At 30.6% G+C, this 72089-nt stretch overlaps 5 protein-coding genes and 1 non-coding gene across 7 annotated transcripts in view; 2 read left to right on the forward strand and 4 right to left on the reverse strand.

The window, feature by feature from the left end:
* Nucleotides 1–9701: 9701 nt before the first annotated feature.
* Nucleotides 9702–12133, forward strand: LOC124944866. The gene is made up of 4 exons (XM_047485216.1): nucleotides 9702–10241; nucleotides 10331–11428; nucleotides 11694–11787; nucleotides 11880–12133. The coding sequence occupies exons 1-4, from the start codon at nucleotides 9702–9704 to the stop codon at nucleotides 12107–12109; spliced, it is 1962 nt and encodes a 653-aa protein (XP_047341172.1). The 3' UTR covers nucleotides 12110–12133.
* Nucleotides 12134–12583: 450 nt separating this feature from the next.
* Nucleotides 12584–14856, reverse strand: LOC124919882. 2 transcript variants are annotated; one of them, XM_047460247.1, is made up of 2 exons: nucleotides 12901–14856; nucleotides 12584–12694 (listed from the first exon to the last, which is right to left on the reverse strand). In XM_047460247.1, the coding sequence occupies exon 1, from the start codon at nucleotides 14726–14728 to the stop codon at nucleotides 12965–12967; it is 1764 nt and encodes a 587-aa protein (XP_047316203.1). In that variant the 5' UTR covers nucleotides 14729–14856; the 3' UTR covers nucleotides 12584–12694; nucleotides 12901–12964. The 2 variants fall into 2 exon arrangements, with proteins under 2 accessions (XP_047316203.1, XP_047316202.1); XM_047460246.1 differs by having other exon boundaries at nucleotides 12584–12757.
* Nucleotides 14857–33204: 18348 nt separating this feature from the next.
* On the reverse strand, nucleotides 33205–33276 carry TRNAE-UUC. Its single transcript has one exon. It is a non-coding gene; the product is annotated as a tRNA-Glu (tRNA).
* A 4189-nt stretch (nucleotides 33277–37465) lies between these two features.
* Nucleotides 37466–38153, reverse strand: LOC124940700 (heme-binding-like protein At3g10130, chloroplastic). Its single transcript, XM_047481234.1, has one exon. The coding sequence runs from the start codon at nucleotides 38081–38083 to the stop codon at nucleotides 37493–37495; it is 591 nt and encodes a 196-aa protein (XP_047337190.1). The 5' UTR covers nucleotides 38084–38153; the 3' UTR covers nucleotides 37466–37492.
* A 16906-nt stretch (nucleotides 38154–55059) lies between these two features.
* Nucleotides 55060–57362, forward strand: LOC124944875 (very-long-chain aldehyde decarbonylase CER1-like). The gene is made up of 7 exons (XM_047485226.1): nucleotides 55060–55119; nucleotides 55220–55443; nucleotides 55525–55757; nucleotides 55875–56094; nucleotides 56175–56553; nucleotides 56659–56766; nucleotides 57136–57362. The coding sequence occupies exons 1-7, from the start codon at nucleotides 55060–55062 to the stop codon at nucleotides 57343–57345; spliced, it is 1434 nt and encodes a 477-aa protein (XP_047341182.1). The 3' UTR covers nucleotides 57346–57362.
* Nucleotides 57363–69016: 11654 nt separating this feature from the next.
* LOC124940738 (tyrosine-specific transport system-like) overlaps nucleotides 69017–72089 on the reverse strand; it is an 8125-nt gene continuing 5052 nt past the window's right edge. The window contains exons 2-7 of the mRNA XM_047481277.1: nucleotides 71160–71559; nucleotides 70930–71070; nucleotides 70697–70859; nucleotides 69679–69814; nucleotides 69388–69543; nucleotides 69017–69300 (exon numbers count right to left, since the gene is read on the reverse strand). Of these exons, the coding sequence (XP_047337233.1) occupies nucleotides 69121–69300; nucleotides 69388–69543; nucleotides 69679–69814; nucleotides 70697–70859; nucleotides 70930–71070; nucleotides 71160–71559 (1176 nt within the window). The 3' untranslated portion in view covers nucleotides 69017–69120. The remainder of the gene's footprint in view (nucleotides 69301–69387; nucleotides 69544–69678; nucleotides 69815–70696; nucleotides 70860–70929; nucleotides 71071–71159; nucleotides 71560–72089) is intronic.

Here is a 72089-nt window from a genome sequence, read left to right on the forward strand (position 1 = left end):
TTCTATTTGTGACTTTCTCAAACAAAATATCACATATCTGGCAGAACTTTCTATTATCTTCATTCTTTTTGATTCCTCTCCAGAATTGAATGAGTGCATTTTCATCTAAATTTATATCTCCCCAAATATTTTCAGCAGTTCTACTTCTTCCACTGTGAGTTCTTGAATTTATTTCTTCCAAATATTGTAGATTATTGCTCCAAAGTAGCATTTCAACATACTTAAATAGAATGATATTCCTTTTGCTTTATTCTTTATCCACTCTTGGATATCTTCCCATGTTCCTGGAAAGTTGATGATGTTCATGTTTGCAACATACCTCCTCCAGATTTGTATTACAAAAGAGAATTCCCCAAATAAATGGTTTATATTTTTCTCAACTCCAGAACATATGACACAGTTAATATCATAAATGCTTATGTATTTTCGAATTTTGTCTTTTGTTGTCAACATTTTTCTGTATACCAGCCATAGAATAAATTGGTGACGAGGAATAATCTTTGGAGACCATACCACATTATGTCAATCTACCTCTTATCCTCTTGTTCTAACCATTTCTCATGTCTTTCCTGTAATGAACTTCTCGTTGTTTTATGTTTTCCAGCATATTTCATCATTTTTTCATTGAGTTGTTTCTGTCTCAATAGGTTTAGGATTCTATCAGCTTCTAGAATACGTCTCAGAAGTGAATCACATTTACCTTCATAGACATCTCTAAATGAGTATTTGATGTATTCTCTTCTAACTCTGCTTCCTTGCATTTATTCTTTGAATATAATGGGAATATTATCCAACCAATGATCTTTTCAGAATAGTACCCCTTTTCCATTTCCAATTGTGGTTTGCACCATTTGAAAGGCATTTTTCTTGTTTTTATGATCTTTTTAGATGACCATGCCATTCTTTCATTGATATTTCGTATCCAGATACACTGCTCTTCTTTCATAAATCTTGTATACACTCATTTAACCCACAAGGAGTCCGCTTTCTGCTCCCACTCCTATAAGCTCCTAATGGTGAGGATTTTGTTCCATTCAACACAATTTTTTATTCCTAGTTTGCCTTCTTCTATGGGAGTCCAAACATTCTCTCATTTGACTTTTTTTCCTCCTCTGCCTTGTGTTCCCTAGATGTAATCTCTCATGGTTCTATCGAGTTCAACTATTACTTTCTTTAGGATGACTATCTGTTGTGCCCAGTAGCCAATAATTCCAAAGATGACTCTTTTAACAAGCTTGATTCTACCTGCAAAAGACAATTTTTTTGTAGCCCAACCCAAAACAGAATTTCTAACATTTTCTACTAGTTGTCTGAAGTGATTATATCGGAGTTATTTTGATGACATGGGTACTCTAAGGTATTTCACGAGTAGTTCACCTTACTTGATTCCCATAATATTGAATATGTTTTCATTCTTTTCTTCATTAACTCCTTCATAGAAAGCCTGACTTTTGTCCTCATTGGTGTATAAATCTGTAATACTCGAAAAGATTATTAGAGCTTCTTTGATTATACTAACAAATTCAACATCTGCATAAGCCACAAAAAATAGATCATTTGCAAAACATATATGAGTTATTGTTTCTTCTTTGCAGTACAGGTAAAATTTGAAAATATGACTTCTCAAAATCATTTTAAAAATGCAGTCAAGAATTTCCATTAATAAGACGAATAGGTAAGGAGATATATAGTCTCATTTCTTTACTCCCCTTTCACCCTTGAAATATTCTCCATGAATATCATTCACGCTCACAACAAAGTGAGGAGTGCAAACACATTGCATAATCCAATCAATAAAAATGATTGGAAAACCTACAGCAAGGAGGAATTCGTAGATTGATCCCCATCTGATCGAGTCAAAAGTTTTTCTAATTTCAATTTTGAAAGCCACACGTGGCGATATGTTTTTCTTACCATATCCATTGAATAAGTTCTGCATGAGTAGGATGTTATGGGAAATAGAGCGTTTAGGAATATATATTGATTGCCCTAATCCTACAAGCTTATCAATAACTATTTTCAAACGTTGCGAAAGAATTTTTGAAATAATTTTGTAAATAACATTGCAGCATGAATTAGGACGAAAGTCCTGAATTTTTTCCGGAATTGAATTCTTAGGAATCAAATTCAACACTGTGACGTTCTATTGCTTCAACATTTTCCTATTTTGGAAGAATTCTAAAATCCCTTCGCTTACATCTTTACCCACTATTTCCCAGTTTTCTATAAAGAAGTTCGCATTGAAACCATCTGACCCTGGGCTTTTATCCCCCTTCATCGAAAACACTACTTTTCTGACTTCTTCCATACTAACTCTTGTAATCAAATTGGTTACCACTTTCTTCATTAATTTTTCTTTGCACAATCTGTTAAAGAAATCTTTGGTTGTCCTATATTATTATGCTCGTTTATGTTCCAATCAACTCTTTGTAAAATTTATTGCTTCCTCATGAACTGCCTTTTGTCCCTGTAAAACATCTCTATTTGAGTTTGTGAGCCTTATGACTTTATTTCTGAAATTCCTTGATGAACATTTTTTTATAGAAGAAAGAAGTGTTCTTGTCTCCTAATGAAAGTCAATTTTCTCTAGATTTTTGATTAGCAAAGCTTTCCTCTCTAGAACAAAGGTCTTTGAATCGCGTAAGAGCCTTTTTTTCCTCGTCCCAGTTATAAGGTAAATTTGGAGCTCTTAGTGCCTTGTTTTGTATTTCCTCCAGTTTTGTTCTAGCTTCCACTACTCTTTTATTAATCCCACTATATTTTTTTCGGTCTAACTTATTCAGTTTTTCTTTCGATAATCTTAGTTTCTCACAAAATTAATTATGATGTTCCAATTTTCATATAGGATTTCATTAAATCTTTCATCTTTCATCTAGAAGTTGAAGAACTTAAAGGGTCTTATGTTTTTTCTCCCTCTCTCAAAAGAATTTCAAAGGGCAGTGATTAGAGATACCTGGTTGTAAAACCTGGATTTGGCTTCTTGGGAAAACTCCACCCATTTTTCATTCACTAGGCCTCTATCAATTCTGTTTTTTCTCATGTTGTCCACCCCTCTTGAATTTGACCATGTTAATAGATTACCTGAGGAAGACGGTTCAATAAAGTTTATGTCTCGAATGCATTCATTAAAATCATGCATGTCTTGTGTTATGTCTGTCTTAGGCTCTCTTTCATTCCTGAATTTTGTAACGTTAAAAATCTCCCATAATAACCCACGGTTCGTCATCCGTAATGCTTCTTCTCAAATCATTCCAAAGTGTTTTCCGCTCTATCCCAGAGTTTCTTGCATAGACTACCGCAGAGAAGATTTTTACTCTTGTCACCAAATTGATAACCTTTGTCAAAATAACATGCTTACTTTCAAAAAAATTCTTAACTTCAACCCTTCTTTTATCTCATCCTACCTTGATTCTACTTTTAATCCCATCAGAGTTATGAATAAATTCTCATTCTTCTTTGAAGCAACCCTGGACAACGTTCTCTATTTGACTTTGTCTAAATTTTGTTTCAATAATTCCAAATACTATGATTTTATTCATTTCTACTATTCTTCTAACATCTCTTCTCTTTATAGGGTTATTTAACCCTCTAATATTCCATGTCATTAAGTTCATTAATGAAAAAAAGATGTTCCATCTTTACTTCCTATTTCTTTACATTTTCTTCCTTTCTGTTTTTCCCATATAGCAGGACTATAAGGAATATTATTTTCCTTAATTTGTTTACCTTGCTGTTTTGGGATTTTTGTGTTTATCTGGTTAACCTTCTTCTTGATTGGAGATTGCACAGTTTCACCTGATTCAGTTGTCTTTATTTTATCTTTCCCATTTCCTTTACCCACTTCCCCTTTCTTGTTTTCTCCCACGTTTTCCCTTTCCACGGCCTCTTTGGTATTGATTCTTGCTTCCAAGTCAAGTTTTTTTGTTACCTCTTCATTCTCAGCATTTGATTCTGAATCTCTTACCACTATATCTTCCTTCCCATATTCTTCAAAACTATGTTCTGAATTTCCTTCCTTATCTTGATCCTTCTGCTTACTCAATATTGATTCTTTAGTAACCTCTTTCTGCCTTTTATTCTTAGCCTTTTCCTTTTCCAACATTTCATGTTCTTCTTTCTGTTTCTTTTCTATCTCTTGCTCGATCTTCTTCCTTTCGTCTTCAATCATTTTCGGGCACTTATAACAGACATGTTCGATTGTGTTATAGTCAAAGCATTTACACGGCCTCCACTCATATGAGATTCTCATAATTGTGGGGTTGTCTTTTCTGTCCGTTACCGTCATCTGGTATGGAAGATTTGATCTCAGGTGTATCTCAATGCACATCCTAGCATAAGTCATATCCTCACCTTTTTCTGTAGTTGGGTCCATGTAGAGTGGACTCCCCAATAGGCTCGCAAAGTGACTTAATGTTTCAGGGTTATACATGAGGGAAGGGATGTTGCGCAATTGAAACCAGATTTGCGTAGTTTCTTTGGGCTTGCTGAAGAGGTTCATATCTTTTTCCCATTTTTCAAGTTTCATGCCATTTTTTCCAACAAATGTGTGCCCGTTGATCAGAATACTTTCGAGATTTTATCCTTCTTTGAATTTGAGAAAGTACAAGTCATGAATGTTTGATGTTACCTTTTTCTATACCATTTCCCCCCATTGTTCCATTAGGGTTTTTTGGTTACTAAAAATGGCACCTTGTTTCTTTCGATGATGTTGCCCACTATGACATTCTTCCATGACTTTACACGGTTTTCCTCAACTTCTTGGGGTAGTTTGAATTCAAACGGGGAACCGGTAATTTCAACATTTGGCTTAAATGTTCCAAGGAAAATCTTTCCCCTTTCTTGAACTGGGTTGTCATTTTTTGTTTTCCTTTGTTCTTCTTCCCTACATTATATTTCTATTGTTCATTCTGTTCGTTACATTGGTTTTGCCCTATTTTCTGATCTCTACTCTACTTTTGTTGTGTTTTCTAATCCTTCCCTTGAGTTTTACTCTGTTCTTCATCTTTCTTCCAGATCTGGTCTGCATTCCAATTAAAATTGTTCTTGATAAAGTAGACTCTGTTTTGGGGGAATTTAGAGATCTCTCTCAAAGTTTCGATAGACCAGCTCACAATAGTATCGTACTTCTCTATTTTTAGGAGATTCTAGTCATGTAGGTAATGCATGTTGAGCTGCTCTGTGTACTGTTGGCTTTTCTCTTTGCTTAAAACGATTTGATCTTTCTTGCCTAGTATCAATAATTTTGTTATCTAATTTCTAAGCCCTTTAGGTTGGCCCTTTAATTAAAACTAACCCTCCATTTCCTCGGGTTTGTTTCTTTACCCAATGCTTTCACTACCGTTCTTTGCGTTTTTCCTATTTCACCCAGATTTTCTTCATTAATTTTTTCTCTTTTCAATTCTTTCTGGATTACTTTCCCCGCTTCATCGTCTGAGTCAGGTATCTTTGTTTTTTTTTCTATTTTCTGATCCTTCCCTTGAGTTTTGCTCTGTTCTTGATGAAGTAGACTCTAATTTTGGGGCATTTAGAGAGCTCTCTCAATGTTTCAATAGACCAGCTCACAATAATATCGCACTTCTTTTTTATAGTAGATTTCAGTCTTGTAGGTAATGCAGGTTGAGTTGCTCTGTGTACTGTTGGCTTTTCTCTTTGCTTAAAACTATTTGGCATTTCTTGCCCAGTATCAATAATTTTTTATCAAATTTTTAAGCCCTTTTAGTTTGGCCCTTTCATTAAAACTGACCCTCCATTTCCTTGGGTCTGTTTCTTTACCCAATGCTTTCGTTGTCATTCTCTGCGTTTTTCCTGTTTCAGACAGATTTAATGCATTAATTTTTTCTCTTTTCAATTCTTTCTGGATTACTTTCCCAGCTTCTTCGTCTGAGTCAGGTATCTCAATAGTCTCAAGTTGAATTTGATTCCTATTGGAATCTAAGTTAATAACTATTTCCTAGACTATTTTCTTAAACTACTCTATCTTTTTCTAGAGAATGTCCTAGACTATCACAATCTAGGCTATCAGCATGTATTTCTCTAACAGTTCTATTATCATTTGCATTCATCTCATGAGTGTTATTGAGATTGGTAGAATACATACCTGGCGTGTTGACTACAAAATCCTTATTATTGCTCTTTCTCACGTCAGTCTGATCTCCACCATTTCCTCCTAGCTTTGGAGATCCATGATTTTCAAGGAGGATATTCGTGAGATTTTCTCATGAGCCTTTGTGGAGGTTAATTGCATTCAAATTTTATGTCTTAGGATCAGGGGAGCAAGTGTTGGATTCAACTATTGCTCGATTAAGAGAGTTGGTCGGGCTTGTACCAGCTGTTGACAAAAAGGGAATTACCCGTACTGCTGAAGCTATGATGTTTACAAAAGTCATATTTAAAGTGACGGATACGGACAGATTCGTGTCAACGAACCTTTTAACAATTTTACAGTACACATAAGTTTGAAATTTGTAGAATTTCAAGGAAATTGATTTTCTGATGTACTCTAATCTTGACCGAGAATGGTATCAATAGTCAATCGAGAGAGATCGACGAGGAGATTTAGTAAATTTCTGCAAAAAGACGAACCTTTCGACCGAGAGATGAAATCGCGACGCACACGACACACGGATCGCACAGATGGCACAGTTCACACGACAACGAACGATGTGTGATTTCTTTGCGACTGTGACCGAGGGTTTCTTCAACGACGATTACAACCGGTACAATATTGTCGGCATATCGCGACGCACACGACACACTGATCGCACAGTTCTTATTATATAATTTTATATCAATTTAAAACAAACAAAATTATAAATATATAATAAATAAATAATAATTTGTAATAATTGTTAACTAAATTTATATAAAATATTTTAATTTAAAATTTTATAAAAGAATCTGGAAAACCAGTAAAATTAATCATGTTTTTATATTTAGTTATTTTTAAAGTAAGTATAATATTAATATATTTTAAACTTTACAAATGTAATTATTATTATAATAATTATTTTTTATTATAATTTTAGCTATAACAAAATTTTAATTATTTTTATTCTAAAATCTATTTATATTAAATCTTAAAAATATGTATAAAAAAATATTAGTAAAACAAAGTTTTAAATTATCATTTTCATACTTAACCAAATAAACGAGGGCCCGATGATTTGTTTCCAAACCATAGAAAGTACGGATACATTCTTGTTTAATATAAAAGAAGAAAGAGAAATTTAATAATATTTAAAGGATTAACTTAAAGAATCATTTATGCATAGATGTATGTAATAGTTTATAATTCAAAATCTTTAACATAATCCATTTTTTAAAATAATAAAGTTTACTTGCATAATAATATAAAAGTTTCTCTTGCTAAATGATAAAATACAAATGTATTGACCACAAATTCATAATTGGAGTTTTTGTGATAATTTTTAAAAGAAAAAATAAATATATGTTGACTAGATAAATAGTTTAATGATTTTAAAATTTAGGTATAACAATTGTGATATTTTTAGGATGATTAATTTGTTTATTATTTAATATTTGAAGTTATATTGAATTGAGTTATTTAATAACGACGAAAAAAATTATGAGAATTTAATTATGAAATGAATTTGTATTACTAGTTAACCTTTTGTACTAAAATCTAATTGATTTTTGAATTCCTTATATTTAAGTATTTGAGTTTGGGAATTAAAAAGGTTTAGTCAAAACAAGTTGAATTTAGGGTTTGTCTTCTAAATGAATAAGGTAAACTTTACTTATTTAAAAGATTTTTGTGGCTTAAGTGTTAAGTCATCCATTGTGTATATTGGACAAACATATTTTGGGTTAATTTATTTTTTATTTTTAGTCAATTAGAGAACTCCAAATGAGTATAATGATTAAGCAAAATAAAATAGTACACATTAAATTTTGTGGTCTATTTTAAGACATGGTTTATCATTATCTGTTTGTCTCAGATTAAATGATTTAAGTTCAATGAATTTCCCATTAATGAATAAGAGATGTCTCTTTCTTTAACAGACGTTTGAGTTCCTATTTAGAAATAATAAATTCAGTCCACCACTTAACATTTTTTTATATTTAAACATGACAACACTTAAATCTTTTTCGGTATATATATAAATTAGAAAATGACGTTTGATTATGATTCGAAGGGATTATGTATCCAAAAAAAACATTAACTCCTCCTTTCCAAACCCTTGTTATTTCTGTCAAAATTTATTTATAAAAAATATAGTTATACTAAAATTTGTTTTGAAAAATAAGTTTCAACTAGTTTGGAAAAATAAATAATAACAATATGATGTATAATGTAGTTTAAATATTTTGAAAACTTAAGAACTAATTATTATTTCCTACTAAATTATATATAATTTGTAAATTTTAATTCCACCAAACTATCAAACCAAATAATTGAGTCAATTAATTCAATTTGACTTCTTTTGATTAAGTAAATATAAATATTTTAATGAAGTTCTACAAATTTTTAATTTTTGTTGAAATAACTATGTGAATGAAAAAATATATATATCCATATATCTATGTTAATTTTTTTTACTCACTACATTAAATTTGGTTTGACTTTAGATGATCCCTTTAGAAGAAGATGATTATAACAATATTTCTAGTTCTTTAGTTCACTATTTCTATGTGAGAGAATATAAAAAAAAGTATAACTGTGAGGGTTCGCGAACCTTTGTCCAAGGGCATAAGGTGCATGATACTTGACGTCATCTTCACTCTACATTTTTATTTAATAATTAATTTATATTAAATAAAAACAGCAAAACATAATTTTGGTATTTTAAAAAATAAAGAAATTAATTAAATAGTTAAAGTGTTTTTTTTTTAAGGATAAAAGGAACACTAACCAGTTTCTCAATAATTTTTTAATAGTAAAAAAAATCAAAATCAAAATCAAAAGTCAAAAGATATTTATTATTTTTAATATATATGGACCTTTTATAAAAAAAATTAATAATAAAAAAAACTGAATAAGTTGATTGTAAAATATTACTGAATAAAAGTATAGGGATAAAAACACTAAAATAAAGATAAATAGAAGGCTAATTTGAATATATTTCATTTTCGTTAATTTTAAATAGGGGTTAAATTAAATATTTAAATGGAAAATTTTCAATATTACACAAACAAACAAAAAGAGAATAAAATAAAATAAAATTAAATAGCACAACAAATATATCCGCGCCCTATTTTCCTTGTCTTCTCGAAAAACGTTCTCTTCTTTTAATCTGAACCGTCGATTTCTCCCACGCAATATATCTCTTCAAACCTTTTCCCAGTAGTCTCTATCAAAAACAAAGCGGTTTTCTCCATAAACCCTAAAAATCACCTTTTTTTTCAATAAACCGCTTCATCTTCAAAGAATCAACCACAGGATCTATGGATTTGGATTTGGATTTACTCATCAACATTATCGTGTTTTCCTGATTACAGTCATGTACGATTCAAGTTCTTTATCGAGATGCGAAAATTTTCACTTTCTTAACTTCATTTATGGCGAAGAACTCGGTGATTGATTACTTTCTCTTCATTATCCTTCGTATCGTTTAATAATTTTAGCGGAAGTGAGTTGACTCAGTTCGAGTACGATGAAGAAGAATCTAATCGCGATGTAGTAATGATAAGATGAAACTTTCTTAAGAAATTAGATGCCTTCAGTTGTGATGAAACGATCCATGAGGATATTTGGTTCTAGGGTTTTAAGATCCGGAAGAACTTTTTTCCCCACCCATTCTCAACAGAATAATAATCTTAAGATATCAGCCGCCACTGAACCTCAAAGTTGGATCTATCTTCAACAACAACAGAATTCTGGCGGCTGCCCTGGTCCTGATCTTGTCACTCCAATGGATATAGAGAACAGAATTGTTCCAAGCCGATCTGATCAAGAGATGTCAATTCGAGGTGGTGGAGATAGATTTGTTCTTATTTATCACAGGAAAAGGAAAAGATCGGATGTGAATGATGTAATGTTTGGAAAGAAGTACTTTCGAAAGAGATGTAGAAATCATAGGAGAAACACAAAGGGTTCTTCATTCTGTTTGATTGCTGAGACAGAGGATGGAGACAGACATGGCTGGCTTTCTTCATTCATGTTGTTTGTTTTCAGATACATTTGTAGGAATGGTGATATGAAAGTTTCGAGGCTTTCTTCCTTGATGATATTGAGTCCATTTTCGATTGTTTTCTCATCCCATGGCATTGATTTCTCATGGGTAAGTTCAATTTCCTTTCCTTTTACATATCTGAAATTCATATCTGTAAACCTTTCATTATCTGAAATTCTATTTTATAATACTTTCAGGTACCATCATGGGTTAGAAGGAAAGGTGCATGTAAGATTCATGGATCCAAAGGCTTTACGCCGTTATTTACTCTTGAATTCTCTGCACTCCCATCCTGCTTCATGTATTTGCACTCGGGTTTACTTCTTAACCGGAGTTTAACCATCAATGATTCACCTAATCTGACTTTGGTAGATGTTGATTCGTCTTCGAATACAGTCCTTCCTGAGTTAAATGTGGAGTTACCTGTGAATGTGGAATTACCTGTTGTATCCGTAAAGAAGTACAATCGGAATAACACAAGGAAAAAGAGGGAATATGTGAAACCCGTGATAGTCGTTGACAATCGATTGAGGAGATCTATCCCGAAACCGAAGGATATGACATTGTCCTGGGGGGAAGATAATGATCCAAACAGGTGTAGAGCAAACATAATATTTGTTCAACCTGATGATTATTTAAATGTGGATGATGTAGTCATAATGTTAGAGATGTCTACTTTAAGGAAGTGGTCATTAACTGTTTCTAAAAATAGGTTGCTACGCTTCAATTTTCATCCTCTTAAAAAGATAAATTCTTGCTGCACTAAACGGGATGCAAATATAGTAACGTGGAGAGATAATCGATATGGGTGGAAGCTCGAGTTTGTGAATAGGCAACATTGGTTTAAGTTTAAAGAACTTTATAGAGTTTGCTCCGATCGCAATTTGCTATCTTCTACCGATGGTCCTGTCAATGTTCCGATTTTTCGAGAAATAGATAATTACGACGACGATTACGAGAAGAACGTTGGTGTTGTTGTTCCGTTTACGAGGTCGGAGTCGTATATTAGAGATAGAGATGATGAACTGACAAGGCTGTTGAAGAAAAACACTGCGATTTATGAGATGGATTCTGATGATGAGAAATGGCTGGGGGAGTACAATGGGGAGGTTTCGATGGAGGATTTTGAGTTGATAATTGATGCTTCCGAGGATAATATTGTTAACTATCCTGGTGATCAAGATGCGTCGAACCTGTATGTGGAACTGGAAAACAAGGATTTTGTGGAAGCTGTTTTTAGTTATTGGAACAAGAAGAGGGAGAGAAGAGGTTCTTCACTTTGTAAGATTTATAAGGTAAAAAGACCTCTTTGGTGGTATTCTTTTTATAAGCTTTTTATTATGAATGGCTATTATATATGAACATTCTTTTAGTTGAAAGCACAGATCCCATTTTGAACACCTTCAGATTTTTCATGAAAAATATGATAGACAATGCCAACAAATCTGAATGTTTCAAACACATAAAAAACATGAATGCAGGAAAAACATTTCATTGCTCAATCTCTTTACCTGCCCCTGTATCGTAACATTCATGGTTTGTTTGTTATATTTCTGTCAGAATCAACGGCAACGAAGAGACAGACTGCGCATAAAGAGAGTTGTACGCAAGAAAAGAACATCGATGTTAAGAAAAAGAAGGCAGCCTGAGACAGGCAAGTTCTTTTGGAAATGTATGCGCTCCTGTTGTAAATAATTCCTTCTTTTTAAGATTGATTCTCAATGAGAAAACAAACAAACATGACAGGTATTGGAAAGGATCGAATGGTACTAGAAGAGGAGAAGAAAGTGTTGCAAAAGTATGAAGCAGATAAAGCTAGAGCAAGTATATTGGTGGAATTGGCTATTGAGAAGCGCAAATTGGCTCAAATGCTCATGGTGAATGCAGACTTGGCAACCTTAAAAGCACTGGAGGCAACTAGGATAGCAGAAGCAGCCAAGTTTTCTGAATTGGTTGCTCGTCCCTCAACTGACTAACTAACAAACTTAATTAAAGCTGATTTTTGGGGGTTTCTTTTGGCTGTTTGTATATCCTTCCTTAGGCTGGATAGGATTATGAACAATTTGAATGTACAATCAGCAAATGCATACCGAATATGTAGAAGCGCAGGATAAAATAGACAAACTTTCCTTAAATCTCTTAGCCTTCTTCTTTTATGTTTTATATTTTGGTTGTTTTGAAATTATCTTTACTCACCTGTAAAGAGATTAGTTTCTTTACCCCCTTGCAAATGATCCACCTGAAACCTCTATGTGCCCATTTGGAAAACACTCTGGATTGGAATCTATATCTCATCTAGATCCACATACCTAACAAAAATAAGTGTTTCCAAAAAGGATATTAAGGTTTATCATCTAGATCTGGGTTTAGATGCAAATCCAGAGAGTGTTGTTTCCTTATGGGGTGTTTCCTTATGGGTCTGACATTGACAATCCTATACATTTCTGAGATCATACAGAGAAAACATAAATCAAGATTAAAGGAAGTGGATTTCTTTCAACAAACTTACATATAGATATGAAAACTTCGATTAGGCCAACAAAGAAGGAACCGAGCTAGAACTGAAAATGACAGCCAAAAATGGGAAGTTAGGATCCTCTTTGGATTTACTTCATTCATACACACTGCGATCCAAATGGCTCTAGTAAGTTTGAGAAATATTGCACTTCATCAATATATTCACATAAAGACTAGTTAACAGGCTAAGCAGGCAGGTAAATAACTATATAAGGAACGACAACAATAATAATAACAATAGAGAACATACCACAAAAAGACAGTCTGTATTACCCTTGGAAGAACAATCCCGATGATAAAACTCCATCTCAACATTATAAGCCCTCCAGATTCAAAGAATTGTGTAGCATTCTATCACTCGAATACTCCAAAACCGCGTTAGCACTAAGCTCTCGACCAAGCCTCCAAATGTAATTTAGGCCAACCAACAGCTCCGTAATTGCAGCTTCTGTTTTTTCTTGATTTGCCATGAAAAGCGTTTGGACAAGGAACACGTTCGTCCGAGAAACTATGTTCTGATGCTCGAAGCTCCTTTCAGACTGCCATCTAATCATGTTATGTGCAAGTGGAGCTAACCATTCCAATATTCCCGATATAGCATTGTTCCATTCCTGTGCTAAACCAGTATCACAAACAGAACTCTTGGCATGCGGTTTTAGTTTTTTCCTTAAAGCAGATCTAATACTAGAAGGCAACATGCTATACAAGTCGTCTCTTGCATCTTGACCGATTAAGTGAGGAGAAGTGGCTAGTTTCTCGATCACGATGATTACGTTTGCATAATGCAAAGACAGAGCAGACGCACCTAAGGTTTCTGGCGGTGGTTTCAGATACCTTTTTTGACCCGTTTTCGGCAAGTTGTTATCATCACCACTGGTAATTCCCTGAAGATTTTTCTTTTCAGCGGATTTTAGGGAGTGTGAGACAGTTTGATGACAGTTTCTAATTGAAGAATTGCTTCCTTCTATAATACATCCCCCAAACGGTCCTCCACCTCCTATAGGGGGTTGATTCTTTTGTTTCGAATGTGAGCTCTTACCTTGAAAAGGTAAGAAGATAAAGTGAGAACCCCATAACCTAAAACCAAGTTTACTTGGAAATGACCCTGATCCCCTACTTGATTTCTCGATAGGCCCGGAAAAGAAAGTCGACAACTTTTTCTTTCTAGAGAGGATTTGATCAGATTTCATGGCTGTGCTTCTTCCCAATGGACCTGAAAAAAAATCTGTTTTTGTAATCCATTTTTCTATCGGACCAGACGAGAATCTAGGAATGCTACTGTTCTCGGATGGATGAATAGACGACTGCATCATTGCAGAAACCGATTGACTGCGATCCATAAAATCTAAACTTAGATCTCCCGAAGAATTCTTTGTATCGGGATTTGTCACACAGTTGGTTCCGAAGACATGTCCAATCCTCCTGTATATTGTGAACACACATCTCGCTAAAAGACTAACAACGTAGTCATAGGTCTTGTTCCAAAATGAAATTTCCTTCAGTTGCTTCACCTCTTGCCTTTTCCAGGCGACTTTTTTCTCGTATTCAAGCAAACTTATGCTATCGAAATCTTCCCCAGCCTTCATTCTCCTCAGGCTATGTTCAAGATCTGTTAGCAATTCCAATTCTTGATGCAAACTCGAGTTGACGATGATGAACCGTTCCAATTTCTTAACCTTCTTGTCCATCTTTCTGTACGACAACTGCCATCCGTACAAATCCATATCAACCTTCATCAGATCACCAAATGCATTCTTAAAGCGCTTCAGATTGACATCTTCACACTTAGAAGCAAGCCTGGCCACAGCTTTGGAAACGTGATCCAAGTTGTCCATCATCTCAGCGCATATTAAGCTAGCGACATGATCGTCATCGTTGAAGACAAGCTTCCTAATGCCCAATGAATTCAATATCTCCTTTCTTAAATTAGCAACCTGCTTATCACTCAAAGACTTCCATAAATGATTAAGTTTTGTCATCAAATTGGCAACTTCAAACGTTAAAACTCCAATAAAGGGACTGCTCTCGTTCTGTTGCTGAGTTCTCCATAAATTACGGAACCATGATTCAGATACCATTTTGCACCACCAGAAATAAAAATTAGTCTGCCAATGAGATCTTCCCAACTTTCAATCCTCTGTGCAATCTTGTAGTCTACAAGAGATCAAAGCATAAAAGCAGCAGAAAGTAAGGCTTTTTTCAACAATCAAATCAGCAACCAAAATACTAAATTACCCTTACTTCATTCTTATATCATTTTAAATATTATTATATACAAAAGATAATTTAGTCATTTAACCCAAATAATCCACTTTTCTAACAAACAATGTTTTTTCCTAAAAAAACAGATTAAAATAAAATAAAAAACTACATCAAACAAGCTCTAAGTTAAGATATGAATGGTCCTAGTATGAAAGTCAAGTATTTTCCAAAGAGTGTAAGAAAACCAAAACAACCAAATTGTGGAACTAGTCAAATTCTTACAAATTGTTCTAGACTATTTTGCTTAAACAGGTCAAGCAAATCTGTCTTTAGAACAAACACAATCACAAATAAGGGCTTTGGGTCTGAGACTTATCCTTGGAATAACAGTACAGATCATTTTGCGGGCTAATGCGCTTAGGAGTGAGGGTAGTGTGGTTAAGCTTAGAGCTGCTGGCTTTTGTTCTTCTATAAAGATAACAAAAGATGACAACATTCAAAAACAGGTTGAAGTTATTGAACATGATATCGTGGTGAGGAATAATGAAACTCAAGAACATAAAGAGATTAAAGAAAATAGGGTAAAACATAAGAGTGGTAATGCATCTATTGAGTACAGATGTTAATTACGCTATTAACGATCATCCTAATTTGGATTATGTTTGAAGGATTAAGTGATTTGTAAAGGGAAAAGGGAATGGTAGAGGTCAGAAAGGAAATAATTACATCTATAGAGATTTTTGAATTGTGTTTGTCATCATTTCGATAACTTGGGATGATGTTCTTAGAGTTTCAAGATGACGTGTTCTTCACGGAAAGCTCGAATCTTCATTTTCATTACATTAGCATTATGAATCACAGTGCACCCCTCAGAAAATAGTCACAAATAACCAAAACTTCCTCTACTAATAATTTTGAATTCAACTAAACACCTAAAGGCTAAAAACACCTCAATCCAAATTCAAAATCACTCCAACTTACAACATAGAATCAGAAAAGAAAATACAATTAAACACTAAACATATCTTTCTCCATCTCCTCTAAATTAACAAACCAAAAGAAAGATCACTCATCACATCCTAGATGAAAATGGAATCAATAATAACATCTAACATCACTTCCATCATTCCTAACTAGTTAAGGTCATTGAGGAAACAGATGTTAATAAATCAAGCTGTTTACTAGGGTTTAAGATGATATTAAACAGAAACCTCTATCAAAACATAATCAGTAAAGGAAAAAACATGACTGTAGAAGAAAAAAACCTAAATCTGATTGAAATCAATCAAATATTCAATGATGTAAACAAAACCTAACAATGAATAATCGAAAGAAAAACTCACCTTAGGAAGTTAAACCATAGATAGATCGATTGAAATCGGGATGAATAATCACAAGAAACAGTAGAAAATCGATGTAATTATAGAGAGAGAGATTGGAGAGATTCTCTCGTCTGCTATAGAGAGAGAGAGAGCAGCCACATGGGAACTGAAAGAGGAAGCCAAAAATTCTAAACAGTGAAAAATGTGATAGAAAATTATAATATAATATCTATCTATTTATTTATTTAAATTATTTAATTTATTTAAATTAATTTATTTGTTTTTATTTATTTATTTATTTGCATGTGCTGATCCGGGTCCAGTTTATTCAATGAATTACGCGTTGTGGCCGCAATATTAATTTATATTTATTTTAAATACTTTTGAATTTGAATTTCAGATTTTGTTCTCATCTCTAAATTAGAAATATTCTTCAAATTATATTTACTAAATCTTTTATCCTGATCTTTGTTTATATATTAAAAAATAGTTCAGATTATGTTGGAATAAAATCAAATTTAATTAATTGTGATGGATTTTTTTATTGGTAGATATGATTTACATGTCTTGTGACATTAATATATATATATTTTTTGTATATGTACATGTGTTTTATTAATATTACTGTTTATGTATTATTTTAGATATATGATAAATTAAACAAATATGGTATAATAAGAGATGTTATTCCATATAACAATTAAAGAAATTTTATAACAACGGTCAAATAATTTAAATTCTAAGAGTTGAGTGAGTATAAGATATTAAAATTATAAATTCGATTTTTATTTTAAAATATATTAACATACTCGATAATTTGACTATGAAACTTGTTATAGTATTAACTATTAAGTTCAAAAACTTCAAAATTATTTCTTATTGTTTGTGATTATTGTTTTATAAGGTAAAAATCGGAATACAACATCATTACACGATATTTTTAAACAAATTAAGTAATAATTATCATGTTTTCACAGTACTTTTATATAATTTTTGTTGGATTTTCACGTTAAATAGATTTTGATGAAATTAAATGATTTTCAATAATATTTTTCTTCGAACATCTTCAATGTTTTTTTAGATTTTATTTATATAATTTATTCGGATCATGCTCAAGATGGATAATCGTCCTTATAGAGATATTGTAATTGTTGAATATTTTATTTATATTAAGAAGATCATAATTACGATGAACCATAAGAAAAAAAGCGAGATTAAATACAATGAAAGATAAATGATAACTTACATTGAGGAAATCATCACCTTAGTTTGCTCCTAATCAACCATGGAAGCCAATATAAGACTAGTCTTGATTTTTACTTCAAAAATCAATTACTCATTCACTCAACTTAATTCATAAAGCTCAAATCTCCATTTGAATCTTAACTCAACTTTTCATATAAATCAAATTCAATTTATTTTCTTTAATTTTATTCAAGTGTCCAAAATCAAAGGTTAAATCAAAATGCAAGAAATCAAAAGTTCTAAAAAAAGCCTTTATTTGATTTTAGATAATAGAGCCTTACTAACTCATTAAGAACTTCATCTCAACTTATTTAGTTCATTTTAAGAATATTAAATTTAGTCTCATCCTCTATTATATAGATTATGTTTCTTTTATAAACTTTAAATTATGCATATACAAAAATTAATAATATGTTTCACAATATCTAATATTTTTATTAAAATTGTGATAATATTGTTATAATATATAGGAGGAGTGATAGAGGGAGGGAATTTAATGAGGGAATTTGGTGAGGGAATGACTTGTCATCACCTTCATTGGTTGAAAAATGTAAAAGTGAGACGAAAGAGAGAAAAGAGAGAAATTATTTGATTTTTTCAGCGAATAAGATTATGCCACATCATTCCCTCACCAAATTCCCTCACAAAATTCTCTCACCTAATCATTTCTCAATATATAGTAATAACTATGATATATATGTTGGAATTAAACTAATTCCATTAATTAAATGGAAATGATATTTGGGCTAATGAAATTCACACCAAATTCAAATGTGAATTAAGTGTGAAATTAATCCAAATGAAATTCACATGAAATTCAAATGTGAATTAAAGTGAAATTAATCCAAATGAAATTCACATGAAATTCAAATGTGAATTAAAGTGAAATTAATCCAAATGAAATTCACATGAAATTCAAATGTGAATTAAGGTGAAATTTCATCCAAATGAAATTCACATCAAATTCATTGTGAATTAAATTTGTTAATTGTTACAATTAACATAAATGTCTTGAATGAGGCAATTAACAAATGATGTTAATTGCCATTGTAACTACAAAATATTTATTGTAGGATGTAACTTGCAAAGATGATGAAAAGGCAAGCAATGATAACCGTTGGATGAATGGATGATGGATTAGTGACCGTTGGATTAAAGAATTGATTATGAGTTTAATTTTCAACTATAAATATCCCTTCACATTGTATTCCTCTCCACACATTATCTTATAACTTCTCTCTCTAGAATTCTAAAGTCTTTCCTTGTTCTTGTGAGTATTCTTGTGAGTGTTCTTGTGAGCGTTCTTCGAGTTTCTTGACTCGATCATTTATGTGCGAAACCCGGTGATTGTGATTCAGGTACTTTTGTTTAGTTCGCTGTTGTAGTGGTTTTTCTGTGCTAAATCATTGCAGGTTCCGTTGTACCCTGGGAAGCAGCCACCGACGAAACTCTCCAGCACAAACGGGAGACGGTGAAGCTGTTTTAAGGGAACTATGATTCCACAGGCCTCGGAGCAAACGAGAAGATTTTTCTTCATTTCTTAAATAATCTGTTGTATTGTTTTATTATCATTGTATTATTTTCATATATCATTTACGTGTAATTTTTATGAGATAAGATAACCAACAATCTTAAAACAGTCGAAAATATTACTTATCTCAGATTCTTACACGTTTCTGGTTTTGTGATTCAGAAATGACTACCGAAATACCTACTTCTAACATGAGGATGCCAGTTCCAGCTAACCATCTGGATAAGCCAGAAAAGTTTGATGGCTCAAACTTTAAGAGATGGCAACAGAAGATGTTCTTCTACCTCACGACCCTAAGTCTTGCGCGATTTCTCACAGAGGATCCTCCCACTCCCAAAATCGATGAGCCAAACGTGGCTTCATCGTCGGATGCAAACGTGCATCCGAAAGTTGATGTGCAAGCGGCTTCGGCCATTGATGCTTGGCACCATTTAGATTTCTTATGCAGAAATTACGTGCTGAATGTCTTATCAGATTCATTGTACAATGTGTACAGTGAAAAGAATACGGCCAAAGAATTATGGCAATCTCTTGAACGTAAGTACAAAACAGAAGATGCGGGTGCAAAAAAGTTTATAGTCGGTCGATTTTTGGACTACAAAATGGTAGATTCAAGACCGGTCATTAAACAAGTTCAAGAGATCCAAGTTATTTTGCACGAAATTCATGCTGAGGGCATGATTTTGGGAGAAACTTTCCAAGTGGCTGCTATTATTGAGAAGTTGCCACCGTCTTGGAACGATTTCAAGAACTACCTTAAGCACAAGCGAAAGGAGATGAACGTAGAAGAATTGGTGATTCGTCTACGCATTGAAGAGGAAAATAAAAGTGCCTCAAAGAAATACTTTAGTCAAGATGTGGCTAAAGCAAATGTGGTTGAGCATGGTAAAGACAAGAAGAAACACAATTCTTTTGTCAAAAACCGGAGCCTTAATCCTAAAGGAGGAATCTCTAAGAAGTTCACTGGCAAGTATTTCAATTGCAATGGCATGGGCCATAGATCTTCCGAGTGCAAGAAGCCGAGAAGAGTTCGAGAGGCTAACTTGACTCAAGGATTATCGGACATGGATTTATGTGCGATGATATCTGAGGTTAACTTGGTGGGGTCTAATCCACGAGAGTGGTGGGTTGACACAGGAGCTACAAGACATGTTTGTTCCAACAAAGATGTATTTTTAAGCCTCGAAGAAGTGAAGAATGTTGAAAAGCTGTTCATGGGGAATTCTGCCACTTCTGACATACAAGGTGAAGGAAAAGTGGTGTTAAGGTTGTCTTCAGGGAAAGATTTAACATTGACTAATGTGTTGTATGTTCCGGAGATTCGGAAAAATTTGATATCCGGATCTCTTCTAAGTAAGCATGGTTTTAGAATTGTGATTGAGTCGGATAAAATTATTTTATCCAAAGGTGGAATGTTTGTAGGTAGAGGTTATGCTACTGATGGGCTTTTTAAGCTAAATGTAATGGCAGTTAAGCCAAGTATGAATGAAAAGAATAAGTCTTCTATTTATTTGTTGGAGTCTTCCATTTTATGGCATGGTAGACTAGGTCATATTAATTATGATTCGATGCATCGATTAATAAAACTGAATAGTATACCTACATTCGAAATTAATAAGAAACACAAGTGTGAAATTTGTGTTGAAGCGAAATTGACGAGATCATCCTTTCGAAACGTTGAAAGAAGTAATAGACCGCTTGATTAAATTCATATAGATGTGTGTAATTTAAAAGGAACACCAACACGTGGTGGAGGAAAATATTTCATTACTTTTATTGATGATAACACAAAATATTGTTATGTGTATATTCTTAAAAGTAAAGATGAAGCCATAGAAAAATTCACTCTTTATAAAAATGAGGTTGAAAACCAACTTGGTAAAAAGATCAAGGTGTTAAGAAGTGATAGAGGATGTGAATATGAATCACCTTTTGCCGAGCTATGTGCTCAACATGGTATAATCCATGAGAAGACAACACCTTATTCTCCTCAGCAAAATGGTACGGCTGAGAGAAAAAATAGAACATTAAAAGAAATGATGAATTCACTTCTATTAAGTTCTGGTCTACCACATAACATGTGGGGAGAAGCTATTTTGACAGCTAATTACCTTTTAAATAAGGTTCCACGAAAGAAGCTAGATAAGAGTCCATATGAATTATGGCATGAAAGAAAACCATCATATGAATACTTACGAATGTGGGGGTGTCTAGCTAAGGTAGTCGTACCATTACCTAAAAAGGTGAAAGTTGGACCAAAAACTGTTGATTGTATATTTATTGGATATGCACATAACAATAGTGCTTATCGTTTTCTTGTGTTTAAATCGGACATTCCGGATATTCATAAGAATACAATAATGGAATCGAGAAATGTATCGTTCTTTGAACATGTACTTCCATATAAGTCTAATGAAGAACAACGTTCTCCAAAAAGATTTCTTGAACTAGATGAACAAGAAAAGGAGAATGAAGTTGAGGTTGAACTTAGACGAAGTAAACGAGCTAGAACCGAAAAATCATTTGGTCCAGATTTTATTACTTTCATGATGGAAAGTGAACCTCAAACGTATAATGATGCAATTAACTCATCTGAAAGACCTCAATGGAAAGAGGCAATTAATAGTGAGATAGAATCTATCTTGCAAAACCATACATGGGAACTAGTGGATCTGCCTCTGGGAAATAAACCACTAGGTTGCCGATGGATTTTCAAAAGAAAAATGAAAGCTGATGGATCAATTGATAAATATAAGGCAAGACTGGTGGTAAAAGGATATCGCCAACGAGAAGGTCTTGATTATTTTGATACATATTCTCCAGTTACGAGAATAACTTCTATTCGATTGATTCTTGCGATTGCTTCTTTGCGCAATCTAGAAGTTCATCAAATGGACGTAAAAACAGCTTTCTTAAATGGAAACTTGGAAGAAGAAATTTACATAGATCAACCTCAAGGGTTTTCTTCTCAGGGACAAGAAAATAAAGTTTGTAAATTAGTTAAGTCATTGTATGGCTTAAAACAAGCTCCAAAACAATGGCATGAGAAATTTGATCATGCTATGATCTCAAGTGGATTTAAGATCAATGAATGTGATAAATGTATTTATATTAAAGACACAAAAAATGGTTACGTCATTTTATGTCTTTATGTAGATGACATACTTATCATTGGAAGTGATGATAAAATGGTTAAATCCACTAAAGATATGTTAAATTCAAAATTTGACATGAAAGATATGGGATTGGCTGATGTGATTCTTGGAATCAAAGTGATTAGAACATCGGAAGGGATAGTTCTAAGTCAATCACATTATGTGGATAAAATCCTCGAAAAATTTAACAATGATGATTCTGCATTGGCTAAGACTCCGATAGATACGAGTCAACATCTATCTAAAAATCGCGGAGAGAGTGTTTCTCAATTAGAATATTCTCGAATAATTGGGAGTCTAATGTACTTAATGAGTTGTACAAGACCAGATATAGCCTATGCAGTAAGCAAACTAAGTAGATACACGAGTAATCCGGGTAATAATCATTGGAAAGCCATTGTACGATTACTTAGGTATTTAAGAAATACTCGTGATTATGGTCTGCACTACACGAGACATCCTGCTGTTATCGAAGGGTACACTGATGCTAATTGGATTTCAGATATGAAAGACTCTAAGTCAACAAGTGGATATGTATTTACACTTGGAGGTGCAGCTATATCTTGGAAATCTTCTAAACAAACTGTTATTGCTAGATCCACGATGGAATCTGAATTTATAGCTCTTGACAAATGTGGTGAAGAAGCTGAATGGCTACGTCTATTCTTAGAAGATATTCCAATATGGTCTAAGCCCGTACCAGCAAATTCTATTCATTGTGATAGTCAATCTGCGATTGGACGAGCTAAGAGTCATATGTATAATGGTAAGTCTAGACATATATGTCGTAGACATAATACCATTAGACAATTACTCTCTACTGGAATTATCTCAATTGATTACGTAATATCAAAAGATAATATTGTGGATCCGCTAACCAAAGGGTTAAATAGAGAGTTGGTGTTAAAGTCCTCACAAGGAATGGGACTTAAGCCTACAATAAGTTAGTATGAAGGGAAACCCAACCTATGATGACTGGAGATCCCAAGAACTAGGTTCAATGGGACAACCTAATTGTACTAAACTTGGTATATTGCTATGGGTAAAAATCCTACGATTAAATAGCATTTCGGGAAAGGATAAGCACACGGGCTTTTAATGATTCTTTATGAATAAAAAGATCACCTATGTGAGAGAGAAGTGGGGCCGCTTCGAAAGAATTGCACGGCTCAATTCTAGACCCTCTCACTGAACCAGGCGAGTGTTCATGGCCAAAACGAACACAATCATGAGAACTGACATGTATCAAGAAGAATTTTATGTGAAAGTGTGTAATCGTTTACACAAAAGGCAGAATAGTTCAAGGACATCGAGTCTACTAATCGGCTAGTAAAGTTATATACTTTCATAAGGGAAGGTTCAAAGGGTTACACCTACCTATCCTATGTAAAATTCAACTGTTGAACCTTTCACCGGGTTAATCTTTCAATTTCCATTAATGTGGGGGATTGTTGGAATTAAACTAATTCCATTAATTAAATGGAAATGATATTTGGGCTAATGAAATTCACACCAAATTCAAATGTGAATTAAGTGTGAAATTAATCCAAATGAAATTCACATGAAATTCAAATGTGAATTAAAGTGAAATTAATCCAAATGAAATTCACATGAAATTCAAATGTGAATTAAAGTGAAATTAATCCAAATGAAATTCACATGAAATTCAAATGTGAATTAAGGTGAAATTTCATCCAAATGAAATTCACATCAAATTCATTGTGAATTAAATTTGTTAATTGTTACAATTAACATAAATGTCTTGAATGAGGCAATTAACAAATGATGTTAATTGCCATTGTAACTACAAAATATTTATTGTAGGATGTAACTTGCAAAGATGATGAAAAGGCAAGCAACGATAACCGTTGGATGAATGGATGATGGATTAGTGACCGTTGGATTAAAGAATTGATTATGAGTTTAATTTTCAACTATAAATATCCCTTCACATTGTATTCCTCTCCACACATTATCTTATAACTTCTCTCTCTAGAATTCTAAAGTCTTTCCTTGTTCTTGTGAGTATTCTTGTGAGTGTTCTTGTGAGCGTTCTTCGAGTTTCTTGACTCGATCATTTCTGTGCAAAACCCGGTGATTGTGATTCAGGTACTTTTGTTTAGTTCGCTGTTGTAGCGGTTTTTCTGTGCTAAATCATTGCAGGTTCCGTTGTACCCTGGGAAGCAGCCACCGACGAAACTCTCCAGCACAAACGGGAGACGGTGAAACTGTTTTAAGGGAACTGTGATTCCACAGGTCTCGGAGCAAACGAGAAGATTTTTCTTCATTTTTTAAATAATCTGTTGTATTGTTTTATTATCATTGTATTATTTTCATATATCATTTACGTGTAATTTTTATGAGATAAGATAACCAACAATATATTACTATATATTAACAATATTCATTAGTCATGTTTGTTATCAAAAGAAACTAATCACATTTTCTGAATTTTGTAGAAAATTGGACTTGATTTAGCTTTTACATCCATTTACTCTCAATTGTCCTTAATAGTGGGTGGGGCACCATTAAAAAGAACTTTATTCTTTCATCTATTGATTATTTTTTGACAAAATTTCTGCTCAAAATGTTTAGGTTTAGATGGGTTTTGACTTTTGAGTCATACAAAGATTATTGGACAATGCATTCCATATTTTCATAAAAAGTATCTTTTGTGACACCAAACTTGTCATCAAGTCAAGAGATCAAATTAAAATCACTTTCCAAGAGCTAACACTAAAAACTATTTTTAGATTGAAAACTTTTGAAATTCCTTTAAGACATTATTATCACAATCAAAATTGTAATCTCAAACCTCTATAAATACTCGGTATATGTTTTTAATGATTTTAAAGAGATGTGAACTCATTCTATCAATAAAATCAAACGCAGAAAGTTAAAGGTCTCATATTCAGTTCTCAAATCATAGCGATGAGGCACGTGATAGTCTCCCCCGAGTCACCAAATAAAAAGAAATCGAACATATAAGCTAGCTATTTTCTTATATCAAAAAAGTTTTCTGAAAATTTTGTACATTTCTGTCACATTTTGGGGTCAGCTTGATTTGAGCATCAATTTCAAACCAAATGAACAAAGTTAAAGAACCAAGCATATTACTAACAATTTATATACAAATAACCTTTCAATCTAAGATTCCACTTTTCAAATGAATTGGGAGATAGTCATGAGTTTTCAGGTGGGACTGAAATTCTGTCCCATTTCATTGGCAATTTGATTTGAGCCTCAATTTGAGCTATATATTTTGAAGAAAATTCTGAAATTAAAGTTATGCCAAAGGTATATAAAAACCTCAACTTTCACTATTCAACTCGATTTTTCCAAATTAATCATTTTGCAATTAGGATCAAACTATACAGATTCTAAACATGGTTTTTGTTCTTGAATTATTTGACACTCGATCTAACTATAAATTAGTAAATCAAACCACAAATAAGGTTCTGAGGTCTATCTTCATTGAATCAAGATGACCTAATTCATTTCTGTCAAGAGTTTACACAACAAACAAAGGGGGAAAGAAACCTTAAAACAAATAGTTCAGATTTGGGGGTTTCCCCTTGTTGTCTGAATTTGAGTCTTGTATTTTTTGGATCAAATCATGGTCAAAGGGGATTTTTTAACATCTCTACTTCATATCATCACCCTATCTAGGTGTTGAATCAAGCTAAAACATATTAGGATTATAAAATCTATATTAATATTTGTATGCTATTTGATCTCAAAATGACTCAAACCAACAAGATTTCTCTATATAAATTTGATAAAACATACACAAGGATACTAGCCAAAGTTGAAACCAAGTTCTAGATCCATTGTGTGATTGAATAAGAAGATATTGATAAATCTTCTTATCCAAAATCAGATTTGATAATATTAATTGTTAAATTGAAATGAATAGAAACTTTGATATAGATCATCATCCATTTAACTAGATAATGGAAACTTTGCTCAATCAAGTAACTCACCCGAAACTTGATTGATACGAACTATCAATTATTAGTCGTTAATCCAATGCAACAAACACTTTTAGAGATATTTTTGAAAATAATATTATATGCTTGGAATTATTAAAATTGCGATTTTGATGTGAAGGTTAAAATTAGTATAAACATAGTTTTAACGAAGTTTTTATTAGGTTAATATATCTAAAAATGCAATCCCCAACTCTAACTTTTTAGAACTAATTTTAGAAAACGTCATAATAATAACATTATGAATGATACATATCGAATGACTACATTCATTAAAAGTTAACGATTTCTCTCAAATCAGATAGTGCATACGTACAAAAATTAGAATAGTAACTCAAATATATAAACATTTCATATCAATTGTCTCAATTCAAACTTTTCATGGATTCGGACATTACCCAAAATGTATTGTGATAATTTATAACAAATAATATCACAAATAACTTTGACTAAATTATATTTTCATTTTTATCAAAATTTTTACTATTTTTCTAAAAAAAAGTGGATTCAAAACATTGTATCACATGTCCACATATGCTATTGTTTGTGATTAGATAACAATGGCATAAGGTTTGTTCAGTAATGCAGTTTATTTATTACATTATCAATCTAGACAGAAGGGATATATATATATTTGATTGTTAGGATCGAGATTATCAATAATATTATTCCTTTCAATTTCATTGAAATATTTAAAAGAAGAACAAGTATATATATATATATATATTAATCCCTTCACTGTTGTACATGGACACCTGTTGAGGAATGATACATCGATCAAGTGTGATCTATGATAAGTACGGTGGTGGGTCCAACGAACTGGCCGCCGGATACGGCGCCGGGATTGGGACCAGAGATTATGGGCTCTATATACTGTTTTTTCTGCTACACATTTCAAGAGAAATGGTCGATCGATGCATGATTCCCTTGTGTCATCTGTGAATAATTATTATAATTTTAACATGCTTAATTAACAACATTATCTTTTACCAAAAGATGCTTACCAACTTATTTTTTACTTCCTTATTTTAACTAAATAACTAGTTCGATCAAATCTTATTAGCTAATATTTCGATGTGTTTGGTTGAATTGTTATCGCTAGTTGTGTTTCATATCTTTAATTGCTAGACTTATTTAGAGTTTTTTTTTTTAATTTATTATTCATAACTATTATAGCAAATTCACAATCATGATCAGTTGTTCGCGACGACGAAGAAGATAATCAAAATAACAAATAAAGAAATATTGTATTGGGTTTAACATAAGTTATGTAAATAGTAATAATAGCCCATCATACAAATCAACTATAGTCTTGCATTCTTGACTCTTGAGAATTTGATTTTATCCATTCTGTAAAGTACCAAAGAATAAAAAAAAATAAGACTAACCTAATACATTACTAGCTAGGGTTGAAAACCATAGTCGGGTTAACTAACAAACTTGACCCCTAACAAACTTGACTGAATCGTAGCACTATTAGAGGAATGCGATTTTACTTAACTTTAGATTATGAGTTTAAATCCTCGCAACCTTCTAATATATGTTTTTCATTTTAATTTTGATAAAAGAAATTATAGATAATATTGTTTGTAGGAAAGCTTAAAAATCAATCAAATGAAAATACAATCATGCAAGGTTATAGTCGTTGTGATCCCTCTTCTAGCCTAGCGGTAAAAAATTTGGATATCCCCAGCCTCCCTAAAGTTACTAGGTTCGAGCCCGTCAGACGACAAGTTTCGCTTGTCTGGTTAATTGGTTAAGTGTATTTACGGACCATAACTTAACATGCGGGGATTAGTCACACTCAGAAGGAGTAGAGAAACCCAACGTTCTTAACAAAAAATAAAATAAATAAATAGTTGTTGTGATCCCCTCTTCTAGTCCAAACGTCATTAATAAGTGAAAATCTCTGGCAGATCCTGAGTTTGAGTCCGTCAGCGGTAAGTTACGCTCATCTGATTAATTGGTTAATTGCGTTTGTATGCTACGTGTTTAACTCGTGAGAATTAGTCGCATTCCGAAGGAGAAAGGACTTAGCATTCTTAAAATAAATAAACAAATAAATAGTTGTTGTGACGTGATTCTAAAAAAATATTTCTAATTAAGGCATCAATTTATATTTAAGCTATATTTCTTTGAAAATTTTGTGACCAAATTAACACTTGTTAGAAAATTCAAGTTCGTCGTTGAGATGGGTCATATGTACCACTATGCCTGTCGAAAGAAAACATTTGATCACCTATTTTTTCAAAGTTAATTGAAGTATTTTGAAGAATAATACTTAATAATTTTAGATTAATCTTAAAAAATGAATAATTATGATTATAAAGGGAAAAATATATTTTTTCAACAATCTACAAATGTTTATCTGCAACTTATATTTATAAAAATTGGAAGTAGAAAAAAAAAATTGGTTCCAAACATAAGACAAGATTAAAAATTTTGGAAAGAAATTCAAATTTGTGAAAGAACAATTCCTTAAGTAAAATTTTGAACAAAATTATTAACTTCACTCACAATTTTGTTTTTTTATAAATAGTTTATACAATATATGAAAACTAATTATGTTTAAACATAAGAAGAAAAAATAGAGTGGAAAGAACTTGCGAAGATAAGATCAACTTACTCAAACAAAAATCAATGACATAATAAAAGGACAAACTCATATCACCGTCTTTTAAGGTCCTCAAACAACACAATCAAATCCTCAACAAATGGTGTGAGGAGTCTAGTACGCGTCTCAGCAAAAGTCGCTATGATAACACAATGGGCGATTAAATGATCCTATAAAAAACATGAATGATGTCCCATTGTTTATGCAGAGTCGCACACCTAACAACCCAATCCGAAGCTTACAAACAATCCATGATTTTACATTTGTACACGAAATGACCTATTGAATCATGATAGATACTACATATCATGCTGCAGCTAAAACTCACAACTCAAAATAATGCAACAATCATCTATGAGGCTTCCATTGTGGACGACGCTCAAGCCAAGGAAGGGGATTTTGAAATTTTCATACCCCACAACTTATCCCAACGAAATACACATTTCAATTTAAAGTTATTTGGCTGATTCCATGGCAATAATTTTTTTATAGTGTTTTCCTTTTTGCTTTATTTGAAAAACTTAACTAGTAATAATTTTAAATTATAGTGTTCAAAACATTTGGGTAATTTTTGTTTGTTTTCTTTATTAATAAAAGTTTCTACCAACAGTTAAGAGTTAAGAGTTAGGACAATATTTTTTCGATTTTGTTGTCACATTTTCATGTATGTCTTAACTTAGTTTTGAATGTTTTTTTTTAATTAATCTGAACTGTTTTATTTATGCATTTTTATCATTCAGTTGTTATCTTCGCAATTAAATAAATTAATGAAACGAGTAAATGACTGTCATATCTCTATTTCTAGTGATCATATTTAACTTTATTGTACTACCTCCTAATAGTAAAAAGAAAATTCTTTATATTTTCAAATACAACACAAACAAAACTACAAATCCCTTCATGGGAGCTGCTCCAAAAATGATTAATCATAATATTGGACTGTTTAAAAAAACAAAAATATTTAAAATATTATATATAATAATAATATTAAAATCAAATAAAATATATTTAATATATATAATAATAAAATGTATATAATATAAATTAATGGTACGTATAATGGGAAATTAAAAATTAAGTAATTTATAAAAAGTGGTATAAGAAGACTAGTTACAATTTTATCCAAAATATGAGTTATAAATTGTATACAAGTATAAATTTAAACTAATAATAAAATGTTAAAACTACCTTTCATAGAGTATTTTGGTGTTTAAAATTAGTTTTAAAATTTAAATATAAGAAAACTTTAAGCATTTTAATTTAAAAACAAAATTTTAAACATTATTAATTAAATTAAAAAAAAACTAATTAAAAAAATATGAAATTTATATAAACTTTATTTAAGAATTAATAGTATTTTCCAATTAAATTTTAAAATTTTAATTTAAAAACAAAATAATTGTAGAAATATTTATTTAAAAATATTAATAATAAAAGATAAATATAAATAAAGAAAATTTGAAAAATATAAAAAGTGTTATTTAAACATAAAGTAAAAAAAAATTAAAATTAACTAAAATTAAAAAGAAAATTAAGATATAATTTAAAAAAGAAAAAACGTTTTTTAACATTTTTATTATATATATATAAAGCAATTTTGTATTTTATACTTTTAATTAAAAAATAAAAATAAATGTGACTTCATATAAAAACATGATTTAAAATCTACGAATAAATTTACATATAAGTTAGAAATTAAATTTAAAATATTTTAATTTAAAAGAAAAAAACTACTAATAATTTGTTTTTATTAAAATAAAATAAAAATATTAATAATTAATAACTAAATATTTTTTAAAACACAGATTAAAATTGAAAAACAGATTAAAGTCAGTTAGAATTTTAAAATCAAATTAAAAGAAGATAATTTTTTAATTAAGATTCCAAAAGTTAAAAAAAGTAAAACATGATTATCTATTTTCAAAATTTTGAAGATTTAAAAAGTATTTTTTTAAAATAAAGTAAAAAGAAGATTAAAATTTTAAAATTCAAAATTAAAAGTTAAATAGAAAGTAAAACATTAATATATCTATTGTCACTTATTCTTTTTCCCATTTTCATTCTTTTGCCAATAATTTCTTTTTAATTTAATGGTATTTTGTTTGACTTTTAAAGAAGAAAAAAAATAGCAAATCAAAAGGCCCTTTAGAGCTCTAAACCTAGAGAGTTAAGCCCTAAATGGCTAATTTGACGAAATTACCATAAAAGGCCTTTAAATGCGCGGGTGACCGACGCATAAATTAAATTACGCAAATAATTATTTCAAAATATTCTGACGAAATTACCCTGTCGCGTAATGTGAAGGGCAGGATCGTCTCGTGAAGGAAGCATATGAAAAGTCCAGACCGTAATGTGATGAACACATGAGACATAACATCGATGATTTTTCTCACGTATAAATAACCCAGCATCGAATAACCAAAAACAATATCTCTAAAATGTATTGAATACACAAAATATTTTTATTTCTTAATTTCTCAAAAAATAAATTAGGCGGCGACTCTAAAATATAAAAACTTAGTCATAATCGATAATTTTAAACTCATTCTAATCACGTCTATTATTTTGATTGTTTATCCCTCGAGATTCAAGATAATTGTAAGGTGTGAGACACACTTATAGTCTAAACCCCTCTCTTTTGAGAGTGTCAATTTTTAACAATACTAAAAATATAATTATATATATATAAATTAAAATGGTTAAATCTTATTAATTTTTTATATATTTAATTCTATTTTTAATATGTTATTAAAATATTTAATACTTTTTTTAATATTATAAATAATTTTTTTGAATAACATATTTTTAAATTTTATTAGAATAAATTTATAATATTAAAAAAACTATTATATATATTTTAATAATATATTATAAATAGAAATATACCATATATATATATATATAAATAGAATTTTTAATCTTATTAAATTATTTTATTTAAATTATTATTATTTACATAATTTAATTAGTATTTATTTAATAAATATTTTAATAAAATATATTATATATATATAAATTTAAAAAAAATATATTTTAAAATAATTTATTTAATATTATACTTAATTTTGATAATTATAAATAGAATATATATAAAAGTAAAATTATTTATTTATTCATAAAACAAAAAATTCAAATAATTTTATTATATAATAAAAATATATATATTTAACATCATATTACTTCGTATTGTCAGATCACGCTCTAGTTGATTTGGATATATCCTTTATTATAAATGGAGCAGTTATCGGATTCATATTACTTCGTATTGTCAGATCACGCTCTAGTTGATTTGGATATATCCTTTATTATAAATGGAGCAGTTATCGAGTTATCGGATTCAAATATATTTGTGGGTTAACCCATGGGTTTTATTAATCAATGAAAACATAAATAATAGTAGTTGAAATGTCTCACACCAATGCTGACCATTTTTTTTTTTATTTCTCTTCATCTTTATGATAAGTTTTATCTCCCATATATTTTCTTGCATAATTAGATTCTATATGACCATTTTTTTTTATTTCTCTTCATCTTTATGATATGTTTCACGACCTTTCATCTCCCGTATATTTTCTTGCATCAGATGAGCACGATAAGGCTCTATAGACGCAAATCATTTTCTCCTTCTTTTAATCTTTTAATATGTTCTTCGAATATTCAGGTAAGTATTATATTTTGAAGAACTTTTCAAATTTTTAGTGACACGACATTTCTTCTTCAAAATCTTCTTTTAGATCAGATTAGGACGACAAAATTCTATAAGCGCAAAGTTTTTGTTCTCATTTTTTTTTATATGTTCTTCAACTATTGAGGTAATTATTATCTTATGGAAGAGTTTTTTTCAGTATAACTTGGGTGCTATTGCTTTTTTTGAATTTTCTTAGAGTGTCCCAAACTTTTTTTTTTCTAGATCTTCTTTTGCATTATATGAGGACGACAAGGTTTTACATGCGCAAAAATATTTATCATTTTTTGGATATGTAAAACAATTGAGGTAAATATTATCTTTTGGAATAATTTTTCAATTTTTTTTAATATAACTTGATTGTTCCAGAAAGATTTTTATTTAGTTCGCATTATTCAATGAGTGTTACTATTAATTTTTTTTCTTATGGAAGTTCTAAAATGCATAATTGGTAAGGTTGTGCATTATTCAGTTTAGTGTTAATAATTCTTTTTTTATGGAGATTTTTGTGTTTCGTAATTCTGTAATTAACATTAGAATTAGAATTATAAAGTACAATTCTATTTTAAATTTGGTAAACCCTTAATATTAAGAATTAGAATTTCAATGAAATTCAATCTAGTATAATTTTATAGTTATTATTTTATTTTCAAGTAAGGTCGTAAAAATGTAAAAAAATTAATTTTTTATTTTTAAAATTTGGTAAGCCCTTTAATATTAAGAACTAGAATTTCAATGAAATTCAATCTAGTATAATTTTATAGTTATTATTTTCTTTTCAAGTAAGGTCGTAAAAATGTAAAAAAATTAATTCCGATGCCGGGAATCGAACCCGGGTCCCCTGGGTGAAAGCCAGATATCCTAACCGCTGGACGACATCGGATTTTGTTAATTTTAGATTTATTAATTGCACTCAATTTAGGTTGAAATTGTAATTCCAATTTTTTTAATCTCTTTTCAAACAAAATAACTTTATATTTTATTATTTAAAATACGATTAAAGTTTTCAATCGATATTTTTTTAATTTAGGATATTAAAATATGGAATCGATATTTTTTTAATTTAGTAAGTTAACATTTTGAACTAATATATATATATATATATATATATATATATATATATATATATATATATATATATATATATATTTTAATTTAGTAAGTTAACATGTTAAACCGATATTTTGTTTTTGAATTTAGAAAATTAAAATATCACATATATTTTTTTAAATAAAAATCGAGTAGTAATTGTCGAACCAATAGTTTATAAAATAGATAATATATATTATAATTATTTTTATTATATTTTTTTACCAATATAAAATTTGAGATTTATTACAATTTTATATTTTTTTCAATCATAGAAATTGAATTGAAGAGTAAATAACTAAATCATGTTTTGTATTAGTTATGTATCTTACTTAAAAAAATATATATATAATGACTTTTAATGTTGTTTTTTTTAAAAGCAAATATTTTGGTTTTCAAAACATAAAATATTTTCTCTCGGGTAAATGTTGAAAACTACAATACCTATATATATTCGATTCGATTCTTTACAAAGAGTCCGTATTCGATTTTGTTTTTCAGATTCGGATTTTTAATTCGGATTTGGATTTGGATTTGGATTCGGATTCGGAATTAAAAAAATATTTTTGGATATCCGAACTATCCAAAATTAGAAGTCAGTATTGTTCACGAAAAATTGACAATTAGTCACTCTCTGCAAAAGACGCATGTGACTCTTTACATTCTTTATATAAATATAAACTAGGAGCATGTGACTCTTTACATATAGAACTACCCAAATAGTTTCAGTTTTACTCATCTAACATACTCTTTCTTCTTTCTCCCTCTCTTTCATTTAACAAAAAACTCATCTAACATACTCTTTCTTCTTTCTCCCTCTCTTTCATTTAACAACTCATGTTAACATCTCTTTCAATAGTATGGACATTGACGTATACAACTAATATATTAATTGATGTCATCGAATTATCGTGAAAGATGCTACTGTGCTTGGATGATGCTACACTACTTATTGTTGTCAAAATTTCGATTTTACGAGCTTATAAATAATTAACTCTTCAATTTAAATTTTGATTAATTTATAATTGTGTGGAACATTATATTTGAAATATGTGGTGTTTTGGTGTATTACTTTCTTAAATATTTTTAATAGTGATTATTGCATTTAAGGCAATGTGCAAAATATTTCGAATAATTTGGATTATCCGTATCTGAAAAAAATCGGATAGTTCAGATTCGGATAGTTCGGACTCAGACTCAGATAGAAAATATGGAATTCGGATAGTCCGGATAGTTCGAAATTCGTATAGTTCGGATTCGGATAATCCAAATTCTCACTCTTATATATGAGTAAGGATAAGGGAGTGAATAATTTGTAGCGAATTGGGAAGTGAATGATGTGTCATTGTACATGTCACCTTAGAAATATGACTCGTATCAATTTCTCTCTCTTTGATTTTAAATGGTACATATCACTGAACCACATCACTAATTTCTATTCTCTTTAACTTTATTATAAAATTATTATAAATATTCACCTAATTTGAAATTGAAAGAGATAAATTTTTAATTTTCAAACTCAAAATATGTGCGGAAAATTAATCATACAGATAGAAAGAACACAATAATTTTATACTAGGTTCGGTTTCTGATTGATGCCTACATCATAGTCCGAGAACAGTGCCGGACCTGAGATTTCGAGGCCTGAGGCGAGCACAAAACTTGGTGCCCTCAAAGATTAATATTCATACATATATTTTTTATCGATTTAAATATAATAATATTTGTAACATGAATTCTAGAAATAAAATATCATCAAAACAATATGTCATAAGTAAATACTAAAAAAACAAAAAAGATCCAAACAAAATATAAAATTCATGTTCCGAACTAGTACATAGTCACTTGAATATTACTCGTCTCACATTTTTTGAAACGAAAGTTTTGATTAAGTTTGCATAATCAACTTTCTCAATAATTTACAGATTAACCAGCATTCTATGAATCTATGATTAACCACAATGTTACACTTCCGTTATGCAATAATGCAAGATACAGACTGTGAATCCATCATTCCACCAGACAAGTCTTCAACAACCAAAAATAATCAAGTAAACCGAACTAAAATCTCACCGAAATCGGAGGAAGAACTCTAGTGGGCAGTGGCGCAGTGCCGAGAAACAAGGCTGGAACGAGATAAAACGGCCCAAGAGCTCGGGGAAGGAGACGAACGAGTTTTCTTCTCCGATTCCGGCAAACTGGAGGATCGACGACGAGCTTGGGGTTTGGGGGAAGTGTTTCCTTTTCTTTTTTCAGAATGCTTGTTCTTATTTTTTTTTCTTTTTCCTTGATTTTGTTGATAAATGGGAATCGTGCGATTCTTTTCTCCAAGTAAGATAGTGTTTTTTATTTTTATTTTTTTGGATACAAATTAAGTTAGGGCGTATCATTGATAAGTTATCAATTATTATTTATGCCCTTTTTAAAAATAAGTCCATGAACATATATTATAATTTATTTTATTTTTAAGATTTTGGTGCCCAAAAAATATTTGGGCTTGAGATAATTGCCTCACTTATTTCACAGCAAGTCCGGGCATGTTCGAGAGTCTCTCGAGTTTAAATGATTACAAACTTTTTCGGATTCAAAGATAAGAGGTTTAAACTCAATTTTATTTTTTACACTAAACTTATAAAATTATATTATTTAATTTTTTTTCTACATAAACCTTTTTCTATATAACAAAATATAATTTAAATTTAGATGTTGAATTAAACTTATTAAATTATATTTATTTACATACACCTTCATTATTTTAATAAAATATAATTATAAATTTTAAAATACATAATATTTTTTATTTACCTATTTTTTATATTAATTTTTTTTAAAATTTATACCATTCAAAATTTCAAAATACTTTTATCACTTTTATTTCCAATCAAATATAATTTAATTATTTATAGAATTTATATTAAATTTTACAATTTTTTATTTAATCATATATAATTTAAATTAAAAAAATTAAATATATAAAATTTACAAAAAAAATTATACTTTTATTTATATTATTTTTAACATAATTATAATTATTTTTAACATAATTTTTAGAAAATAACTCAAGATTAATAATGTTTGAAAAAATATATTTGAGGCTATGAAATGTCCATATTATCTAGTTTGTGATGATTATTTTTTAAATTGTACTTTCTAAGGTAAGATTAGGAGATACCAAATTTATTGGAAAATAATAGGTAAAAAAATGAGTTATTTGACCGAAATGAAAATTAATGTTATAAGTCAAGTGTGATCAGGGCCGTTAGCGCCCTAGGGTAAGCCTGACAAAGCCTTCGGGCTAGGGCAGCCCATTCCCTACGGGCAACCCACTTGTTAAAAATATTTAGATATTTAGTTAAATTTATTATAATTTTAAACATAAAATTGTCTAACTTAAAATTTTTATATGGTTATTAGTTCAAATTTTACCAATTTTTTTTTATCAATATTTTAAATTAGATCTAAAGCAACACAAATATATCAATTTTTTTCTAGTCGGACCGGAGTAACTCAAACACTCAGGCCAACTCTGAGTCTGCGGATAAAATGTAGAATGAATGTGATCTACTTTTTTTTATTTATTTTAATATATTATTCATGATTTATGTAGAATGAAAATGATTTACTTTTTATTTTATTTTATTTTAATATATTATTTTATTTATTTTAATATATCATTCATGATTTATTGATTTATTAAGTTAAAATATTTTAAAATTATTATATATTTTTGTTTGTTTATAATTTGTATTTGTCTCCTAGTTTATTTAAAAGTGTAAATATTTACTATTATTACCTTATTGCTGAATGCACATGTAAGTTGTAATATTTACTATAATATAGATATATGATTGTTTCAAAAGAGAAATAAGAAATCAAATCAAGTCAAATATCAAATATAGATTACTGTTTCTAGTTCTGCCAATGAAAACATCAAATTCAACAAAAAAAAAAAAAAAAAAAAAAAAAAAAAATAATAATACAAATTCTTAATCAACCATTCTTTCATTATATCATTCAACCGGAATCATGACTTCATTGGTTCTGAAAATAGGCAAAGTCCATGGAGGATTATATCTAGCAAGCAAGAACTCACCAATAACCTTAAACCCATCTCTCTCCAACCCTTTCTTCAACTTCTCAACCTTCTCCTTCACAATACCATCTCTAGCCACTCCTGAAAATTTCACCACTCCATACTTCCTCTCTCCCAACTCCTTTATCACCACCCTTTCATCCACCGGCCGCGGTGCATCCTCCGCCCTCTCATACTTCGCCGGCAGAATAAAACCCATCGTCGACTTCTTCTCCTCCTCCGATTGGGTAATCACAGGCGCCGTCATCGCGATTGTCTCTGGAACCGCCGATTGGGTAATCACCGGCGCTGTCATCGCGATTTTCTCAGGTTTGGTATTCTGGGGATTTCCCAAAACGCCGATGTAATTGGCTAGGATGGTAAAGCCGCCGTCTTTATCGCCGGTTGAATCGTAGGTCACTTCGGCGATTACAGAAGGTGCGTATTTGCGAATTTCGTATTCGTCGGTGGATTTCACGATATCGTATTTTGGCGTTTCGACGTCGATCTTGCCCATGACTAATCCCATTTTGACGATGGATTTGCGATTCTTGGCAATGGATTAATGTTCTTTGTGTTTGTGAATGTGTTGGGGAAGATGAGAGATAGATTTGAGGGGAATTTATGGGATTAATGGAAGATTCTAGATTATCAAATTAGTTGAATTTTAATATTTTTTATTTTTAATTGAAATGTTTATAAATTTTTTATTTACTAGTTTGAATAATATTCTGGTAATAAATTATACTATTACCATCTTTAATAGTGTATTTTTATAGTATAATAGTTACTGAAATTATAATGTATTTATAGTTTTAATCAAAAGAAAAAGAAGTTTATAGGATTAAAGTTACTGAAATTTTTATTTTTGAGAATATATTATATTTTTCTATTAAATAATATTACTTTTTTATATCAAATTGCATTATATGGAGCATATGCAATATTGAATGAATGGTCGACAATTGTGCACACGTGGCCTCATATATTCCACAAAGGATTTTTTTTTAGTTTTTGCTAAAATTTATTTATTAGATTTAACTTAGTAAGACTTTAGCAACAAGTGTAACTTACATGATTTATTCTTATAATAAATAGGTCAACACTCAACATCTCTTTTACTCACACTTTAACAAATTAACAACCAATCTCAATTGATCACAGACCTCTTATCCAACGTCAAACCAACCACTAACCACCACTCGACATTTATCTCGTGACCTCACACTTTCAAATGCTCGCCAAAATAATCACTAATTCCGACTTCACACTTGACAAATCACCCACCACCCGACCTTCATCTCGTTACCTCACATTTTCAAATGCTCGTCATACCAACCACTAATTCCGACCTCACACTCGACAAACCACCCACCACCCGACCTCCATCTCGTTACCTCACACTTTTAAATACTCGTCAAACCAACCATTAATTCTAACCTCACACTCGACAAATTACCCACCACCCGACCCCCATCTCGTGACATCACACTTTCAAATGCTCGTCAAACCAACCACTAATTCCGACCTCACACTCGACAAACCGCCCACCACCCACCACCCGACCTCCATCTCGTGACCTCATATTTTTAAATGTTCGTCCTACCAACCACTAATTCCGACCTCACACTCGACAAACCACCCACCACCCGACCTCCCATTTTCAAATGCTCGTCATACCAACCACTAATTCCGACCTCACACACTCGACAAATCACCGACCACCCGACCTCTCATCTCGTGACCTCACATTTTCAAATGCTCGTCATACCAACCACTAATTCCGACCTCACACACTCGACAAACCACCCATCACCCGACCTCCATCTCGTGACCTCACACTTTCAAATGTTCGACAAACCAACCACTAATTCCGACCTCACACTCGACAAACCAACCACCACCCGACCTCCCATTTTGAAATGCTCGTCATACCAACCACTAATTCCGATCTCACACACTCGACAAATCACCCACCACCCAACCTCCCATCTCGTGACCTCACATTTACAAATGTTCGTCCTACCAACCACTAATTTCGACCTCACACTCGACAAACCACCCACCACCCGACCTCCCATTTTCAAATGCTCGTCATACCAACCACTAATTCCGACCTCACACACTCGACAAATCACCCATCACCCGACCTCTCATCTCGTGACCTCACATTTTCAAATGCTCGTCATACCAACCACTAATTCTGACCTCACACACTCGACAAACTACCCACCATCCGACCTCCATCTCGTGACCTCACACTTTCAAATGTTCGACAAACCAACCACTAATTCCGACCTCACACTCGACAAATCAACCACCACCCGACCTCCCATTTTGAAATGCTCGTCATACCAACCACTAATTCCGATCTCACACACTCGACAAACCACCCACCACCCGACCTCCATCTCGTGACCTCACACTTTCAAATATTCGCCAAACCAACACTAATTCCGCCCTCACATTTTCAGACGACAAACCACCCACCACCCGACCTCCATCTCGTGACCTCACACTTTCAAATATTCGCCAAACCAACATATATTTCGAGACCTCAGACTTTCAAATATTCTCCAAACCAACACTAATTTCGCCCTCACATTTTCAGATGTCTATCATCTGTTTAAAAGTTACGCCACCTTAAAAATATAAATTTGCATGTTTTGGGATTCGAACTCTGGTCTTCAACATGAAATGTGAACACTTAAACCGCTAGACCACTTATTATTGTTGAAATAATTTTATTATTTTGTGTATATATATATATTGTATTTAATATTTATTACCAAATAGTTACTTTTTATATAAACATAAAAGTTATTTATTCTCATAAAAAAATACAATATATATATATATGAGAGAAAAAATATATGATACCAGCGTAAAACAGCGTCATCGAGGTAGTAGGAGAATAGGTGGAGAACAGTTGGTTCTCTAAGTCGCAATGGGGTCATTGTGGAAGTGTACATTTTTAAAAAGGTTGATGGGTCGCTTTTTCTGTTATACTTGGATAGAGCTTGAAGCTAGACGTCTAGGGGAAGCTTGACGCCTAAGGGAGTTCGAAAAGATGATGATAAAAACAACTCCGTTTTGATCCATCCAAAATGCGTCGTCAGGCATTCCGTGGTGTTTCGTCTGCGTCTAAGCGGCTGGGCTAACAGGTGTCAACGTCCCGTTAGTTATTTTCGTGTGGATCAAGCACGCACATGCACCGTTACAGCGGGTTACGTGGACGATTCATGGGTGCTTGATAAAAATCAAATGCTGATCCAATGACCCAGGATCATGCTGCAATTTAATTTTCTATTTTCGGCTACACTCAATTATCAGTTTTATTTTTATAAAAGGGTTATTTGAAATCGAAATTTAAACATTTTCTTACGTTTTTCTTCACAAAAAATTATACAAAAAATATTTTTGGAAACATAATAAAATTATGTACATTATATTTATTTTTGGGTATTTTGGGGTATTTATTTTATTGTTTAAGCTATAAATTATACATAATTTATGTTTTAAATCATAATTAAATAATTTCAACCCCTTATTATGTTTAATTTGGATAAAATAAATACAATATTTTAACCTCAAATTATTTTTAGATTTTAATTTTCCTAATTAGGATTTAATTATCACAATAATTAACCCTAATTTAATCTTTAATCTCTTTTTGTGTTATTTTGAAATTAAAAATTCAAAATATTATTTTAATATTATTATAAATAATATTATTATTTACAAAATATGGTAGGTCAAATTTTCATGCTTATAAATATAAAGTCTTATTAGCTTAGTTGGTTATAGGGTTTTACTTAGGGGTGGGTCGTTACGGTATACTTTAATATTTTATTCATACCTTATACCTTAATATTTTATCCATACCTTAAACCTTACCGAAAATTTCGGTATACAAAAAATTCATACATTTACCTTAACTTGATTTCGGTATACCTTGATTTCGGTATACCTTAATTTCGGTTCGATATCGGTATTATATCTTTGATATCTAAAAAACATATTAACTTTAAAAAAATCAATTTCATCGGTAAGGTAGAGATTGAATATATTGAATAATATTTCGGTATAATAATATTTTGATATTATTCAAGAATTATATTTCTATAATTAAATTAATATCAAATCTATTTAATTATTTTCTTATAAGTATTATATATATATATATATATTAATTTATAAATATTATTTTGGTATATCTCGTTATACCAAAATTTTAAAAATCTCATACTTTTACCGTACCAATAATTTTGATATCGGTACTATACCTTACATTTTTTCGGTATACCTTAAAAATCAATATTTTCGATATATTGCGGTATGGTATTTTCGATATACCTATAATATCAGTAATTTTTCTCACCCCTGGTTTTACTTGTGTTGTTTGGTTACAAGTTCAAAAACATATATATCATTTTATTTTATTTTGAAACGTTTCAAGTTTATGGGTGAATCAACCCACGATCTGATTCAAGTATCCATTTACTCTCACATATATATTCAAATTAACTATGTCTCCGACAAAGCAAGCAAATTAAAATTAAGAATTATATATATATATATATATATATTTCTTTTTTATGTTTATTATGATTAGGATAAGATTTTTAAAGATAAATGATGTAAATAGTTTTTTTTCATATAATGTTCTAGGTGGTTAATCAAAGTGTTTTTTATTTTTATAAAAGTTCTGAATATTTGAGACAAAAAATGATTATTTATATTATTTTATATGGTTGTTGGTTATGAAATATTTAGCTTACTTGTTTACAAATTTGAAAGTGTTATCTTTCATTATTTTTATATATAGTTCATGAGTTTGTCCATTGTCAACTCTATTCGTTCATGGAAGGTGTACTTTCAATCAAGAATTAAAGAATTAAAATATTTGATTAAAAAGGTAATAAATTTAAATTTCACGATTTCTAGAACATAATTTATTTATTGAAATAATTTTTGTTTGTCGTCATTCAATTATGCAAATTAACTGTCATTGACATGCACATATAGATCTACATCATCTTAAATTTTACGCTTTCTAGAACGTAACATTTTTATAATTATATATATATATATGAATATTATTATGGTGAGAAACTCAAAAAGTATATTTTTATTCTCCAATCCTTTATTACATTACTTAATTTATTAAATAAAATACTAAAATATATTTTATTTTAAATTATTATTTTTATTTTATCATTATATACGTATTAATACATTTTAAGTTTTTTTTACCCAAAAATAATAATTTATATTTTCTCAAAATCACCATCAATTATTATTTTCAGATAAATGAAAATTAAAATTTTAACACAAATCCGAATAAACCCTATCTTATGACATAAATTCATATATTTACTCATCATATTAACTAACCAATAATAATTAGAGACATACCTTAGGTACCGGTAGAACTAATTGACATTAAAATAAATGAAACAGTTGTTTGTTCCCTGTTAATTTAATTGTAACAATACTGTACTTTCCCTTAACAATGATTGGTTTGATTCAATTTATACCTAATTTATTCTAGCGGCAAGTAGTCAATTTTTTGTTTAATACATTTATGAGTATCTAATTTATTTTAATCTTTAAACTTATTTATTCAGTTTATTCGTAGGTACTTTAATATGATTCAAATTATTTAATCTTCAATATTGGGTAAGTTTGATTCAACTTGTATACTTTTATACTTTTAGCTTATTTTTCTTTTATATTTATAAAATTATTTAATAATTTATATTATATTTATAATATTATATATATTTTTTATTAATTTAAATTTAAATATTAATAAATTATTTAGATTAAAAAATAATATATTTTAAAATAAATTAAATGAATATATTAATTTTTATTAACATATAATTTGCACTAAAAAAACATAAAATCAAACGATTTCCAACCCTTATCATTTTTCAGTGTTGAATGATTTGTATAAAAGGGTTTTGCCATTGATTTAGAAAATAATAATAATATTATATAAAAAAGTAATATTATTTATATCTTGTAACCTAGGAAAACTTTAGATTAAAAAAAAACTCAAGTTCGAGAAATTTTAACATTGGTTTACGTGTTAAAAATCTTTTAAAATAAAATATTATTTAAAAAAATTATATAAATATGTCCTAACTTTTGAAATTAATTATAATAATAATAATTTTTTGATCAAATTTTTAATAATCTTTTAAATTTTAAATAATCGAATAAAAATTCGATTAAAGAAATTTCTTTTTAAATTAATAAAAAATAATTAATTCGATAAAATGTCGCCATTTTTTTTTGTTTAAAGTTAATAAAAAGGTATATGTATATAAACGTATTTTTAACTACAGTTTCATTTTGGTTCGTAGTAGGTGATACTCGGGAAATGGCTTCTGCGCTACATACTCTATACCCGTTAAAAAAATTGTTTATACTCTATAAAATTTTGGTTTTTATTATTAGTTATATAACGTTTTATTTTAACCAATTATTCTCCAGATCCTAGGCATGCACATGTTTTCATGTATTTAAAATTGTAACAACAATATTTAAATGTTGGTTCATGTAGTTGATGACGATGATTGAAGAGGAATTTACCTAAAGAATATTAGTTTTAAAGTCATTAAGGTTTTAAAAATAAATCTCAAACAAGCCATTATCAAAATAATTTTTATGAAAATATTCTAAAAATATTTTGAAATCATTTTCTATTTTTTATGAATTTTTAGAGAATAGTTTGATTTTACAAAAATAATTTTAGAACTTTAAAATGGAACCAAACAGGCCATATGAACGGTGCTCTCGGTCCTATGTGCGATTTTTGTCGATCGGGGCTAAAACCCTCGGTCATGAGTCGGAACCCCCTAGGTTGAGGTTCAAGGATTCTCGGTTGGGGTGCTAAAGTCCTTCGATCGAGGTGCTAAAATCCTCGATCGGTGCAGATGTTCCTCGGTCGGGGTACTGAAGTCCTCGGCCGAGTTCTTGACTTCCTTGGTCGAGGTTCGGAATTCTCGGTCGAGATTCGGAATTCTCGGTCGAGGTTCGGGAATTCTCGGTCGGGTGCGAGAATTATTGGTCCTAGGCTGCTAGCTTCAAGCTAATTTTGTCGGTTCTAAGTGCCAATAACACTCGGTCATGGGTTAGCCTTGGTCTAACTTTTCTGGGTCCTAGGTGCTGATGTCCCTTGGTCCTGGGTTAGCCTTGGTCTAACTTTTCTCGGTCCTAGGTGCTGATGTCCCTTGGTCCTGGGTTAGTCTTGGGCGTCAAGAACACACAATCCTAATTAAACTCGAGCTAAGTTTCTCAGTCCTCAAGAACATCGAAACTGAAGGTTTTAATATTTTTTTTAGGCCTGACTCATTTGATCCAAGGCCAATGGAATCTTCCAATAGTTCCTAGGATCATTTATAACGTATCCCCGATGTATCATTCGATCGGGAAAATGTTTCATTTAAACCAAGTAGTTTTTCTATAAAAAATTGGGTTTTGGTTTTTTTGTCTTTAATGAAGTGTAAGGAGCTTACAATAGCTTTCTTATGCTTCGAATGGAACCAAAACATGAACATTAAATATTCGTTATGACCAATTCACGAACGAAATTATTTATTTTTATAAAAAAATGGTTTTTGATCGAACATGAACGAGATAGATTGGAACTTGTCCAAATTAGTTCCCAACATCATTAGAAAAATATTGAGAAGCTTTCCGGGTTGTAGTTCTTGAGCAATAACTCAATAACAAAAAACCCAATTTTGAATTTTTCAAATTCAAATTTAGGGGTTTCTGATTTTTTTTTTTAAACGGCTTAGTGTCATTTCATTAAAAAAAAACCCAAAAGAGGAAAAATGAGTTTCAAGAAATAAAGCTTGACAGACCCTAGCTTTGTTTAAAATACCAAATGAGTTTCAAACAACTAAATTACAGAACAAACACAACAACAAACAATTATAAATAAGTAATCAAACAAAACTATTTGAACATTCATTTCCTTCTAATGATTTTATAGGAAATATTTCATCTTTGACTGAGCTTCCAACTGTCTTCACTAATCGGAATTCCCCTCCATGTATGTATGAGAACGTTGCCATCAGAAATAATATCATCCCAAACTTTTTTTTCTGTTCTCTTATTAGTGCTGTGAATTTTTGTATTTCTTTCTCTCCAGGTATTATAGACTAAGGCTCCAAAGAAGCATTTGAAAACATTTGCATAAAAGTTATCACCCTTAGCCTTTTTCTTTACAAGCTCTATGATTTCGTTTCATGTACCTAGAAATTTAGCGATATTCATGTTCTGAGCAAAATTGATCCACAACTTTGATACAAATGCGTACTCCCCAAACAAGTGGTCAATGCGTTCCTCTTTTACTACGAAGATTGGGCAATTCACATCTGGAATATTCATATACTTCTTAATTATGTCTCTTGTCACCAATCTTTTCCTGAATGTCAGCCAAAGAATGAATTGGTTTCGAGGTATAACCTTTGAAGACCAAACTACTTTATGTCAATCGACCACCATCTCCTTTGTTCTAATGATCTCTCATGCTTTTCCTGCCACGAATTTTCCATTCATAACAGTATCCTAGCTCTTTTTATCAATGTTTCTATTGAATTGTATATTATTGATCAGATTTAGAATTCTAACTCCTTCTGCAATACTCCTAAGAATAGAGCTGCATTTTCCTTTTTAAATATCTCTAACTAAGTACACGAGATATTTTTTATGATTCTAATTCTAATAGATTGGAATTTCTCCCGAAGAATTATGGGATTATTCTCTAACCATGGATCGTGCCATAATAATATCCCCCTTCCATTACCGATTATGAACTTCATCATCTAATATGTCTCTCCTCTGGTTCTTAGGATTTTCTTCAAGGACCATGTCATTTCATTTTTATAGTGGTTTTTGATTTGTGTTGATTTATCAAGTTTGGCTTCAACATAAAGCTTATAAATGATCCTAGGATCATTTCCCAATCAAGAAATCGAACAACTAGGCATTATATGAAACTAGTAAAACTGAAATATAAAAATTTCAATCTAAACTGGTAATTCGAAATAAAGGGTGATTAGAAGCTTATTAAGAGTTGAAGAGCACTCCTGAGCTCTTAGGAAATCTTCTTCAATGCCTGGATCAAAGCCTTAAGTCTTTACACGAAAATTCCAAAAATTCAGAAGCTTGAAGCATAATGACCGATTTTTCAAAAAGCTTGATTGAGGTCTTGAGAGTGGATCTCTTGTCATCGGTTTTCTTAAAGGGGGCTATTTATAGCCTCTTGAAGTAAGTTTGTGAAACAAGTGGATCAGATTAAGTCATAAACCATCAATGGTGTTTTGTCTGATCTTCATCCTACTTGCATGATCAAGTCATGATGAGGCCTATGATCGTAGGAGAAATGATCATTGTGCTAGGGTGATCATTTAAGCTTTTGAATAGCCGTTTTTGTGGACTATCGACAAAGTTTTATTTTTAAAAAATCAAGGATGGGATATGTTCTTATCATGTTTGTCGTCGCGAAGAAGAATACAAACCATGGGTGAAACGACATCATTTTGGGCATAAATTCGAACATGGGACGCTCCATTGACGTTCTTTCTAAGTTTCGCGATCGGGGTTTCATCACATTTTGGCTAACAGCGCTAAAGCGTTCGTTTTTTGATTCAGTGCTGCGTGGAAGCGCTCTTCTTCCGTTGCAGCGGGATACACAGATGGCTCATGGGCGTTGGATGATGATTCATCGCTCATCCGAAGGTTGTGACTTCTACCGCAGTGATCCGTCCGGATTTCGGCCACACGAGATTATGCTTTTATTTTAGCCTAAGGATTTGTTTGAAAAGTGGTTTCTTTCATCTCTTTGGCTTTATTTTTTATCCACAAAATATTTTTTTTATAAATATGACATTTATTTTTCAGTTTTTTTTAATTATTTTTGTATATTTTTTGGGTTTAATAAATAATTTATTTGAGATAAAATGAATACAACATTTATCCTAAATTATTTATTTTTAATCCCTTTGATTTTCTTAAAATTAATTTGAGATAAAATGATTATAATCATTTATCCCAAATTATCTTATTTATTTTTCTTGGTCATTATTTTTAATTAATTTGAGTTTAATTATCAATAAATAAACCAATTAATCTTTTAATCATGTTTTGACCTTAGTTTTAATTATTTTGAATTTTTTTATTCAAAATAATCATTTTTTTAATTTATAAATTGGGTAATTAAAATTTTAATGTTTACATACTTATTATCTAACTGCTCATAATTTAAATTTTACAATTCTCATTTTTATTATATATATATATATATATATTTATATATATATATATATTTATATATATATATATATTTATATATATAATAAACTTATCATTTGACATATATTTGTGTATAAAAAAATGAATAAGTGGAGATATATATCTAAATTTATGTTTCGTTATTATTTTTATAATAATTTTAAATTAATATATAAAAAAATAGAAAAACAGGAAAAATAATATATAAAATTATTTGAAAGATATATAAAATAGATTAGAGAGAATGAATAAAATAATTAGAAATAGATTACAGACAATGAATAAAATGATTAGAGAGAGATTAAATAAATGAAAAAAAATGAATAAAATTATTAGAAAGAGACGTAACATATTAGGAAGAATGAATAAAAAATAATGATAGAACTATGTTAAAATTAATATTAAACCTTAAATATTTAAGAGGGAGGTAGAAAGAAAATTGACTTTAAACGCAAAATGTGTTTGTGTGAGTTTATTACGCAAAATTACTATAACATATTATTACGTAAACGCTAAACGTGACGATTAAATGTCGAATCAAACGTGGCCTTGTTATGTTTAAGTTTAAACATTCAACTAATTTATTTTTTTTATATTTTTAATAATAACATTTTTACAAAAGTAATGGGAGAGTGAGTTGAGAATGGAGTGTCCCCTCAAATAGTTATGTGAGGCATATCTCCAATGTACTTGATGTCTCTAAGGAAGGCTAGTTCTTGGGTAGTAGGCGAGATCTTGTGGTTCGCTTGCTAGACGGACACCCTCAGGTAAGTGTTTAGGGTAAAGTGACGCATAAATCATAAGAGGTTCAGGGGATTCGAAGGGCCACATCAAACATCGATATTCAATCGATTTTCCAAATAACCCTTAAATGAGCTTCACGCGTCTGGGTCTGGGGAGGCTATGCGTTGTACTGTAAATGTCATTGGTGGTAGATGAAGGGTTCTAGAAATAGGTCGGTCCTCGATTAGACTTTGTGTCCACAATCAAAGTAATGAGAGGTCTCTAGTTAGCACACAACCTAGGAAGCAAACTAGGTCTAGAGTGTTGCAAATAGATACTCGTGCAGTCGAAACTTTCAAACTAGGAATGGCAATATGGCGTATCGGGGCGGGGAAAATATTTACCATCCTACCCCATTTTATTTCGAGGATTTTTTTACTACCATCCCCGCCCCGTTTAGTTTCAAGGAATCCTCGCGGCACACCTTTAAACCATATTATCTGAAAAAGTTTTAAGGAAAAATTCGTGATACATTGATTCAATTGTTTGGAATGGAAACAAATATGTGGAATCATTATCTTCTTAGTCGGGTCAGTAATGATTTTAAGAGATTTATTGAACTCGACAAGGATACTCAATTAGAATAGGAAAACAATTAGGTTAGTATCAAGGTTCATCATTATGATCCACATAATCATTACCTTGAATCCATTTGTGTTGATAATGAAACGCAAGTGTATAAATTGATGATGTGACCTAAACGTCCTATTGTCGTATCTCCTTCACCGGTATCCTCTTACTCGGAAAACAAAGTTGAGTCTTTATCAAATTTGTTTGTGTCGGATTCGTCGAATTCGTTTAGACTAACGAGAGAGTTAGTGATAACCCAATTTCACGTGGATTAGATCGGTATAGCGTCTTACAAATGTTGAAAGGCTAGTTAAAGAGATGATACATTCAGGGAGATTTGATATGGTTAGGAGGAGGTTGAGTATAATGAAGTTGGATTTAATTAGCCAACAGATTCTCGTGTGACTGAGATCGAGTGTCCGTCTTCACACCCCTAGGGTTGTGAGTCCATCCTAAATGTCGAAAAAAGGAAGAATAGGCATGTGGTGGTGTTTCAAGAGTGGAGAAAGAAACGATTAATGGGGTATAAATTTAAATTATGGATACTTGTTGATGATATAATCCAAGTTAACCCTATTATAACACTTTATCATGAGATTAATGTTATTGAATTACTAGTTTTCATTCACATTGTGTCTCATGAGGAATCGATGGTTTTTGTTCTAGATTATGATGTTAACAATAATATACAAGTAGAATTCTCAACACATAATATGACGATCAATGAAAAACAAATCCTACATGAAGGAGTAGGCATGTAAAAATATTGGGTTTCAGGGGACCCAATCGGACCCAAACCATCAACCGGAATAATCTATTGTAGGGTTATATGCAAAATGAAAGTGTGTCTCGAAGTCGAAAAGGGTTATTATGACTATATTTTATCAATGATTGGAAAAATTATTTCTTAGAACGTTTATGAGATAATTAATTGAGTGAAGAGATGCATCATTAAGACACTAATGAGAATCACTGGGTGTGGAATATTATTTTAGTGAGACCAAAATTCGGGAAAAGGATTATTGGATCGTAACTCGTAGGATCTATGTAATTGGCGATTGTAGAGCTACATGGTTGGATCTCTAATGCACAAGCAATAAATAATGTTATTAATTTGATCTCGAACGAGGAAGAAGTTCATGAGAGTGAACTAAAAATATCTATAGGTATTGTCAAGTTCTATAAGGGTTTGTTTCCAGAACCATTTAAGACCAGACCAAAATTGAATCGTATTACTTTTGATCCAATTAATACAGCACAAAAAGATATGTGGAAGCTGATTTTTTTACAGAGGAGGTTTAGGAGTCCATTAAAGTGTGCAGAAATGATAAAACGTTGGGATGCGACATGTTTATTTTGTTTTTTTAAGAATGCTTGAAATTTCCTTAGCAGTAGAATTATATAAGCAATTGATCATTTTTATCGTTATCATCATTTGACAAGAGTTGGAACTCTACTTTGATATGTCTCATTCATAAAACTCTAGAGACTATTTTCGTGAAAATATTTAAGCATATCAGTCTCAATTCGTCTTAGTATAAGATTGTCTCAAAATATTTGGCCAAGAGATTACGGAGGGTGTTAGAGACAATCATATTTAATTAGATGACGGTCATCATAAATGTCAAATCTATGATGCATTATTAATAGTTAATGAGTGCATTGACCTAGCTAATTTATGAGGCAAAAATGTTTATCATGTTAGACATCAAAAAATCTTATGATCACGTTAATTGAGGTTTTTGTTTGATGTAATAGACAAAATGAGATGGGTGAGAAGTTGATTGATTGTATTAGATTTTGTCCCTCGATAATTACATTTTTTGTCATTGTAAATGGGAGTTCTCAGGAATTTTCAAAAGCTCCTGAGGGAACAAACAGGGTGATCCAATCTCTCATTTCTTTTTTGTCATTTTGCAATATCACAATTGTTTTCTATAATGACACGCTCTAAATGGTTTAGGCCACCTCAAGAATTTTAAGTACCTTTGGGATATCTTATGGTTATTTGGTGCATGTTTTGGTCTTCAAATTAAACTTAAGAAGTTACATTTTTCTCATATTTTGTTTCAAATAGAAGTATGAGGTTGTCAAATGTTTAGGTGCTCAATATTAGTGTTAAATTACGATTTAATGCCTCCTAGGACATGATTATCACTGATGGGGAATTTAAACTATCTAGAGGGAAAAATAAAATAATCTCGAAAGTGGGTCGGTTAATTCTCATTCAGAGTGTGTTGTCATTTATGATCACATATATGATGTCTTTATTCATTCTCTCTAAGAGTGTGGCGGTAAAAATTGAGAGAATAATGTGTAAATTTCTATGGAGATCTTCTAATTCATCGTGTTGTCATCTAATTGCTTGAGATATTATTAAATACGTTAAAGACTGAGGGTAATCTATTTTGTTTCCTTTAATAAAGAACTTATATTGAAATGGTGTAGTAGATTTGTAACGGAGCAGAATAGTGTTTGAGAATCGATGATTATATATAAGTATGACTAAGATTTTTCTAATTGTCTCACCAAAATGTTTAATTATTTAGAGGAATGTACCTTTTGGATTGAAATTTATTCTACAAGGAAAGGTTTTCGCAAATAGTCCAGATTTTCAATCAGTTTTAGGGACGACATTTGGTAAAATGTCAAAAGTCTAGTTAAGACGTATCATGAGCTTGCTTCCATTGCGATATGTGGAAATGTCATAGTTAATGACATGTTTAATCCTCGGTCTAGTAATTTTGCTAGTTGAATTATATATATAAGGATATTAAACATTATGGAGAGTTTTCCCATAATAGAGTTTTACTTATGTAAGACATAAATAAGTATCCTTATCTAAACAAGATGTTATGTGTTGGTTAAACATTATTGTTTAATGTGGGACATTGCTACAATTTATTCACTAAAATGATTTCACCTGATTTATGTTGGGAGAAGTTTTGAGAGTAAAAAATTCCATAAATGATCTAATTTTTTGAATGAAGAGCTATTGATAGTGGAATTCTTACGATGATATGTGCATAAAAAACTAATTTATTATGGTATGTTGTATATGTCGCGATGAGGTTAAATTGGTAACTCAATTACTTTAACATTGACGAGGGCTATCTAGTATATAAAGTATTTTGTGAAGTAATACTGATATTAATTGGGTGATGTCCGAGTCTTTGAGTACTAACTGAGAAGTTTAGATTAATGCAATTGATATGACAATCGTACATATTTGGATTATCATCCCAATTATTTTCTGATAGGTTGTCTAGTTTGAGAGAAATTGTTGACTTTTCAGTTATTACTGTAGTCGTCTAATGCATATCATTTATAATGTTATTATTACAACATTTTCTTATATTCATCCAAAAAGTGGGTACAGTCGGTCGTGGAGTTAATCGTTTTTCTTAGAGAAATTTGAGCTCGATAACCTATTGACAACATGGTTATATTATATTCCTTTATTTTTTTGTTTTTTTTCTCATGTAATATTTTGTGGGTAACCTTAAACGATTATTGTCATTTTTAGTTTTGATAAATCATTTTTAAAAAATAATAAATTATATATTAAATATTAATCACTTTAATTTTTTCAATAAACTTTTTTTTTTAATTATCAATAATATATAACTCATTACTTAATTTTATATTTATAAGTTTAATGTTTTTTATTTAAAATAATTTGAATTTTTTATTTTCTTAATTTTAAATATTAATCAATTACTTAAACAAAAAAATATTTATTTTAAGATAATTTATATGAATACAATTTTTATAAGTTTTATTAACATATAATTTTAAACTTTAATTCAATTAAGAAAGCTATGAATCTATCTAAAATAAAAGTTTCAAACAATTTATAAACTATCAATATATATGAAATTTATAAATGTAATAATATGTTAAATTAATTTAATTAATAAACTATTACAAAAATTATAATAAAACATAGTTTTAGGTAAAAATCTTTTAAAAAATCTAAAAACAAATCAGCTCCAAAAGTAGTTGGAAATTTCTATTTATAACTCTATCAAGGTAGCTCAGTGGTAAGAGTTGGTTTAAAAGACCAAAATGACACGGGTTCAATTCCATCTGAAGGTGTTTTGAGTTTAAATGGTAGACCATGGATATGGGGTGTCATGCTAGTTCTACTTTTAGTCCAAAAAAGTTTTGTTTACACCATTTTAGCAACATAAAGTTCGCTGACTTCTATATTTATTTATTTTTAAAATAACAATTTAATATTATATTAATGAGAGTCATTTAAGTATAACGATAACAATATTTAAAAAAATAAGAGTGTTCATATTGTCACCAAATATACCTGAAATATAACGAAATTAACTATTTGAAGAACAACGAAAATATAAACAAAAAATATTCAATAACGAATAAAGAAACATTACATATAATTTAAAATTTTGAGCTACAGTATTCTCACTAATAACAACGAATAAGAATGACTCAATTTGAGTGAATTGCACGGTTGAAAAACACCTATACACACCCTGGATCCCAAAGCACTATTTAATCAAGAGTGAGTAATAATATGAGGAGCAAAAGTTTTGTAACGAAGTAATGTGAAAAGGTGACTAGACATAATAACTAAACATAATTATTTATATATCTCTTATTTATTAATATTTTTTCATTTCTCTTTATTAATAATTTATTTTTTATCTCTTTAATCTTCATTAATAATTTATTTATATTATTAATTTGTAAATATATGTTTATTTATTTTATTATTTAACTTATTTATTTAAAAAAAGAATTAAAATAATAATAGGGACAATAATAAAATAAATAAAATAAATATATATATATATATATATTATATTTGATAAATATATATTTAAGAGAATAATAAAATAAATGTGAAAATTTTTAATGTTTTAAATTAATTATTTCTCTCCTCTATTAATATATATATTTATTTATTTATTTATTTCGTTAATAATTTATTTATTTATTTTTAAAATGAATTAAGAAAAATAAGAATTTGTAAAATCTACCTCAAATAATACATACTAATATTCAAAATAAATATAACTCATAATAAAATATTGAATTAACATTTTCAGTTAATTGATTGAATTTAATAATCTATTTTATAATAAAATAAAATATAAAAGAAATTAAAGAAAGGAGGGAGAAATAATTAATTTAAAAATAATTATATTTAATTTTTTATTCTCTTAAATATATATTTAAGAGAATATAATATATATTTTGTTATTTTTTTATTTGATTTATTATTGTACGTATTAATATTTGAAATAAATTATTAATAAAGATTGAAAAATAAAAAAAAATTTATTAATAAAGATAATAGAGAATTATTATTGAATATAAAAGAAATAAATAAACATTTTAAATTATACTTATATTTAGTCATCATATCTATTGATATTGATAGTAGTTAATTTAATTAACTTCCACTGTGTACAAGTATGAGGCCTTTGAACCCGGGTCCAGCTAAAATTTCAAATAATGCATCGAGCTGTGGATCTAAAAATTCAAGTTGAGATGAGCTTAAAATATAACAATATTTTTTTTTTTTAATAAAATAAGAGTAGACAAAAGTTAATTTTTTTTTAAAAAAAAATAGATAAAAAAAATAATGTATTAAATTAGAGGTAATAATTTTTTTTGTCTGAGTGTGCGAAACCTAGATATATCCGCCCTAGTACTCCTCCGTCCTTCTTTATTTTCCCACGCGTAATCAAATTATAAAAGAAAAAAGAAAAAGAAATAAACATGCATGGAGCTCTATATATATTGAGATTTGAGAATAGAGTGTTGGAAAACAGTGAAGCAAATAAACATAGATAAATCGATATGGCTTCTAACCCAGGTCTGCTAACTGACTGGCCATGGACACCCCTCGGCAACTTCAAGGTACTGCTCTTCTTGTTCTTCTATTTTAGGATTCCTGTTTTATTTTGGGACCGGTCAATAATTATAAGATGTTCATTATTTGATGGCATTTATCGATCAGTATGTGGTTTTGGCTCCTTGGGTGATCCATAGCATGTACTCCTTCATAGTGAAGGACGAAAGATCGAGAGACCTCTTCAACTTCCTCATTCTCCCACTCATGCTTATGAGAATTCTTCATTTCCAGCTCTGGACTTCATTCTCTCGTCACCGAACTGCCAAAGGAAACAATCGCATCCTCGATAAGCCTATTGATTTTGACCAGGTTGATCATGAAACAAACTGGTAATAAACCTTATTAGTATTTGTCAAAACTTGTATACTTTAATTGTTCTGTTCTCAATTGTTTTATATGTATATATACAGGGATGATCAGATAATCTTCAATGGACTTGTTTTCTACTTGGGAAACAGGTATTTGCCTGGATTCTCTCATCTACCCTTGTGGAGATGGGATGGTATCATTTTGACCATGTTGCTTCATGCTGGCCCTGTTGAGTTCATCTACTATTGGTTCCATAGAGCTGCGCACCACCATTTTATTTATTCTCGATATCATTCTCACCATCATTCTTCTATCGTCACCGAACCTATTACTTGTAAGTTTTGTATCCATTAACTTTAATTTATTGTATTGACGTCTCATTTAGGGTTTGATGTGTTAATTTTCCAAGTTTTATTATTTATCTTGTAATTATTTGTTTGACATGATGCAGCTGTGATTCATCCGTTTGCCGAACACATAGTTTACTACACGTTGTTTTTCATCCCGGTTATGACATGTACGTTGACGGGGACTGCCTCCATTGCTTCCTTCGCCGGATATGTTCTTTACATCGACTTCATGAACAACATGGGACATTGTAACTTTGAATTCATCCCCGAGTGGTTTTTTTCTTTGTTCCCTCTTCTTAAGTACCTTATCTACACTCCCTGGTAAGTCCCCTCAATTGAAATACAATTTAATGTATATATAGTACTAATGATTTGTATTAATAATATTGTTATATAACTAGTTTCCATTCTCTTCATCACACGCAATTTCAAACCAACTATTCGCTATTCATGCCAATGTACGACTACTTTTATGGAACTACTGACAAGTCAACAAACAATCTATACAAGAGCTCGCTCCAAAGACAAGAGGACTCACCCGACGTAGTGCACTTGACTCATTTGACAACATTGGAGTCGGTCTACCACCTTCGTCTTGGTTTTCCTTCATTGGCGTCTAGACCCCAAAGTCCTAGAAAATGGTACATCCGAATGTTGTTTCCCTTGACACTTTGTACAACCCTACTCGCCCGAATTTATGGCCGCACCTTTGTAGTGGAGAGGAATGTCTTCAAGAATCTCAAATTGCAAACTTGGTCTTTACCAAAATTTAACCTTCATGTAAGATCGTGAATTGAGAAATAATTAAAAAAAAGCCCATTAAAATTTTAATATTATTTAGAATTCTAGCGAATTTATCTTCACATGGTTACTTTTGAGATGTAGTATTTCATGACATTGCAAAGGGAGGGCATCAATAGATCCATTGAGGAAGCCATACTAGAAGCTGATGGCAAGGGCACTAAGGTCTTGAGCCTGGGCCTCATGAACCAGGTATTCCACATGCGATATAGAGCACTTGACTGATTAAGTTTAGCGAAAATTTTGATATATTAAATTAGATCGAGTTATAACTTGTATTGGCTAAGAAGTTTATAATTGTTAATTATTATTTATTGTGATATCTCCACTTCCACTACAAAAATAATTCGAGAATGTGACAATAGTATCTGCGACTAAATTTTTATTTAAAATGACACTTTACAACTTGTTCAGCGACTGAAATAACATTGCCCATAAAATTTGTGACATTTCACAAATCAATCGTATAATAGACGTGGCTAACTTTATCACTCAAGTTACCCTTTCTTCTTCGACGGACTTTGGAATTGTTTATCAAATTATATAATAATGTTTTAATAGGGGGGAGATTTGAATGAAAATGGTGAGCTTTATATCAAGAGGAACCCTAATCTCAAAGTGAAGGTGGTGGATGGAAGTAGCCTAGCAGTTGCAGTTGTCCTCAATATCATCCCCAAAGGGACAACTCAAGTCATTCTGAGAGGCAATCTATCTAAAGTTGCTTTGGGCATTGCCATTGCCTTGTGTCAGAGGGGCATTAAGGTAATTTGATTCTAGCAGAAGTTGATTACAAATTCACAATACCCTTAACTCTTATTATCATGAATTCGAGTTCCAATTTTGGGACTATGACAATATTGTAACTTTTAACTATATATGTATGTGTTTTATTGTTTTTTATAGGTGAGAATAGTATACAAGGAAGAATACGAGAAGCTTAAAAAAATGTTTCAAACCAAATCCCATATTGATAACTTGGCACATTTACCAGATTCATGGGATCACAAGGTATCGTTTAGTGTGTTTACTTCCGGTATTCAATGGTCTAAAAATAGTATGAATAGTTTTGTAGCCTCCCCGACATTAATGATGATAGGTATTCTGAACGAATCTATATATTATAGATACACCCTTTGACGACAGATTTATGTAGGGGCTCGCCCACCCCGAAAAAAAATACATCCGTTAATTTCTTTAAAAAAATTAATATAATTCCTTATTTGTTTATCTAATTATTAAAAAAATATTAAAATCTATCTTTATTCATTCGTTTTATTTAGAATTTTCTCGTTATTTTTTAAGTTCATCCTAAAAAAATTTCGGACTCACCCTAACCCTAAATTTTAGGTACGTACATGTATAAACCACCAAGTTAACTTTTTCATAATTTCAAGGTGAAAGTATTATTGCCTCTTCCATGTGAAAGGCTAATAAATACTTGTCTGTTTCACCATGATGCTCTCTCTACAACTCCACAAAGTGAAGAGTAACCTTATCTCACTTTAATTGTTCCATTATCATTATGGATATAGCTAATTGTGATTCCATAATTTGTAATGCCTGGAATCGAGCTCACGGGTGAAATAGAATGAATACTGGCTAGCTATAGATAATTTTCTTTTTACCTTAATTAAATTAAAGACTAAACAATTTTATTGAATGCATATTATGATAAACCAACCTAAGAAAAACCTAAGAGGTTACATTTAAATATGTTCATGTTGGATATTCTCATGCATGGACGCAGATATGGTTAGTGGGAGAAGGATTGAAGGAAGAGGAGCAAATGAAAGCACCCAAAGGAACAATTTTCATACCATTCTCTCGGTTCCCTCCAAACAAGCATAGAAAAGATTGTTTTTATTTCCCGACACCTTCTTTGATTGTCCCTAATCATCTCCATAATCTCGACTCTTGTGAGGTTAGTTCAGTCAAACTTCATTTTAACGTTGATGATTGGTTTTGAAAAATTCAATACTCTATGGTTGCACAGAATTGGCTACCGAGGAGGGTGATGAGCGTGTGGCGCGTGGCAGGGATAGTGCACGCTCTTGAGGGATGGAACGAGCACGAGTGTGGCGACACAATGTTGGATTGTGACAAAGTCTGGGAAGCCACCCTTCTTCACGGTTTCCATCCCTTTACCAATGTTATCACATATTAATTCAATAATTAATATATATATAATTCTGGCAATGTAATAATTTATCTATCTAAAATTCTGGCAATGTAATAATTTGTTTATGTAAGACTGTGGTAATATAATATTATCTGTCTAAATGTAATAAATTGTGATAATTTTAATAAAATATTTCATAATTGTATTATATGTTAGTAACGTCTTTCTAATTATAACAATCTATAATAAATATAATGCGGCGACGCATTAATGGTTGTGAGGATTTTACCAAGCAAAACAAAGTTTTGTTGAAGAACTGTAAAAAAAACATTTAGATACACATCACGACGATAAATTTAATTACAAAAATGTTGATAAACAGTTATGAGCTGGTAATAGTTATTCGATTTTATATTAACCAACATTAATTTTTTTTCTCAAACAAACAAAAATGTTTTATCTCTTTGGCTAGCTACTTTGAAAAACTTTTCATTTTGAAAATATTCAAATTTTGTATTTTTTTTTTTTTTAATGGTAAGGGGTTTGAAAATTTGAACAAAATACCATGGATAACATTCTGAACTATACAAGTCTCCATTAAAAATATTCAATTAGAATTAACATACATTAATTATCAAATTTGAAAGGAAAAAAATGAGAGCTATTTCTTTATAATTAAGTAAATATAAAATTAGAGACATTATTATGAAGTAAATATAAATTTATTTATTTTGACAACGATTCCCTGATATAAAAATATATATTTTGACATCGATCCCCTGATAAAAAAATATATATTTATATACAATTGCTTCATAGAATAGGAGTTGGGATTCCATCTAAATTTAATTACGTGAGGTCATGAATAATAAAAAATAATAAAAAATATATATAAATGGACAATTGATGCTCTAAGAGCATCTCAATCCAATACTCAAACTCAAACCCAAACCACATTTTTCTTTCAAACGATACCCAAACTCAAACCCAAACCACATTTTTCCTCCAACCGACACCCAAACTCAAACTCAAAATGGGTTTTTCACCATTTTTTTCTCTTCCAAACACATATATGCGTTTGCACTGTTTTTAAATCTTAAAAAAAAAATTAATTCAACCCCTAAACTTAATTTAGGTATATTTTATACATTAAACTTATTTATATAATTTATTTATACAATTTTATTCATTTATGTAATATTTTTATATAACATAAATTTATAATAATGTTCAAAATTGATAATAATGTTTAAAAAATTATAATAATGTTAAAAACAAATTATAATAATGTTAAAAGAAATATTTGTTAGTTTGTGTATTGTAAATTTTTAATTATTAATGAATTTTTTTTAATTAATTTAGAAACAAATTTAAAATAATTGGGTGATATTAAAATATTGTGGTGTAATTTATAACATTGTAAAATATATGGGGTGATATTAAAAAATTGTAAAAGTTGATGAAATAAAGAATACTATAAGAATATTCTTTAGAGTTTAAGAATGGGTTTTCTAGTTTGAGAAAAATTACTATTTAACTAGCATTTAGCCTGTGCATTTGCACGATTAATAATATAAAAAATCGTGAAAAAAATTACAGATAACATTTTTAATTTTATTTTTAATCGTTTTAAGTTTATGGGTGGGTCAACCCACTATCCGATCCAAGTATCCATTTACTCAACATCATTATATATATAGATTAGTTAGTTAAAAAGTTGAACTTATATTAATATTAAAACGACCGACGTTTATCAAATTTGGTGTTGAATTTAAAATATAAAGTCTTTGTAGCCTAGTTGGTTAAAGAGTTGTACTTGTTTTGTTAGGTTGCAAGTTCAAAACATACATCTAACATTTTTAATTTTATTTTTAACCGTTTTAAATTTAAAGGTGGGTCAACCCACAATCCGACCCAAGTATCCAAATTAACCATAGCTCTCGACCCGGCAATCCGGACACTTTAAAAATTAAGCATCATTATATATATATATATTAGTTAGTTAAAAAGTTGAACTTATATTAATATTAAAACGTTCCGCGTTTATCAAATTTGGTGTTGAATTTAAAATATAAAGTCTTTGAAGCCTAGTTGGTTAAAAGGTTGTATTTATTTTGTTAGGTTGCAAGTTCGAAACATACCTCTAGCATTTTTAATTTTATTTTTAACCGTTTTAAATTTAAAGGCAGATCAACCCACAATCCGACTCAAGTATCCAAATTAACCACAGCTCTCGACCCGGCATTCCGGACACTTTAAAAATTAAGAATCATTATATATATATATATATTAGTTAGTTAAAAAGTTGAACTTATATTAATATTAAAATGTCCCGCGTTTATCAAATTTGGTGTTGAATTTAAAATATAAAGTCTTTGTAGCTTAGTTGGTTAAAGAGTTGTACTTGTTTTGTTAGGTTGCAAGTTCAAAACATACCTCTAGCATTTTTAATTATATTTTTAACCGTTTTAAATTTAAAGGCAAGTCAACCCACAATTCGACCCAGGTATCCAAATTAACCACAGCTCTCGACCCGGCAATCCGGACACTTTAAAAATTAAGCATCATTATATATATATAGATTAGTTAGTTAAAAAGTTGAACTTATATTAATATTAAAACGTCCCGCGTTTATCAAATTTGGTGTTGAATTTAAAATATAAAGTCTTTGTAGTCTAGTTGGTTAAAGAGTTGTACTTGTTTTGTTAGGTTGCAAGTTCAAAACATACCTCTATCATTTTTAATTTTATTTTTAACCGTTTTAAATTTAAAGGCAGGTCAACCCATAATCCGACCCAAGTATTCAAATTAACCACAGCTCTCGACCCGGCAATCCGGACACTTTAAAAATTAAGCATCATTATATATATATATATATATATATATATATATATATATATATATATATATATATATATATATATATATATATATAAATTAGTTAGTTAAAAAGTTGAACTTATATTAATATTAAAAACGTCCCGCGTTTATCAAATTTGGTGTTGAATTTAAAATATAAAGTCTTTGTAGCCTAGTTGATTAAAGAGTTGTACTTGTTTTGTTAGGTTGCAAGTTCGAAACATACCTCTAGCATTTTTTATTTTATTTTTAACTGTTGTAAATTTAAAGGCGGGTCAATCCACAATCCGACCCAAGTATCCAAATTAACCACAGCTCTCGACCCGGCAATCCGGACACTTTAAAAATTAAGCATCATTATATATATATATATTAGACATTTACACCCAAATGAGTTTGAAAATGAATTTTTCGCTTAGAAATGGTCTAATAGACAAACCAAAAAATAATAAATATATCCTTACAAATTATTATGAGGTTGTAATTCATGAAATTGTTTAGATTTAATACGATAAATTTTATAGTTTGTTTAGATTAAAAATTTAGTTTGAATTATACTTTAAATGAATTTGATGCTGAATATTGTATATATATATATATATATCACCACAATAATCTAAGTCGTCATTTTTTTCTCCTCTATCGAACTTTATCTTTTATAATTAAATTTTTTTCTCTTATTTATATATATATATATATATATATATATATATATATATATATATATATTTTTCTTGCCGAATAAAATATATATCTATATATAAAACACAAAAAAAAAAATATTTAATATTTTAAATAAAAGTTTAGTTAGAAAAAAAAATAATATAAATAAACATTTATATATATATATTTATTTATTTATTTATTTATTTATTTATTTATTATTTTAATTATTCACGTCATCAATTCTCTCTTCTCTTCATATTCTCTCTTTCTTAATTAACTTTTTTTTTTCTTACCATATATATATATATATATATATTTTCTTATTGAATAAAATATAAAACACAAAAAAAATATTTATCTTTTTTTAAAAAAAAATTAGTTAGAAAAAAATTATATAAATAAACATTATATAATTATTATATATTAAAAAATAAATTAAGTGAAAATTATTTTTAATTAGAATAAGATATTATGACCGTACGTAAGAAACCTCTCATGAGGTTTGGTCACCAAAAAAAATATTTCTTTTACAATGAACTACGGGCATAATTTTCGCATACGTAGGCAACCTCTTTCGGCCCCAAAAGAAATCATTTATTTTGTAATAAACTATGTTGGGCCTAATTTTCTCATATGTTGAGAGTACGTAGGCAAACCTCTCACGATGTTCGATCCCAAAGTAATGAACTATGTTGGACCTGATTTCTCCTTTTATGAGAATACGTAGGCAGCCTGTCTAGGTTCGGTTCCAATAATAATAAAACTAAAACCCTATTTCAACACTATGGGCATTTTTATTAAAATAAAAATGATGGTTAAAATGATGAACTTTTAACTTAGATGAAAAGCTAACATTGACCAAGTCAAACATCAAAACTCAACATCGAAATTAGGGGCATTGAAAATGATCAAACGCTTTCACGCAATTGATTATGATCACATTGAGACGATTGTTGACCTTTTGATCCCTCTAAACGAATGATGGATAAAGAAATTAACACGAAAAGTGAAACGACGAATTAAAAAACAAGTAAGGATAAGGAAAGGTCAACCGTTTCTTTGACTAGATGTCTCAAAAGGAGCCAAAGTAACTTTTGAAATTCGAATAGAGTACTATCCGATTAAGCTCGCTCAAAAGTCTTACGGAGCGCCTGAAACCTTGTTGGAAAAGCTCGTGGAAAATTTAAAATGCCCAAACTCGGAACCATTGTTTTCAATAGAGCTTTTCATCTCTAAAGGAGGTTATGCGTAAGAACTCAAGGTCTATAAAAAATAGGAAAATACAAGAGCTTATATTAAACAAGATTGTGTTGGTTTAGATATTGAAATCGCCACTTGTTGTTCAACCTAAACTCTTGTCCGAATTGTTAAATGCAAGAACAAAAATGTATCGATTCTAGCAGATATACCTCGGTCATAGGAAAAAAATGGTAAAAAATACACTCATAATGGTTGAAATATTAAAATCGCCACTTGTTCACCTAGATTTTTATCAGATTTGTTAAAGGCAAGAGCAATAGTGTATTGATTCTATCAGATATATACCTCGAATATGTCTAAGGAATACACTTTAAGGCTTAAAGTTCGAAGCACATAACTTCTTGAAGAGAAACGAGATCTAACATCATGGTACGTGGTTGAAAGATTAAGCTTGACGTGAACTTCATATATTGATGTTCAAGCATATAGGATCCTTCAAGGAAAATCGACGATATCGTTCGTACAAGAGTTTGAATTTGTAATTTATAAACTCAGTGTCGAAGAAATGCACTTCCGATTGGTCTCCTTTTGAATAGTCAAAGAGACAATGTACTGAATTGGTTCTTAAAGATGTTTTGATCCAACGTCACCAAAATATGAGAATGTAGAGGCACTCAAATACTTAGAAGGTTGAAAAGGTCTACATTTTTATTTCTCAAATGTGGTTTACTAGTTATGTGATAAAAAAAATACAGAAACATTTTATGCTAGGGGTATTTATATTCAAATAGAAAATAGAAAAAAATTTAGTTACTTAACTTAAGTAGATAAGTTAAACCTTAGCATAAGTGAACAAACTATTTTGAATGACGAAGATTTATGTTTCTTAGCTTAAGTAAACAAGTTAAGTCAAACGTAGAAGATTTTAGCTTAAGTGGACAAGCTAAACACAAGATATTTTAGCTTAAGTGGACAAGCTAAACATAAAAGATACTTAGCTCAAATGGACAAGATAAGTGAAATACGATATATTTAGCTTAAGTGGACAAACTAAGTAATTTAAATTTATTAGTTTAAGTGAACAAGCTAGATACAAAATAATTTAGTTTAAGTGGACAAAACTAAATCATAACACAAGGTTCTTAGTTTAAGTGGACAAACTAAGTTATAACACAAGGTTCTTAGTTTAAGTGGACAAATTAAGTCATAACACATAGTTCTTAGTTTAAGTGGACAAACTAAGTCAAATGCAAGATTTTCGTTTCTTAGCTAATGTGGACAAGTTAAGTCAAACACCATAAGATTTTTTAATTCTTAGTTTAAGTGGACAAATTAAGCCCTGATCGGGTCACAACCAATAGTTGTCCAATTTCTAGATGAACCAAATGGATAGTCGTTGCATTTCGAATTCTCCAACAAACATCATACGAGCATCAAGTTGGAAATATCGTGAACATGGGCATCACCAGGTTTTATCTCTCTATCTTTTAACAATTTGAGTAAACAAATTCGAAAAAAACAATAAATTTAGAAGATTCAAATAGAGTGTTTATTACTCAAGCTTGGACATGCGTTTTACTAAAACCAAAATTTTCATTCAAACTTTGTCCAAAGGAACATTCTGTAAACACACATTTTTGTTACTCCAAAATTTATGTTTTTAATATTTTGAGCCTAGAAAAGTAATTCAAGATTCTGAAATCCAAAATATAAACGTTGGAAAATTTGAAAAAGAAAATTTGATAAATATATCTCTGTCATTTTTTCAAAAATTATAATATTTTGAAGATTAATATAAAGGTAATTAATGGGTTTAATTTACATAAATTAAACTCATAATTAATTTGGTATTATTTAGATATTTTTAATAATAGAATAATATTTCAAAATAAAAAATAAAAATTAAAATTAAGGTAAATGAACTTATTGTTATTAATTATTGTTTAATTTTGAAGGTATCTTACGAAATAAATAAAATCCAAAAAAAATAAAATAAGATATATTTTATTAATGTTATTTTATTAGTAGGTTTTACAAAATAAAAGGAGGTCCGGTCTAGATTAAAAGAACCCAGACCAGATAAGACGAAGGCCCAAAAACAATGAAAACCCTAAAAGTCCAAAGAAATTAGCAAGATAAAAAAAAAAGAGGAAGTCCTTCCGTCTTCCTCTTTTATTTTACCATTTTCCCAGCATTTGTCCGATCTTCAGTGAGATCTCGCTTCTCACAAGCAGGTTCGATAGAGGGGGAGTTTTATCCCCCACAATCGCTTGCGTCTTCAGTATGATCCTGCAACGGCTCTAATTCGCTCGACAATAAAGTCGGTTGTCAGAAAGACCGGCTAAGAAACAGAGAATCGCGACCCTCCTTAGATCCAATATGCCACGATCCCCCTATTCATCGACTGGACAGTCTTCCCCGATGCCCACCGAGAAGACCGTATCGCATCAAAGAAGGATCTCAACTCTCGGACGCCTATAAGAAGGAGATGGAGTAGATCTAAAAGGACACAAAAGAGAGATCCCGAACCAACACAAATCTTTCGGCGTAGGTTTCACCATTTCTCGAGAGTGAAGTTTGTCTGGAATTTTTAATTTAAGTGATTGTGAGATTTGTGAACGATTATCATTAACTTAGATTTTCTTTTGTAGCTGTTCAAATCTATTTGAAAACTCACTGTAAGATCTGTTTTTTTTTATCTGATATCAGTTTCAAGTTAAAATATTTTGTCTTTCATTGAAATTATATTCAATATTTATCAATCTTGAAATCTGAATTTTATTATCACTATTTGTTAATTTGAAAGTTTGTTATTGAAATTACCGATCGTACTTGTATATTAGTTAGAATATAAGAATCTAACACTTGTAATTGAATTTGGTATTTCGTTAGTACCTAAAATTGTTATCATTTGCTGAAATAAGATATTAATTGTTTTACTCTCTAATTTATCAACGGTTAACTATAGTGCGACCTGGGGCAAAGTAATATAGCTGAGTTTATACACGCACCTCAATCCCTATTTAGGTATATAAATAACCATATTCACACAAATTTTATGTTCTTCTGTCTTATGTCGTACTGTTAACCGTTGATAAATCAGAAAGTAAAACAGTTATTAATCTTATTTCAGCAAATGATAACAATTTAAAATAATAACTAAATAACCAAATTCAATTCCAAGTGTTAGATTTTTATATTCTCAACTAACAGACGAGTACGACCAGTAATTTCAATAACAAACTTTCAAATCAATAAATAGTGATAATAACAATTCAGATTTCAAAATGAATAAGTATTGAATATAATTTCGATGAAAGATTGAAGATTTTAACTTGAAAACTGATATCAGATACAAAAAAAAATAGATCTTAGAGTGAGTTTCCAAATAGATTTGAACAGCTACAGAAGTAAATCTAAACTACTGGTAATCTTTCACGAATCTCAATCGCTCAAAAGTAAAAATTTAAGACAAACTGGTGAAACCTGCACCGGAGATATCTCTTATGTGTCCTTTTAGATCTACTATGTCTCCTTATAGGCGTCCGGGAGTTGATCCTTCTTCGATGCGATGCGGTCTTCTCGGCGGGCATTGGGGAAGACTAAATTAAATCGACGAACAGGAGGATCGTTGTATCTTAGATCTAAGGAGGGTCACGATTCTTTGTTTCTTACCCGGTCTTTCCGGCAACTGATTTCATTAACGAGCGAATGGGAGTCGTTGCAGGATCATGCTGAAGACGCGGGCGATTGTGAGGGATAAATCTCCCTCTCCGTCGAGCCCGCTAGTGAGAAACGGGAGCTCGCTGAAGATCGGGCAAATGCTAGGAAAATGGCGAAATGTAAGAGGAACACAGAAGGACTTTCTCTTTTTTTCTCTTTTGATCGTGCTCATTCCTTTGGACTTTTAGGGTTTTCATTGCCTTTGGGCCTTCATCTTGTCTGGGTTCTTCTAATCTGTCGGAACTCTTCTTTTTATTTTTATAAAACCTATAAATAAAATAACATTAATAAAAAAATATATATATCTTATTTTATTTTTTTATTTTATTTATTTCTTAAGATACCTTCAAAATTAAACAATAATTAATAACAATTAGTGCATTTACCTTTATTATTATTTATTATTTTGAATTATTATTTTATTCCCAAAAATATCTAAAGACTACCAAATTAAACCTATTAATTAACTTTATATTACTCTCCAAAATATTATTATTTTTGAAAAAATGACATGGATATATTCATCAAATTTTTTTCTCCAATTTTTCTAACGTTTATATTTTGGATTTCGGAATCCTTAATTACTTTTATATGCTTAAAATTATTAAAAATATAAATTTTGGAGGAACAAAAATGAGTGTCCACAATCATCGTTCATGGTCCACTTCAAGCCTTGACAGCAACGGTCGGTTATCAGGTTTAATCCATTTTCTACCTTTACTTGTAGAGCTTTAGTTGTAACAATAGGGTGATGAATCTTTTTGAGAACCCTACTGCTAATAAAATTATGAGTACTACAAGTGTCTATAAAAATAACAATTGATAGTAACCCAATTTTTCCCAAAATTCGTAGGGTTTGATAGTTTTTCGATCCAGACAAGGCATGGAGAGATATGGAAGGTTCTTCACAATATGGCGTTGATATAAGAGTGTTCAGATTCGCGGTTTCAGTAGTTTCCGATATGTTCTCACACTCTCCAGTTGCATTCACTAGTATCATAAACAACTTGGCTTTACACCTGTCATTTGAATCGTATTTTTTATCACAAGTATAACAGAGACATGTATTCCTCCTATCATCAAAGACTTTTGGATCCATCTGTTGTATATATGTCTGTTTGGGATGCGGGTTGAAAGGGGAAGAGTAAGAGGTGTTATGTTAATGTGGTTTGAGATGATTAGACAATGTAGATTTCGGATAGAAGGGTATGGTTAAGATTGGTGGACTCGAGATGTATAAAGTAATCACTATTCATTAGAGTTTTGTAAGTGACTTCTTGAACCTTGGCTACTTTCATAACATTGTTTAGTGAATGAGGTTGTAACAACCATACCGAGTTAACAATCTCTTTTATAAAACCACTTAAATAATAGTCAAGTACATATTAATTAGGCATTTATACAAGTTTTTGAAAAATATCCATGTACCTTAGATTGTAAATTGTAATCTTGAACAATTTTAGTTTGTTTTAGATTATCAGATGCCTGGTCGGGATATCACAGATGATGGGCCAAAATGCTGCAACAGTGTACCAGGTTTGAGCATCCCAAAAAAATGAATAGGAGCGATCTCTACCTTAGTTGCATTTGTGGTACGATCGACCCTAAAGAACTGTTCTGCAGATACAATCCAAACTTCAATCTCCACTCCATCAAATTTAGGAAAATCAACTTTCGTGAATTTTGTGGGCGGAACATATGGTCTCTCCCTTGGTGCACTTGTTCGTGAAGACCATGCACCGTCCTACGAACATAGTTATCCTTAGTCACCAAAGTATGTAAATATTTTGCGATGGATTCGACTTTACTCTCCTCCACTTACGTACTTTCATTATCGTCAGGTTCATTGATTCTACCGATACACGCAAGGAATCGTTATCCGACTGATGTCTTGTTTCGTATCAAATATACACTGATGTCTTGTTTCGTAATTTCATATCAAATATACACTTAACACTTTTTCTGGAATCTTAAAAAAATCATATTAAAGCCAAATCCTGCAATATTTGTTCAGCGACCACAGTACAAGCAACCAACCCTACTCCTATAATGGCAGGTCGGCTCCATGACAACCCATTATTCCTTTCTTCCTTGCTTATTGCAGCCCATGCCATTGCAGGTGGAAGAATCCCGTACAGCATCGTCATACAATAACCACCCTGTAATTCAAAAGACAATTCTATAACACTAGTGATATCATAAACAACTTCGATGAGTCAGTTAAATTTGTTGTTTTTGAACTTTACTGCAATGTTGGTGGCTGTTGAGAATGCATCTGGAAACATTGTAGATATGAGTAGTGAAGGAGCCACAATAATTGATGTTGCTGCGATGCTTCTGATTTTGCTTCTTCTTCTTTTCCACCACTTCATTAGGCTAAATGACATATTGTCTTCTATCTTCTGCCAATGATTATATAAAAAAGCTAATACTCCTAGTTAGTTATTTCTTTTCAAATAAACCCTACATCAAACACGCCCCAGAAAGCGCTCGTGTTTCTAGAATTGAAATGAAGGAGCCAAACGTTTGATTCTTACCTCTCTCAATGTTGTTGAGTTAGTGATTTGTTCCTTCAAGAACTCAGAGAAGCTTAGGAGAGTGCCGATAAGAGAGGTGCCAACAGCTAGTAGAGAAAAGGCTTCTACCATCAATGGAACCCCACTCCATCTCACACTGAATAATAAAATTTGAAGCATTGTTTAGTGATCATCAATTAGTAAAGTCTTTCATAGAAAACAAAAATCACCTATGATTATGGAAAGACATCTTTATCCAAAATGTTTTAGTTTTTTTCAATTTTAAAATATGTTTAAGATATATTTAAACTATATAAACAACCTTGTTAGCAAAGTGTCAAATTAGGCTATGTTTGGTTTGGGCATAATTGGAATTAGAATTGGAAGGAAAATTATAAATTATTTGTCTGTTTCATGACTTCAATAAGATTCTATGAGTGAAGTTATAATTTCAATTGAATTGAATATTATACACTATTCCCGCATCCAAATTATAATTTATGGTTTATTCAATCACAAAAATTGTAATTAGGAGTAGGTTCTAACTTCTAAAGTACACGGGTTCGATTTTCACTTAAAATGTCTTAATAGGAGTGAAAGACTAATGCTAGTTTCCTATATTAAAAATATCCAAACAAGGGTTTTATTGTATGAGAAATGATTAGGTGAGGGAATTTGGTGAGGGAATTTGGTGAGGGAATGACGTGACATAATCTTATTCGCTGAAAAAATCAAATAATTTAAATAATTTCTCTATTTTCTCTCTTTCCTTCCACTTTTACATTTTCCAACCAATGAATGTGATGTCACGTCATTCCCTCACCAAATTCCCTCACTAAATTCCCTCACTCTATCACTCCTCTTATTGTATATATCCAAACCAGCATCCCTGTTTCAACTTAGATTCCTAGAATCCTAGAAAGAATTGAACTTAAACTTTTGATCTCTTAGGCAAGACTTTGAATCTCTTAGGCAAGAAATATTCCCACTTGAACTAAATAACTAATAACACTTGATTAAGAAAATGAAGTAATAATACCTCAATAGCAAATCAACAGGATCAGCATTAAGTTGATCAGTTTGGGCAAAGAGTCCAAGTGCAATAGCATTCCAAGCAAGCAATGTCAGCAATGGCACAACACTACCAACCAATATTGATGTCCTAATCCTCCCAATATCCCCTCCCAAATATGCACAAAGTACTGCAACAAAATCAAATGCAAAACCTTACAAAAGAGATCAAACAAACAAAAAAAGATTTCCAATAGTTACCTGGAGCTAGGTCATGATAAACCAAAGAAAATATCATCACAGGAATAGCCTCCGGTACTTTTGCCCAATCACCACCATCCTCAAATCCAGCCAAACCTGATCCAGACGCAAATGCTAAAACCTCAATGCCTACAAGCAGACCTGTGCAATAAAATGACAGAAGAATTATCTATAGGAATTAGCTTGTGCCTTATTGAAATGAAAGATGGAGCAATGTAGAAAAGAAGTACCAATCATGGAGGCAGTGAGCCATCGGTTGATTTGATCGGTTGTTCGAGTGCCGCCGACAGAGACTAGAATGGTGAAGAGGACGGTGAAGAAGAAGGCGGAGAGTGATTGGGGAAGATTGGTCAAGCGATTGAGGATTTCTCCCGATTTGGAACAATATGCAACCATGGAAGAGTAGCCGAAGAAGATGTAGGTGAAGGTGACAAGGATTGCACCCCAGTCTCCTAATGTCTCTTGCGCCATCGTCTTGATGGAGATGATCTCCTCCAGTTCGTCTTCATTTTCATTGAATTTCTTCTTCTTCTTGTTCATAAGCCCTACATTGATTTCAACCAGTAAAAGTGCTTCAACTAGAAGAAACGCCCAACACACTGTTAAGGATATGGAACTCGGCAATAATCCCTACAAAGTCACTTCTACTCATATTAATTAATAACATAATAAAAAAATGTGATTTGTTGAAGCATAATGAAAGAATCAAAGTAAGACATTATATTCAAAACTAATTTCATCAAATGTCATAATAATGGTGTTAGGGTGAGACGTTGTTTAACCTTCATAAAGAACATCCGACAACGATTAATTATATACAACACTTTTTCATATATATGTCGTACATCAAAAATTTCAATATGAATAACACTCAACCAAAAAACGAGATCTTAGACGGCATCTTGGACTCCCGCAACTTCTCACAACAATAATCGTATGGAGACAACTCAACATACAAGTTATAGCAATGCCCCACATGAAGAAAAAAAATTCATGTATTGTCATCGCATAACATCATGTATGGTCGATTTTACCTCCTTACGCCCCACCTTGATCAAAACCCTAGAATGAGAAGAGATTTACATGGTGTTCAGCCTCCTTCTATATTTAATGTGACTAACAAAATCGCTAGTTAAAGGATCGAACATTTCCTTAATAGT

This window comes from Impatiens glandulifera, chromosome 1 (genome assembly GCF_907164915.1).
Source record: "Impatiens glandulifera chromosome 1, dImpGla2.1, whole genome shotgun sequence".
In the NCBI taxonomy this organism is placed as follows: Eukaryota; Viridiplantae; Streptophyta; class Magnoliopsida; order Ericales; family Balsaminaceae; genus Impatiens; species Impatiens glandulifera.

Bases quoted from the DNA above. Each gene is read 5' to 3' on its own strand.
- LOC124944866 (XM_047485216.1), top strand. From the start codon at position 9,702: ATGAGGATATTTGGTTCTAGGGTTTTAAGATCCGGAAGAACTTTTTTC. The intron at 10,242-10,330 runs GTAAGTTCAATT...TAATACTTTCAG, and splicing joins ATGGCATTGATTTCTCATGG to GTACCATCATGGGTTAGAAG. The intron at 11,788-11,879 runs GCAAGTTCTTTT...CAAACATGACAG, and splicing joins AAGAAGGCAGCCTGAGACAG to GTATTGGAAAGGATCGAATG.
- LOC124919882 (XM_047460247.1), bottom strand. From the start codon at position 14,728: ATGGTATCTGAATCATGGTTCCGTAATTTATGGAGAACTCAGCAACAG.
- LOC124940700 (XM_047481234.1), bottom strand. From the start codon at position 38,083: ATGGGATTAGTCATGGGCAAGATCGACGTCGAAACGCCAAAATACGAT.
- LOC124944875 (XM_047485226.1), top strand. From the start codon at position 55,060: ATGGCTTCTAACCCAGGTCTGCTAACTGACTGGCCATGGACACCCCTC. The intron at 55,120-55,219 runs GTACTGCTCTTC...TTTATCGATCAG, and splicing joins CACCCCTCGGCAACTTCAAG to TATGTGGTTTTGGCTCCTTG. The intron at 56,767-57,135 runs GTATTCCACATG...ATGTTTTAATAG, and splicing joins GCCTGGGCCTCATGAACCAG to GGGGGAGATTTGAATGAAAA.